At 40.5% G+C, this 53,258-nt stretch overlaps 2 protein-coding genes across 2 annotated transcripts; both read right to left on the minus strand.

Moving 5' to 3' along the window:
* Positions 1 to 14,179: 14,179 nt before the first annotated feature.
* LPCAT2 (lysophosphatidylcholine acyltransferase 2) lies at positions 14,180 to 46,473 on the minus strand. Its single transcript, XM_059824848.1, has 14 exons — positions 46,366 to 46,473; positions 39,999 to 40,138; positions 38,692 to 38,909; positions 37,228 to 37,340; positions 34,022 to 34,082; positions 32,944 to 33,002; positions 31,621 to 31,655; positions 29,247 to 29,301; positions 25,870 to 25,952; positions 25,204 to 25,329; positions 23,904 to 24,057; positions 16,820 to 16,918; positions 14,864 to 15,005; positions 14,180 to 14,590 (listed from the first exon to the last, which is right to left on the minus strand). The coding sequence occupies exons 1-14, from the start codon at positions 46,471 to 46,473 to the stop codon at positions 14,343 to 14,345; spliced, it is 1,641 nt and encodes a 546-aa protein (XP_059680831.1). The 3' UTR covers positions 14,180 to 14,342.
* On the minus strand, positions 21,601 to 22,478 carry CAPNS2 (calpain small subunit 2). The gene is given in 2 exon segments (XM_009818587.2): positions 21,601 to 22,451; positions 22,453 to 22,478. Coding segments are annotated over 2 exon segments (867 nt in total). The 3' UTR covers positions 21,601 to 21,610.
* Positions 46,474 to 53,258: the final 6,785 nt, after the last annotated feature.

A 53,258-nucleotide genomic window follows, 5' to 3' on the forward strand; every position in this document is an offset into this window, starting at 1 on the left:
CCTACCCTTCGTCTGTGCTTTTGCCTCTGGTGAACTGCGGCCACTGTTCTTTGAGGATTTGGGTACAGAATGGGAACCCAAATGACACTGTTCGCTCCTGTTGTAAGTGATACCATTCGTACACTAAGGACAGTGCAGTGGGAATGGGGTGGGACCTGCGCCTGCCTTCACTGTGTAAGGGGAGGAACGGGGATGATACAAATATAGTCGCTCTTCTGGCCATAGGGAGGAACCCAGAAAAATGAGCACAGGGTGGAACAGCAGTGCATGCTCTGAAAGGATCTCCTGCAGAAGGGAATCTCTTTTAAAAGACAATCTGAGAGAGTGCCAGCCCCAGGGAGTGCCTGGCAGCGAGACTGAGTTGGAACAGAGCTGGGGAGGGCTGGTGGGTGGTGTGGCCTGGTGCAGATGGGCCGCTATACTGCAGCTCCCCAGGGATCCTCCGTCTTTGTGGGTGGGCCCAGGCCTGCCAGCTTGCCCAAACCTCACAATATTTAGGGGATTTTCATAAAGTCCCACCTTCGGAATTCATGGGATTCTATTAGAAACCTAGCTTCCGTTCAAGAACGAAAAGTTACATTTCTAGCTCATAAGCCTGCAAATGTGAACCATAAGGGCTCAAAAATGGAAGGATAATAAAAGTAAATGCCATACTATTTTTTGGAAGAAAAACAAAGGTGGATTTAGGAGGGTTTTTCATTGGTTTTGAATGTCTTCAGGAGAGAGAAACCACTTGAGGGTCTTTCTGTGCATTCAGGGAGACATCTCAGAACCTTTCTAAGATACTTCACGTTCTGCAGGTCTGTCATGGTGGGGAGGTAAGGAGGGGAAAGCAAATGGGATCAGGCCCTAATTACATAACGTTCCAATCAGTTGTGTTGTCCTGCAGCTGTACAGTGAAGAAATTTCCTGCACAAAGGAGCACATGGAAATTTAAGAAATAAAAATAAAAAAGGAGGGGGGAGAGTGAGCTGAATGTGTGTGAAAGGATGTCAAACGAAAAGCAAACTAGCACATTATTACAGAAAATCAAGATATACTAGCATGCACGGTGTGAGCTACTGAGCAGCACAGAACAATGAGTTGTTGTACATGCTCACTCCTAATTCCTCAAAGAAGTCTTTGCTGTTAATGGCAGGCTGTTGTTAATTATTAGTCTGCATATTATTAATGCAGGTAGTGCTATTTCTTAATACATTCTTATGATCCTAGTGTTTTCTGTTGGTTGGTTGGTTGGTTTGTTTTTAATTTCCAAAGTTTGGACAAGGATCTGCCTGAGCTTCCGTCCATACTGCAGAAGGAAATCTAAGGACCAGTCTCATCCCTGGCTTCTGCATCTCATTAGGAGTTTGCAGATTTTCTGGGGGAGGGCGTGTCGAATATATTTAATACCTCTTTATTTTATGAGCAGGGCTCAGGCTCCTGCCGGGCCACACAGCAGTGTGGTTTGCCTTGAGTTCAACTTCAGCCAGGAGTTCAGAGTCTTTCCAGCGAGGGCTCTGAGCTAAGGCAGTCTGATGCAGATGAGTTGAGTTAGACTCAAAACTTTCCGAGGAAGCTGGGAGATGTGGTTTCTCCATCTTTCTTTCATTATTTCTTTATGAGAGAGAAAAAAAGGAGAGACAGGTATAGGTACTGCTTGGTTAGGACTTGGATGTGCTGGCAGCCCAGAGCTGGTTTGTTTATTTAGGTTGCAAGAAAGAATAAGCTAGTGTATTTGCTGGCCTCTGATCTCTGGTTAGCACAGGAGCCCTTTCAAGAAATTGACAAGGACAGAGGAAATTATGGGGGATTTTGAGGATAAGAGGATGAGTTCTTTGAGAGTGGGACTTCTCTGAAGCTTCCTGCATCTTTTTTTTCATCAGGGCTGTGCTCTAGGAGGCCCTAGGCAAAATTTGGAAGGCAAACTCTACTTTGATGGAATATTGTGTATTTAGTTATGTCAGTATATGCTGACTTAACAAGACTAGAAGAGAGAAAATAAGAAGATAGAACGAAATTAAGTTGGTATGGTCAGTAACTTCATCAGGGAGGGGGCTACTGAAGGCAAAACTACCTATATTTTACTACATCTAGGTCAGTTACTAGTTCACCTGCTTCTTTTGGTTCTAGAATTGCTGCAGTTGTCTTCAACATCTTCCTTTCTGAAGGGCTTCAGCCCCCTCAACTCTTGATCTATGTGTCTGTAAGGAGGCATAAGCAAGGTTTAATGCAGCAACAGCACTTCAGTATTCTCTTTCCCAATAAATTAATCATTAACATTGACTACTGACTCCCATATTAATCTTCTACTTTTCCCTATTTTCTCTTACCCTCATTCTTTTTTCCCTCTTCTGAGTTGGTCTCAGCACAACTTGGTTCCAGTCCCCGCTGTTGAGTAAGTCTCTGCAGCCCCTCCGGGGAGAAGGAGAAGATGGGTCGGAGCTACAGAGGCAGCAGCAGGGCACAGTCATCTTACTGGAATGAGTATGGGGATGGGAACAGAGAAGTGCTGGAAGCTTCGTGCTGTGTTTCTGTGGTATAATAACACAGCTCTGATGGCACACTAATTCAGTTTTTTTACTTTTAGGAACCACTAAGGCAGTATTGATGCTTCCTTAACTGTGCTAGTTCATTATCATACAATGTAATTATCTGATTCTGGTCTACAGTTTGTAGGACCTATTTTCTGAGGCCTGTTTCTTGGCAGATATACCTGATAATGCAGCTTCCAAAAATGTGCATTGAAGGGTCAGATTGCTGTGCTGAATAAATTATTTGTATTTTGGTGGGGTCTGGGGCCCTGTTATGATAGGCTCTGTAAAATGTCTAACATAAGGCCAGTCCAAGCCCTAAAGAATCCAAGTTTAAAAAAAAACAGACAAGAATATGTAATAGGCTTAATTCAAAATCCCAACCTTTTGGAAGGAATTTGTATATAAATTAGAACTTGGCAGGTCTGGAGGGTTTATAATTAAAAATGCCAAATAAAACTCTGGTAGGAGCCTTACCATGCCATTGCTGACATTAATGTTAGGCTGCCTTACTGGGATTGATAGAGGCTTTCTTCCTTCTTGTTTAATAATGTATTTCCTCTTGGAGGAAAACTGTGGTGGTAAAACTCAGCAAAGTCAACAATGTGTATCATAAACAAATTCATTTCTTTCTTCAGACATTGTTTCATTCAAGAGCAATACATTCAAAATTCCTTTTAGCACTGGGTCTTTAATTGGTTCCTTTTGCAGGAATGAAGCAGCCATTCTTTGAATCCCCCTTGAAGTTTGCTGAATTTGTTAAAATCTACTATGTTATCTGCTGTTGGGAATGCATCCTTTACGGAATTGCAGCAAGGGAATGATCTTGATAACATACTTGATGTATGAGTTTATTTGGAGTTTCTTAGGAAAACCCCATACATTGGTTTTTAATGGTGGGCATTTGCCTGTAATATGTAAAAAAATCACCCTTAACGTGTCTCTAGAGGGATGCAGTTGAGTTTCAGGATTGTTTAACGATTTATAAAACAAACAAATGAGGGACACCTGTTCCTGGAGTAAGGAGATCTCATTTCATCTGTCTCTGAGAAAGCCTCAGCTGCTCTGCTTCTCCCAGAAACTTCTTTAGTAAGTCCTAAGGAAGGGGTAATAGGGCACTTTCATTTGTTTGGCATTAGGCATAGCTTTTGCTGCATTCCTTAATTCATTGATTTTTTGGATTTCACACACTACTGTGATGTACAGATGTGATTTGAATCCAGTTCTTTTTATTGAGACTATACAGTCTCTTTGCCTCCAGTTAGTAAGTGTAGTTATTTGAAATGCAAAGCTATCTGTGTTACTTCCAGTGTTTAATGTTCTGTACAGAGAAGAGACAGAAACGGAGAGAGTGAAGGTAAAGGAGAAGCGATATGATCGAAATGATTTTGTGGCTTAAGACGGAGTGCTGACTAAATCTGGGAGGAATAAGCACTGCTTTGGGAAGTGTTTCAGCAATTCAAAGAACTCAGTTCGGTTTATTATACTCTGTAGGAGCACATGAAATTCAGATTGCTAGTTGCCAGACATTCATTGAAACAGTTCTGCAACTAAAGTTACCTTGATTTTAGCATTAATACTGCCTGGAAGAGCATTAATGTTTCCTGGAAGGCTGCAATTTAGGTTAGTGGTTTGTATTCCCTCCTTTTTTGGGACGGTTTGGAATTTTTAGAAGTATTTGTATCCAATCAAGGAGTAGGGGACATAGCATGTGATTGCAACCGTATTGCAGGAGTGGTAAGGCTGAAGCTGTGGAAGAAGGTCTGCGGTGTAACCCAGGGCTTAATGTGGTCCATTAAAAGTATTCATTAAATGCTCTCTCATGATGATGAGAGATTCAGGGAAAATCAGCACTGGCTTTTGAACCATTTATCAAGTAATGAGTATGGTGATGAACATTGACTAGTTATAGTAGAAGCTCGTAAGTAAGAAGAGGCTAGAGCAAAATATGGCACCGTGGCAATGTTCCCTCACCCAGCCCTGAATAATGAAAGAACTGAATAGAAGTTGCCTTTGTTGGAAAACAGCCTACACACACAGACCTGCCTTGTGAGCCGGCACCGACTTTCAGTAGCAATAACTAAGTCAATGTGCTACTGTGCCATATAAATGAGATGAGCTTCCTCATGCATAAATGAGGCTTTCAGCAAAGAAAATACATGGGGTTTGTTGCACTGGGTGGCAAACATCTTCCATTATCCCCGTAGCAATGCTGACTGAAAATTACTTGGCCTTTGGCAAGAGGAGATACCTGCAAGCCAAAAGGGCTGTGTTATGCTGCTGCTCTGCCTCTAGTTGCAATTGCCTCATTACCAGGCCGAGAGTTGCTCTTCCGCCAGTACTGTGAACACTGTCTGGCTTCTCGTCAGTCTTTGTTTGCTCTATGAAAGCAGTGGGGGAAGACTGGCTTGTGCTTTTTTACCAGTCCTGTCCTCCAGACAGTTTATTTTCACAATTAAAATGGCGTTAACAGGGATTTTCTTCTCTTCTATCACACCCTCTTTGTGCCCTGCGCTTGCTTGGGCTGTTTTTTCTGAAGAAACAGACTGAAAATATATTTTAATGCTATTTGGTCCTCTAAACTATAAGTGGCTTTTGGAAAATGGTACTTTAGGCATAGAGGTGCCTTTGAGCTTTAAACAACATGACCTTCTGTCTGTGGGCGCTGCCACACAGCATTTGTCTAGAGATCAAGGTAAATTTTTACCTATCTGAGATGCTTCCTCTGAAGTAACTGCTTCTGAAGAAATAGAAAAAAGCTCTTGATTTTTTTTTAATCATTCCCCACTGTCTGAAAGTGGGTGCCAGCAGTGGGTCACAGGCATCTGTCTAGTGGCAACTTCTAACTCAAAATTAATATTCTTGTTTGATGGCTCATTTCACCACTAAAGACAAGAGCTATAGAGTTCTAGTAACTGAAGACTCCACATCTATAAGTATTTTATTCCTTAGAGTTTGGGTGACCTGATTACAATAGCACTGTTTTTAGGAGAGAAGAGATGCTAACCTGAGCATCTGGGCTTGTTTATAGTTAAGGTTGCATCTGAAACAATTGCCAAGGTGGTTTCTTTACTGATGTTTTTAATTAGGAAGCATCACCAAAATAAATTGGGTTCAGTTTTGCTACATCAGTATCATTTATTATGGAGAGCATTGTGAGCTGAAATGTATGTGGATGGCTAACAACTTAATGTCATTAAGTTATTTTATATTTTCTCAGTTGGAAGATGGTGGCATAACCCTGATGGGTAGGCCTGATGTAGGATCAGAATAGGATTGGAATATATTTTTCATCTAAGAATAGTGTGGGAGTTTCAATATTTTAAAGAAAGGGATGAAATGCTTAATATTTATTGCACTTATAGCACAAATTACTTTCAGAGAAACATCCAGTGATTAGGAATGATTCAGTCTTGATGAATTACCCTGCCTTACACAGTGATATAGCTAGACACTTCTAGCTGACTTTGTTTTGTATGACTGGTGTGATGTATTCCCAAGAGACTGAAGCGCTTTCTAGGGAGGGAATACATTGTCCTCGTTGCATCAACAGTCCTTTCTTGGGTACATTGTGACATCCTTTTTGTGGGGTGTGTTTGTCACTGTGCTGTATGGGAGATGTGTGCGTAATGAAGCCAGTGGAAATAAACAGTGTTTTCCCCCTTATGAATATTTGATCTATGATTTATTTATCCACCCAGACTTGGACTAATAGCATGTCAAATGCTGCCTGTTTGTTTTCCTGTTGACATATTTCTATCAGCAGTGTCTTCTGTATTACGGACAGGAAAAATATTAGCAGACTTATAAAACAATGGCTTAACGAGACCAATTCTTTGATGTAAGCTAGATGGACTCCACTTGGGAAAATAATAAGAGATTAGGTGGAGGGGAGGGGTTTTTTGTCTACTGTGAAATTGTTCACATTAGGCTGGAAGAAGAGTAAATTGAGACTGACTGACTCCACCAGAAGGTCAGACACTGACCGGTGCTGGCAGGCCGGTGTCTGCTAAGGCAGAGCTTGTCCACGTACCCTCGTGTAACTGTATGGAGACCTGAGATCTCTTTCTTTTGCACCTTAGCGTGCTCCAAATCATGGTGGAAAGAATCAGGCTTGGTATCACTGAAAAGGCCTAGTGACAGCAAGCAAGCCAGAGATAGCTGCAGGTAAGAAGTATTTTGATAGGGAAAAAGATGCTGAAAGAGTCTAAATGCACCATCTTGCCATAAATGATCAAATCTGTTCAATCTGTGCTTTTCGTGATCTGATGCTGAGTTCACCTTCTTGCATCTGCAAAAAAAAAAAAGAATCAGTGGCTGTGTTAAAGCAAAGAATGTCAAATTTGATTACGAGGTTTGGGACACCATGAGCACCCGTGGGTAATTCACTTAATCAGGAGTTGGAACTCTTGTATTTCGCTCTCTGCTGTGCTGGTACCCTCCTGTGTAACTCTTGGCAAGGTAGTAGCTTTCCTTTTGCCTTGTCTATTTATAAGCTGTTAAATATCCAGGAAAGGTAGAAACTCTTATTATGTGCTTTATACAATACTTGGTTCAATGGCTGTTTCTTCTGTTAGAGCTGTGAAGACCATTGTAATAAAAATGAATAATAATGGTGAGTTTTGTCAAAGGTGTCTCCTGTTCCTCGTCATTATCTGAAGGGCTGGTTCTCTTTGGCCCACAGAGTGTCTTTTCTACTAAAAGAGAAGTTTCACTATAAAAAGCATAGACTTTTGCCTTTACAATTGGCAATAGCAAAGATAGGAGGAATGACTCCTGCTCCTTATTTCAAAGGTTGTTTTAGGTTTAGTGTAGCTTTGAGTTAATAATAGTTCAAACCTGCATTCAAACTGCATAGGTGAAAATGCTACTGTTTCTCTCTCCGCAGTGTATATTGACAATATACTTTTCTGCTTACAAGAGACAGGCTGTCAAAGATGTGTAATTAAACAACATTATGGAGGTTGGCATGCTTTCATTCAAAAGGCCAGTGTACAAAATCTAAACATTTTAAATTATTTCTGCTTTGAATGGCTGCTATAGTTCATGGCTGGTTATCTCCTGTTTCAAAGACTTCCGGCATTGAGGAAAACAGCTTTCCTAAAAGCTGCTGGCAGTTCTGGTATGACTCCTTTTAGTCTCCTACACTTTTTCCTGTTCATTTCTTTTTTACGTTTTAAGAAAACATTTTGACTTTTCCTGCAATCTTTGATATCAGGAGATATGAGCAGAAGCACAGACTTTCGTATCTAATTGTGCACTTGGCCTTATCTTTGTCTGCAAGGCTGATGTTTACCTTTGAAAAGGAAATTATTCTTTTTGAACAATTATAGCCTCTAAGCTTTCATCATGTCTCTCTAATTTGTAGTGCTTTGCTTCTGCACTGTAAGATGCTTAGTGAAGTTTTAGGAAGATAATGTCCTTAACAAAAGGGAAGTAATTTTTTTTTTTTTTAGAAGAAAGCTCTTTTTAACAATAATCTGAGCTGATCAAAATGTTCTTGATAAACTGATCTTTTAAATTCAGTAAGGATAAAGCTAAGATACTGCAGTAGGCAGGAATGAGCAGTTGTAGGAAGAGAGAAAGGGGGAAGCTGGTTAAGGAGCAGTTGTTTAGAAGAGGATCTAGGGTTTACAGATCAGCAGTGTAAGAGTGGGCAATGCCGTTTCATTTTAGAAAAGCCAAGCCTTATGCTGGGTGTGTACGAGCAGGAATATTGACTGCAAACTTTGTAAAGAAAGCCTTCTAATCGAGTGAGGAATGGTAGGTGTGCAAACCTACCAGGACAGTAGGGCTGGAGCTATCTCCAGAGAACCTGTATGAAGATAAGCAGAAGTCTAGAAAGTGCAGCCTGTGAGGAAAGAATGAGAGTGGTTTTGCTTTTTGGATTGAGAAGGGCAGGCTGGGAGATGCAAGAGTGAAACAGGTGTGATGGTAAGCTCTGCATGTATGTATGTACAGATATAAATAGTTACCCTGCAGAGAAGTAGAAATGAATCAATTCTCCTTGAGCAAGGTGAACACAAGACCTAGTGACTTCAGCTCCAGAAGTATTCAGGTTAGACCATGAGAAAATCTTTTCTAACAGTAGAAATTCTTAAGCAATGGACTAGATTGTATGGCAAGGCTGGGCAGTCTTCCTCTGCGGAGGCCTTTAATGAGAGGTTTAATCTAATGAATTCTCACTTCTGCAAACAAATTCTATTTGCTGGCTTTATAGGAAGGGAATAATTTTTTGTGTGTGTTTATTGGGTATTCTTGCTGATAACAAATTCACAATGAAACATAAACTAAGTAACATTCTCAACATGCCTCAATTTTGCTAGCAATTCCTAGAAAATACAAATCCCCAATCTCCTATATAAAACCCATGACTGGTTTGAATGATTCCTGTTGTAGTTGTAGTACTGTTACACTGCTAAATGGAGTCTCATTGTATAACCTCAAGAGATAACATGCTCAAGGAGACTTCTAGAAACTAGGGAAACATCCTCTCTCTTACCTATGCCCAGTTTAGAACAAAGCAATGAGCATGCAGGTGTAGCTTTAAAGATGAGCCTCACTTAAACCTCATTATAACATGCAAAAGAAGATTTTCAACAGAATGTTTTCTAGGTAGTCTATTAAAAACTAACTGATTAAAAAAAGTTAACATAATTGATTTAGCACATGAAAGCATGTACTAGTATGAAAAAGTAGAAGAATCATGATGTGAGAATAGAGGAGGGGCATATATTTACTTTCAACCTGTTGTGGCACAGGAGGCTTAAAAGAAGACAACAGTAGGTAGTGCCTAGCTAATGTAATGAAGTATTTCCTATTATAACGTTGTCTTGTGTCTCTAAAGTCTCACCAGTTAAGCTGTGGTTGCTACAGATATCTTAAACTAGGAGGATGGCACAATAAATGAAAAATTTCATAAAATTTAATCAATTGTAATATTGTTTTCCTTGGTGAGGGTGGTGTAATTCGTACCACCATTAACAGTAACTAGCCATGGAAATTTTTCATGTTTTCTAATTATTAGTATTATTGTGTGCTTTTAATAAGTACAAAGTGTCTGATTGATGCCCACAGGATTAAGCTTACACTTAAGTGCTTAACAGAAGTTGGGTCCTTAAATGACCCTTCTGTATTTCCTTTGTCATGGCACTAAACCTGCTGCGCTTCTTGAACTTTATCTGAGTAAGTGCTGCATACTGTATTTATATCAGACACATTTTTTTGTTTGCATTTTGGCTTTATGAAATGTCAGAATCAATCTTATACTAATGAAATGTCCAAATTTCATCTCAGCTATGAACATAACTGCTAATCCTATAAGATGTTTACTTTCTGCCTCTCTGGCTATGTATAGTAACAGAGAGTCTGCCAACTTAAGCACTGCTGACAAACGTCTCCCTACTGCTAGTGAGTCTAATAAATGTTATTTCATTGAGTAAAGATTTAAAATTAATTAATTAAATGTCATTAAAATCCCTTGCAACCTTTGACAAGTTTGCTTTTACTCTGCAGGCTGGTAAAAGTAGTTACCTGAATACTGCATGTGCCCCCTGAATCCCGCCCAATTCAGTGATTTTTATGTTTTAATCTTACAATTTCTTAATTTTAATCATTGTGCAATACAGCTTTTGATTGTAGTGGCTGTGTTTTAGGCAGAAACGTGGAGGGAGAAAGCAGAGAAAAAGGTAGGCTGTTCCAAAGAATGCAAAACTGATAGGAAAAATGTAAGCCAAAGGCCACTGACCGGAGTCCAACCTTCCTAGCAAATCCTACAGAGTGTAACTACAAACCTCCCAAACCTTTCTTAAAAATCAATCTTAAAATTTTTCCTGTGGCATTCTCAAAGTGAGAGCTATGTAATTCCCAGCATGAAGTCTGAGGCTGCTTTCCTTGTTGAGGGCTGTGGTCAAACACTTCACAGGCAGACTGTCCAAAGAGTGTGGGTGTGTTTGTGTATGTAATGACATTTTTTACATTTAGTTTCTAAGCTTCAGGCCCTGATTTTCCACATCCATGCATTCTGAGTAGCCCTTGGCACCTATGCAAACATCACTAGAAGCCTGCTCAGGCAGAATGGTGTATTTATTTGCGCTGGCATAGTGCCTGAGGAATTACCCAGGAATAGGGCCCTGGTGTGCTGACCACCATAGAAAAAAAAGATCTCAACAAATGTTTCTCAAATTTCTGATACCCAGGGAACACTTTGTTTTAGATGAGAATTGCTAGGCAGATGACAGATGTGGCCAAGCAGCCCCTACCCTGTGCAGCAGTCCTATGGTGGTTGAACAGGCAGAGCACACAGCCATCTTGCAAAGTTTCCCTTGCAAACCATTTGGGAATCACTGAACTTTTTTTTCTCCCACATTATGGAGCAAGCTTATAAGGGAGAGGAGGGAATACCCACAGGAACATTGTGGGAATACGATTTGGCGCCTAACTTGTTCTGATGTAGATGAGTATAAAAGCTCAGGAGCAGCAGCCACTGTCTGGCTTGGTACCTCTGACCGATGCTGCACAGCTACGGGCTGTGAAGATAGGAGATGCTTTCTCGGATGCTTTCTGGAAGTGTTACTGCTCCTCATAGTTCTACTGATGGACAGCAACCAGTCAGGAACTATGGGATTTTGGCAGTTTAGGACCAGATCTTGTAGCAGTATGATCTGACATGAAACCTGGATGTGTTATATCTATTTCTGCATTTATTTAGGCAGTGCCACTGGTACCGGTAAGAAAGTACAAATATAGTTTTAATTTTCTTGGATCAGAAGATCTTTCCCTCAGAAATCAACCTCTGGTGTGGCCGGTGGAGACCCTGTTGATTCACCTTCCTTAAACAAATCGATCAGGATTTACAGTATTAATATCTTCCTTGGTCCAGGGTGAACAAGGAGGGTCCACTTTTCTAGGTGACCTGCCATTACCTGTCATGTGTTCAGAAAAGAAGCCTAGCTTTTAAAAAATGTACATGAGATTTATTCATAGCGTATGTACAAAGTTACCAGAAAGCATGAAAAAACAGCAGCCCACCACTGTTCTTGAGAATTAGTTGTGTGTTCCTCTTGTAATAGACTTGTCCTTGTCTGATTCTCACCCTTGTTAAGATTGCTAGAGTTTCTGTATACTTTACGGTGTCTTATTTTGGTATCTGTGAAGGATTTATCATAAAATCCATATTACAGCATGACAGAGGAGTACTGATTAAATAAATTATGTTTCCTGTGGTGACATGGGACCAAATACACCTTTCTAGCTCTACTGTGCAGGACTCAAAATGATCCTTAAGCACCCTGTAGAATTAAGAACTCACACCTCAGGAAGTCTCAGGCGGAAAGGTGTCATCCCTCAATGCCTGATGGAGAACCATTTTCTGTTTAGTATTTTTAACCTTCTCCTCCTGTTTAGTTCCTGCTCTGCCACTTAATGTAATGCCCGTTTATTGCAGACTGCTTTTAGTTTGGTCCTTTTAAAAGCTCCCTGAGGCACAATGATGCCTAGAAATTAATGTATTCCTTTCCCGCACATCAAGCAGATGTGTTTATATTGAGTTAGTGTCTCTAACATTTAGCTGATTTCTTTTCAGAGCATAGGTGAATCACTGCTACATACCAAACCCATTTGTGGCCTTTCCTCCTTAAACTATAGGGATATGTAGATTTATATACACAATATTTTTAGCTTTAATTGCAAAGCGCTTGTGTGACTTGCAGGTTTTTATAAAATCACTAGTCCTGAATATGCTACACTATTGGGCAGCATAGTGCTCCAGTTGTTGAATGTGGCTGGATTCAACAGGAGCATGCGTAAGGCACCCTTGGCATTCCAAGACCTTGAAGTGGTTGTCTTTGTCACCTTTGCCCACCTGTCTTTTTCTTACTGGTTGGAATAGAAGTCATCTTTGAAAAGGTTACTGCTGGTTGAAAAGCTGAGGACTTCGGTCAACATGCTAGGCAAAAGCATCCTTGCCAAGGAATTAACATGTGTTCCAGCTAACTGTCCAGCCAGGTTAGGGTAACTCCTGCTTCGCCTTCTCTAAAGGGAAAGAAAATCCTCTCCTAACGTTCATGTTACACAAAGCCATGGTTGTTACTTCTCAGCTATGGTTGAGGTCACTCGTTTTACCTGTAAATGGCAATGCTTTATTTTCCGTCAGAAAATGGTGGCATCTCTCCACGTACCTGCAAATCTTCTTTGTATCGTATCCCCTCTTGCTGAGGTAGTCAGCAGGAGTAACTCTTTGGAAGAGCATCAGTCCTGTCCTACTTCTCTACCCTTACCATAAACAAAAGTGCCATCACACTCAGAGCTAAAAACTTCAGGTTGCATGGTGTTTATCCAGGTAAGACATCATAAGGATGATTTCCTGGAAATCCTCCCAGCCCCTTAAGGTAGACAGAGTACCCTTCCAACTGTACTAAAAAGATTTAGGTGTTCAAGTCAAATCTTTTAAAAATATAGATTTATTTTAAGCATGTGAAACATCAGGATAGGCACAATTATAAACACAGAAAGATTAAACATGGCAATGAACTTGCAGCCAGGCAATGCAAGCAATAACTTAGAGGCAGAGGTTACCATTTCACGCACGAAACCTGCTGAGAATTGGTTATTTTTGGTACTAGACATTCTAGACTTAGCTCACCTCAGTTTTAATTTGAAAATATCCTGTCATTCCACCACTTCCAAGCTTTTATTTAGAAGTTACTTGTGTAAACACCTATATATTTTAAATACTGAATAAAGTGCATTCAGATAAAGGACGGAAAAAGGTAAAAGCCCAACGTCCAGTGCACTAGAGGGGACTGAGGCAAAACGTATTCAAATCATTGACTAGAAAGAGCTTGGTTTTGAATCAAACTCTACAAACATATTGAGTAATGGCACAGTAATGCAAACATGGTTTCTAGGACACAACTTTAGATACTAACTACTAGAACTATGGCTTGACAGCATATTTGCCTTTTAAGTTTTGCAGAGCAAGGTCACATTCCTCTGTTGATAATTACTGGACTAAAAATATGCTGAAGTTTGAAATGTTCCTCCTAATGGGATCCTGAACAGTTGTTACTGTAAACAACATTCTATTTATTTTGAAATAGTCCATTAATTCTTGGGTCTTATTGTCTGCATTTTCCTGTGGACTGTGAGCTGCTATCTTGGAATTCCAATTAGTTTTTTGTTGTTAGAAGTGCAGCCATTCTCATCTTTAACTAGCCTTTAAGCCTAAAGCTGGTTCTGTTCACATCAGTGAATCAGCATGTCTTGTTCAGAAGCTTAGGCTTTATAGTTCATAAGTAGTTAAGGGAAATCTAAGGACAGCTAAAAGAAAACACCAGCTTCAACTCCCAGCTTCTTGTAACTCATTTGTGTCTCTCAGACACTTGAAAAAGACTGAGGGATATTGCAAATTAAAATCCTCTGGCATAATTTTTTTCCCTTAAGACATGTTGGGGATGTAGAGGAATTGAGCAGCACCAAAAAGTCTACTTGTTTTTACACAAGTGGACTCCTCAGTCTCCTTCCTGAGAGGTCACTGCAGTGCTGGAGCCTCTTACCCCTCTTAGCACATCTGTTACTTTTGTGGAAGCATGAACTTGGGAGACAGTGAACAACATTCCCAGTATTGCGATACTGACATCAAGGACAGAATAGTTACAGTGGTTTTTCCCTTACACTCATACAGGAATAACTCCTCCTGATATGAAAGTAAAAAAAGAAACTTTTTTTTTTTTAATTCTAATGTCCATCTCTATTTTATATCAGTTGTGCTTATGAACAGCTAGGGAAAAAAATCGTGTAGAATTCAAGAGCTGAATTCTTTAACTCTTCTCAGTCATCCTTTTTGTCAGAGGTACTTGAGTTATCCTCTTCATTGCCTTCAGGACAGACTTTATTTCTTGCAATTGGTGTTGTTTCTGAGACTGGGATTGTACTCTTTCTAACTGGACTGTGTTTGGCTTCAGGTGACTCAATGTCATCCTCCTCCAACATATCTAACTGGTATCTCTGTAGCTCTAGGTATGTAGTAAATAACTTGGCATATTCTGGATGCTGGAGTGCAAAGTCCTTGAACTCATCTGAAAAATATAAAAAATACAGATACTATAGTGCAGCAACAGAATCAAAGAAAATTTCAGTGCCTGCTCCTTTCACTGAAGCTGATCTCCAGTTACTTTCCTCTGAAGCATCTCAGGCAACTCAGACAAAGCATCTAGGTCTGTGCTTCAACAGTTTTCCCCAGAAACAGGGTATGAGAACCATCAGATAATTTCAGGGAGAAAAAAGGTAGGAAACACTCACTGTCAATATGACTATCAGAGTGCTCTTCGTTACAAAAGGACGTAACTTACCATAGGACAGCTTCCCGGTTTCATCTGCATCTATTTCTTTAAAGAGCATAGAAACGTCAAGCTCAGGCACCCCCAGAGCTGACTGAATGATAGAAGCAAACTCATCTTCCGTTATAGTGCCATCCTCATCCATGTCAAAGAGCTGGAAAAGACATTCCATGTAGAAATACTTTAGCATCAGTTTGCCTATAAACCTTCTGTGCACATCAGCCACCCATATTAGGCTTCTAGTATTCAAGAGGTGATCTGCAAACAATGCCTGGGATTTGAAGAGACTGGTTGCATCTCAGCTACTTTCTCTTGCAAAAGATTTTACGTATTTTCTCTGGAATAAGACTAAGTAGACACTTAGCAAAGCAATGTACATGCTATAGTTGGGATGAGAATATTCTCTAGTAGGAAAAGTATGTGGCAAACCTGCAACAACAAACAAACCTTACAGCATTAGTTCAGTAATAAAACTCATACAAAACTGATAAAAACAAAACATAAACAAAGGTTTATGTTAATTGTAACCACGGGCTATGCTAAGGGTCTACTGGATTCAGCCACTGTATATTGGAACATCTTAGGTTTTAGTCTTCATTTTCGTTAAGTTATGGCACATCTACCATCAGATTAAACTTGCCATAGTTTATGCTCTGACACAAAATACCTAAATTTTAGTATACGTGATCTGTCACCCACTAAGGAATTACTGTAATTAACAAGGAATTTTGATGACTGGAATGCAGGTAGTAGATCTACACTGATCATCCCATCCTTCCCAACGCAGTGATAGTAAGCATCTGCTATGAATCAACCCCTTGAGAAATACAAGGGATGGATGGCTGTAATTCTTAAGTACTTGATACAGGCAAACTTTCCCACTGCGAAGGAAAGTATGTTTAGCAGCAGAGAAAACAAGTAGCAAAAGGAAACCCATAGTTCCATTTCAGACTGAAGCAGGCTTTTACCAGCTAAACCACTAATTTTCCGCTGAAAGTGAGAATTAAAACAAATTACTAATTTTATAATCAGAGCAACTGTTAAAATACTGAAGAGTATAGTCTAGAAAACAAAACAATGAACAGCAACAATAGGTGTTAGGCTTGCTTCTTCATAGGAATCTGTAGTGATAAAACATCCCTGAAAAAGCACAAATCACTTTGAACAGCTGTACTGCTTACCTGTAAAGCAGCCAGTGGATATAATGGATTGCCATAAAAATTCTGGTACTTCCCAAGTACACATCAGTACTAAAAAGTACCCAGTTTAAGATGAACATGATCCATATCTCAATATACTGTTCAATATAGTTCATAAGAACAGATTAGTGGGTAAAATAACTGCATCTATGTCAAAGATCTACTAAAAAAAGTCACTAGAGCATTTTGCTATTCAGGGATTCACAACCTGGGCATCCCTGGTCACATATTGCCTGCTTGTACCGCAGATCTGAAAGGAGCTATTGCTCCTTGACTGCTTGTACTATCAGGATACCATAGCACGAGCCAATAGATGATCTTAGATGCAGCCCAATTTTGGATGTGCCAGTCCTGAATAGCCCTTCTTGATTTTTTTTCCCCCCTCCTCTTTGTTAACAACAGTGACTCTACTGAGCACTTGACCCACAAGAGGATATTGCTCCATCTATTGTCTGCTTGCAACATTGAAGAATCACAGCAGAAAAAACCTCAAGCAAAAAACCTGCAAGTGCTGCTGAATCATTTTTGGAGTTAGCCTGCCAAGTTACATCTTCATTAGTGCCTTCACATGGCTTTTGAAACCCTTTGCTATGAAGCTGATGCCTGCAATTCTCCCCCTCCCCTTCACACTCTAAATGTCAATTGGTTTAAGAGTATTATTCACATTTGCATAACAGATTGAAGCTATAAACTTATGATTTGAAAGCTAACAGATTTACAGTCAATCTTGATTTGTCAGGTTTGTAGATTTACACTAAATTGAACCTACCTTAAATGCCATCTGAATAGTCTCTTCTGTGTTGGCTGGGTTACAAAGAATAGACAAACCAATTACATATTCTCTGAAGTCGATGGTGCCATCTCCATTCTGTAACCAAAATACATACGGCAGTAGTAATGGTTAATATAGCAAATCACTTTAAAAGCTGTTGTATAAATCAACTATACAAGATGCACTAAGACAGTTTGCAACACTACAGGTATTTGTTCTTCCTGGAAAAAATACTAACAACTCGCTAAATATATGTAATACTAGGGCTGAAGTAGCAATATACATATTTTCAATAGCTAGAAATTGGGTATCAATGTCTATCTTATAAACATCCAAATAAAAAAGATTTAAAACAACTTACAAGTTTTTCTTTCCCAGAAGCCTCTAACAAGAATTGGAATACATGTGTTAAGGTAACTGTAACAGTTCATGTAGCACTGGCACTTGCTAAAGTTCAGAGACCAATGCATCCTAAAATAAACAAGCTAACAGTGAGGCTGCTGCCTTGAGTTAATTCTTCCCAAGAACCTTCAGCAATAAAATACTTGCCAGTGAAAGGTACAGCCTGATGATGCAGTAAATCTACATGGTCTACCTTAAGCCTTTCTTTGAAGCAAATGCATTGCCCTACATGCTATTTTGAAGCAAATACTCTGTCCTACCTTTTAAGCCAGAAATGCAATGAATTCATTGTAACAGCCTCTCTGATAATTCCAGTTTTGATCTGAATGAACATTTCCATGTGTTAACTACAAAGCTACATCAACAAAACATTTGAAGCTTGCTTTGATGGCATTTGTGATTAATTCTATGTAAGCTGCGTTGTATTTGCAGACAGGGAAAATCGCAGGTGCCCATTGAAATATATGCTTAAGTCAGTAGTGTTCCTGGGACCACACTGAAAGTTCTTGAGGGCTTTGGGAAACATCCTGTCTGGGGAAGAAGCCACATATATAAGCGTTAGGTGATGGGACACAGAGTAGTTAATGAAAGCATAGTAGAAGTGAGTAGTAACTCACAGGTTGGAACATTCACAATAAGGGCATTCATCAAAAACATTTTAAAAGCAAACAAAAGTGTAAAGCAGAGTTCCTTCTGTGGATAATGTGTTGTACATCTCAAGAAGAAAAAGATTTTTAAAAAAGTGGACTCCCTAAGTCTGAGAACAGCACAAACCATTTTCAGCCAAGCGAGAGAGGGGTGGTCTCCTGGGTAAATCTGTAGTGAACAGCCAGATATAGATTCCATTTTTGGCTCTCCAACCAACTTCCAATGCCCACTTGCGCATACCAACCTTAACCTTGCTGTTCTTGGCTTTCTGCTGCTGAATAGTGGAATATGGAGCTTGCCAGTGGAGAAATGCTAAGGCTGCTCTGTAGAGCGCTTTGAAAATCTTGGGTTCTATGAAATAGGGATTTCTGTTATTGAATTTAGGTCTTAAGATAGTCCTTGATTAACAAAATGTGTGTAACAATGGATTCGGTACTAACTTTTCTTTATCAAGCTGTATATTTCACAGGATTTAAAACTGCTAAGATACAATTTTATTTAGCCTTCAAAACCAATTCAGGACTGTTTTGCATGGATAACTGTTATTTTCTTTACATTGATGGTTTAACCAATCTTTTTTGAAGACATGCAATGTTTGAACATCTTGTACTTTAAAGGCCTGTGAATTTTAAGGAAACTTTTTTATCGAAAATATGAATAGTCTTTAAGTTACTTCTATGTGTGTCTAAGGGATATAACTTCTGTCAGTTTTTAATCATTAGAAAAGGACAATGTTCTCTCATAAATGCTATTTTATTTACAAATCTGTGCTCTCGTGCTGCAGAGTTTGACTTTAAATATTTTGGCTACATCCTAGTTCTTATAACAATAATAGATCTAACTTTAAAATATATCATTATAAACCTAAACTCTTAAAACAACTGAAGCAGAAGTGTAGATAATAATTGTTCAAAGTTCCATGGAACATTATTTTTGGACACTTTTATAGACTGTATTCTTACCAAAGGATTGTTTGACGCCATTAGAATATTTTTTACAATTTTTTTTGAAGTTAAGAATAAGTATTGCAGGAAAAGAATTGGGAAATAAACTTTAAATAAAATAACATCATTAAAAAACAACTTCTGAAATCAGTTAACACACAGCTTTGGCTGCATATGGAAAAATGACAAGAGCTAATAAGGGTCATATTACTTTCATTAAAGTGCTAAAACCCAGGAATCAAAACTGAATGCAATCTGATACACAACTTCAGCCATCTGAGTAGGAAATAAGCTTACTATACTTGCAAGATCATGTTGTGACTAGCTCTACTAAACCCTAGGGTGCTGGCTAACTTCCAAATGCGCTGGCATTTTGGTTAAGGAGAAATCATAGGGTTGTTGCTTGGAAAAAGAGGCGGGAGTTAAGGAGAAAATGCAGGAAAACTTTCAGTGCTCATGTAGCACCACTGCAAACAAGCACTTGCAATAGTCTTTCTATGCGTATCTAGCTGTGTTTGCAGCCTATGCACCCAAGAATATTTTAAGGATGCAACATGTGAGCTGAGCTCCAATTCTCTAAACAGCAAAGTAGAACATCAATATTTATGTATTTGTATTTATGTGAGATAAAATAACCAAAACATAGTGTAACCTCAACAACCCTTGTTTTCTTTAAGGTATTCTGCTACTATTTTCACTATAGCATGCTATGGTAACCAGGGTTTTGCTGGATTTTTTATATAAAACAGTAAATCTTACACTTTGGGAAACAAGAAAGTTTGCATTGCCACGAACAGTCTCCATTGAGAGTTGTACAAGGAGATTAGGGCTAGGTAATCAGCTTTGTGCAGTTGGCAAAGCTCTCTGCAAGACAGATGCAGTCAATAAAGTTTAAAGTACTACTGCCCCAGAACTTTTTTCTCAGTATGTAAGGCAACAGGAAAAATCAAGTGTGTGTATGTGTGTGTGCGCTAGTCATTCCTGTTGTGATTAGCTAAGTAAACCCTGAGTCACTTACGGGGCTACCACAGAAAAGCTACACTGGGGAGGATCTGCAGATGCACCGCTTGTGTTCACATCCAGGCTCATCATCTAAGAGGCAATAGCTCCTTTTGGAGCTGTAACTCCAATATTTCCACCGCCTGTTGCTACGTGCAAGTCCTAACTAGTCAGAAAGGGAAATCTGAAACAAACCTGGTAGGGTGGTGCTCACCTAGAGGTATCACGCTTTCCCTCGTGCTCAGTTTTCTAATACTCAGAGCCCAAATGCCACTGTGGATAACTTCGTGCTTCTCCATTGAATAACTGGACGGGGGGTGAATACCATTAGGAAGGAACTGACCTCTTCCATCACAGTTTGGGCCAATACGAATATTTTTACTGTTTCTGTCACCCAGTTTGGTATTAAACAAAGTGTAGGAGATAAAAAGTCTGGGCAAAAGTTGTAAGTTACTTTTTCCTAAGTTGCAAGTAAAAGGCTTCTGCAAGTATATCAGGGAGATTTCATCAGTTTGGAAAATACTATTTGCCAAGTGTAACTGCAAGATTTAGAAATCAAAGCTATGGAAATCTAGATCAAAACCAAACCACAGTACCCCGTTAGTACTCAGATGCCCTGCAGGTGTTGTGTGGTGTTTCTCAATTAGTCACTGATGCCTCCCTGGGGAGGGGCATTTGGACTCTTACATCTGGAGACTGCATGTAGTGTGCAGGCTGTGCTACTCCACTCTCCACTCGTCATTTCACATTCCAGTCAGCTAGTACACACCCTAGACAATTTTCTTTTAAAGCAGCAGAGCCCGGCTGAGCAATCTGCCTTGTTACATTGCAGTGCAAGAGCTGTTTTCATCAACTATGTAATCCTTAATTCAAAGACAGGTACCTTTGACAGGTCATGTTATTCCTTTTTCTTTTACTCAGAAATAGACATCTTGGACAGAACGACATAACTAGCTTGAGTGGGACACTGCACCCTGATAAAATTTAACTCAGATAGCCAGAGGTTGATTTTGGCTGCTGTCTGCTATGTGACCGGATTATTACAGGAAGCTTCTTTAAATATAAATGTAGTATTTTAAGTTGTTTTCATTATAACTATGATAAGGCTTCAAGGAAAGAGAGACAAGACTCGTTAATAGAATTGTAGGAAGGAGAAAAAGGTTGTAAAAGTAGCCTTATCTAAGTCTTCAATTTCATCCTGGCCAGCAGGTAGAACTGACAATACCACTCAGGTTTCGCTTCAGCAAACAAAAATGAAAAAGCAGAAGTAGGAAGGAGATTAAATATGATTATGTAAATTAATTGATCATTATAGTTATTGCAACTCTCATGTTTTTCCCCTTGTTAGAAATAACTGCACAACTCCCTTTACTAGTGATTGCCTTCTGGCAAGCAGAGCTTTATTCCAGCTTAGTGAATGCTGACAAATTGGAACAGTAACATCACAAAGCAACACCAACCTTACGAGCTTTTTATGTAATAGTTAGACTCATATACAAGCCACTTTATGTGAAGAAGTAATGAAGCTTTGATCCTTCAACATATTCCCGCACTTCAGAGTCTAGAGATAGTTTTCTGAGACAGACTTACACAGCTGTCCAACTGACAACTTACACAAACCCTTCACAAAAGCAGACTCATGCATGCACAAGAGGAATCGCAACACTTCAAGCTGAGCTATATACTACTAGCTACATCTGCCTTAGAACAAGGAAAAGACTACAGTTCTATAGTACAGGATTGCAGCCTTCCATGTGTATCCTCCAGACAAAGCTTGTTCTTCTCTGCTGTGCCTTCAAGAATACATGGTCAGCTGCAGCCAGTCTTCAATGGTCATTTTGATCTGTCCATCTCCATCTCGGTCCAGGGACTTGAAGGCCCGGAACATGCTGTCCAGTCGTACCAAGCAGCTAATGAAGTTGTTGAAATCCATGCTACCGTCCTCATCGGCATACCTGCGCACGATTACCTGGCAGAGTTGTTCGTTCAGGTGGAACCCTGCAGCCTTCAAGGTGTCTGGTAGCTGAGCTCTCCCAACAGTGCCAGACTGATCGGTATCATACTGCTTGTATACACATTGCCATTTCTTGATGTTGTTCCACAGATACTTAAACTCTTCAAAGCCCAGTTTGCCATTTGTATCACTGTCCATGACAGCTACCATGCTACGGCATGTGTCTAAGCTGAAGCCATCTGTCTTCAAGTCTTGATGTCTGGAAACCACTTTGTTCAGGATGTCCCTTAGCTCTGTGGCACACACTTCCATATCATCTCCAGCCAGCTGGGCAAAAAGACGACGAAACTGTCTGATCTCCTCACTCTCATAAGCTTCCACATTCGTAAAATGATTGTGAGGAGGTGGAGGTGGCTCTGGATTATACTGAGCTGCTGCTTCACTTATAAGATTGACGAGACCTCCAACAAGTCCTCCAAGATTCCCTCCACGTCCACCTCCTGTTAGGAGACCTCCAAGGCCACGTGCAAGGCTCCCTCCATGACCACTACCACTTCCTCCACTCAGCAAAGCTTTAACGAGGAACATCGCGAAGATTTTTTGAAGGGAGTTATTCAGAGATCCAGTGCTTCTCTAACTCTCCGAAGCCGTATTGTGTCTGAGCTGGGCGTGGGCAAAACAGCTTATCTGCGTGCTTAGACTTCACCATGTCTGTGCATGTCTCTAGCTGCCAGAGTTATCTCAGGTCTCAGTAGTTTCTATCAATTGTTGACATGCCTCTATTTCTTTCCTTCTTCTCTGCATAGTTAGCTTTACGTGATTTGAAGAATCTTTGTAGAAAAAAAAAAGTAATGAGGCTGAAGGCCACAGAGCAGAAGTCTCAAAATACCTGTGCTCATAATTGAAGCAATTTGAAAAGAGCCCTTTGTGTGACTGTTCCTCAGTTAAGCTGATCTCCTTAAAGATGAATGCAGTGAAAGCTTGCTAGAGTCTTGTCTGTTCTTGCAAACTTTTATGACTTCAACTTTTTAGGGAATTGAGCATTACATTGCTAGTTCTAGTCACTGATGCTGTTGTGCCAGATAGGGAAAGTGAAAGGAGTCTTGATTGCCCTTAATTATTTTGGTTGCCACACCGTATTTCTGTTGTAAGTACTGTGCTTCAGGACTCGGACTACATGTTCATAGCAGCCAATGGTCCAAGATGGGGCGGCAAGAATAAAGAAGGGATGAGGACTTAGCTCTGCTAGACCTTCAGTGCATTCAGTGATTAAGGAAATGCATTTGACTCTTCTCTATTTTAGAGCTTGTAAAACCTTTTTATCTGGAAAAATCCTGAAACAGTTTTAATTGCATATACAACACAATGACAGGTGTACTGCTAAAGCTAACTTGATCAGGAAGAGCGATGCTGAGTTAGGAGAGCTCCTACGATAAGAAACAAACTCCAGTTCATAAGCACTTGCAGTACAACATGCTGCTTGCACTGCAGCACATATTGGATGCCTAGAAGTAAGATGAATTCTATGCTACGCTCTACTCACTGATGCTTCTGGTATAGTCGGAGGGGCGCATCCACAGAGCAATTTTTCTCATCTTCAGAAAGAAGGAGGAAATGGGAGAGATCACCACTGACTACGGAGGAAAGCCTAAATGATCAGATGAACTGATCATTTAGTTATAGACTCCTTCATGGCTGGAGATAGGCAAGAGGAGTCCTTATAATGTCTAATAGCACCCTTCACAAACACAGTAGGAACATATGCTCTAGTCAGCTTTAATCCGCCTTAAATTATCTACTTACAACTACATCAGTTAATTAAGCTGTCAGAGTGTACATAAGCTCAAAATCTGGGGTAGGAAAAGGAAATATTCAGCCATTACCAGCACAAAGATTATCATCTGATGGTGGTGCAGCAACTTGGTCCAAGAGATGGCTGTCATGTCACAAGCTACAAACTGACCAACCTTTTTCCATTGAAACTTAAGAAGGAAACTGTAAGACTCGCCTATCTTGCCAACAGGAATTGCTAACCAAGAAGCATTTGCTAAGCTGGACATAATGAATTAAATATCCTTTTGGGGTGTGATTTTTAACAAAACATTGTTAACAAGTCAGTTAACCAACTACTCACCCTGTCAAAGAGTAGAAACAGCTCTTTGAGGACATCTGAAATAGGCAGCTTCAAGTACTCTGCAAACTCCTCAATTCCAATTCTTCCCCCTTTGGAAGCACTTGCAATAGCAGCAAAGGTATCCAACTGCTCTCTGACATGATTCCATTTTAGGCTATGGAAACATGAGGGAGAGGAGATATTTCTATACAGCAGATTTTGGACAGATGGAATTTCAGTAGGAGTTATTACAGTGTTCAAAGACGAAAAACAGCCAAACTGAGCATGTCTCTACAGCATTACAAATGCTGTACTTCCAACCTGATATTTCATATGAAATCAGCAATTAAGGACTGTGCCCCCTGGTTATTAATATTAAAAGCAGGCAGTTCTGTGCTTGGGTATATCAGACTTCCTTAGAGTAACCTCCCAAACCTAGATTCATCTGTCCAGTTATTAGGCTAGACTAGCAGAGAGCTTTTCATTACCATAAATTCAGGTGCAGCATTATTTTGCTGCATCATGCTCTAGGGTGACTATTTCCTTAACAGAAGGGAATAGATCTTAGCTCTATTAGCTAACTCTCTACCCAAACGCTAGTATCGCTACAGCCTGAAAAGTATCTGATCTCTCCACAGAAAAACACCACTGCACCTCACTAAGAATAATTAGGATTGCTATGTAACTACTGAAGATTGTTCCAGACTGAGTTCTATCAATGGATATATAGCACATATGTAGTAAGTAAAGATTCACTGCACACATACTTCATTTTTGACCACAGGCAGGCCAGGTTATTCCATAGAGTTACTGTACGATTAAGTGGTTCTGTCCTCAAATTCCACTGTATCCAGACAGAAAAAGTCGGCACCACTAGGGAAACATGGCTGCACAGTACAACTAAGAACAGTAAGCCACTGGCTGAAGTCTCAGGCTGGAAAGAAGGTTTTTTACTTCCTACCACACACTGCCTGTGCATGTCCACAAAAGCAATTTAAATTGGGCACCAAGATTACCATCAAGTGCCTAAAATAGGTACTGTTCTACCTGCCTCACCTTTTGGTGAGATAAATCGATAAAAGATTAGAAAAATGCATTTTTCCTCTTGTAACACTGCCCACAAAAATTACTTGGGATTAGTTCTTACTGGGATTTTCCTCATCTCTGATTTCCATACAGTTTATGTATGTAAGTTACATACACGAGTACACTATTTTACACATGGCCAAGTCAGTTGTCAGGTAATTTATCCTTTTGTAGATGGCCATCAACACCTGCCGCACTGCAGTAATTAGGCTACCAACAGCTAAACTTCCCTTACTTGAGTTTCTTGCTAATTTTGGTGAACTCCACCAGCCCAGCTTCCATGGGTAAAGTCAGCTGTCCTGCTGAAATCATCAGTCTGCAATCTTCAAAAGTGTGATCAGTGACTGGCACATTCAAAGCACTGAAACAAAATTAAGGAAAAAGAAAAATCAATTTCTTATATTAAAACTACTTTTAGTTGACTGTTTCCTTTCTCTGTCTCAGTTTGGCTTAATGCTAATATACAAAACCAAATGATAATTCATTCTTGCACCGCTGCAAGTAGGATAAAGCAATACATACCATTTTGTGAAACTGTAAAACTACATTATGGCAGCGTCATGATGTTTTAAGATTTAATTCTTGTAAACGCAACCCAGTAACCTTGGAGAACAAACCACCTGCTTATTCTTGCCAAGTAAATCAGGGAGCAATTTATTGCAGCTTTCCATGAATTGAACATACTATGTTCCAATGTAAGACAACCTTCTTTATGCTCCATGTAAAAACAATGAGGGTGTTTTAGTATAGGAATTTGACACCTTTTAGTGAAAATCTAGAGCAATTCCTATATGTAGCACCTGGGACTTGACTAAATTGTACTTTATGGCTAGGATATATATGGAATTGCTGGATATAAAAGAAAAGTTCTCAAAGATTTTATTCATGACTGATTACATACGTTGCCATGGTTTGCCGGACTCTGTTGGCAAAAAGAATGGGATCATTCTTCTCTTCCTCAGTAGGAACATGAACAGGCAGAAACTGAAAGAGATGAGTTATCCGATCAATGCAATAGTCACCACTTCATTAGCAACATGGACAATTTCTTGTTGTTGTTTGGAATGGGGGAAAAACAGGAGAAAAGAAATCAGCCACGCAATGAAGGAACTGGACACTAGAGGTCTCAACCGCCTTAGAAACCACTCGGGCTCCTCTGCCCTAGCCACACAAGACTTAGTCCAAACCTGCCTCTTAAAGGTTGGTAGAAGCTGCTTCAATATGAAAAATCAAACCCCCAAAGAAGGAAAGTATGATAAATGCATACTTATTTAGAAAATTAAATGCTACATTGGAAAGAATGTGAGTCTGAACTACTGTATACTTTTCAAAGATCCTTTGTAAGTGCTGTTATATACTGGAATAGTGTATGTAAGATTTATAATGTTTTTAAACACACACTGCAGTCCCACCTCGTACCTATTAATTGTATCTGTCAGCATGTGACTTATAAGTTTCCTGTAAGTTTTTCCTCCATGATAAAAATGTTAAGGAATCTTAGTTCTAAATTGTAAGTAGAGCACTAACCGGACACAAATACTGTAAAATTTTAGAATTACAAGCAGAGAGTAAAAAAGCTCAACAAAACAACCCCCTCTCCTCCCAAACCTAGAAAACACCCCACATATCTAAATGGCAAGATGTTTACTGTTGAGGATTTATTCAATGTTAATGTCTAAAAAGTTGAAGTAGCATTACGCTAAAAACGTACTACAGATGAATTACTACCTAACGTGGCATGAATCAGCATCTGTTTGGTTGCAAAGTAGTGTACGTGGATGAGTATTTTGTTCTTTCTACTTCAGTTTACAGTGTTCACTTGCAGCTCTGTTTACCATGCCTTTTTTCAGTTATGGTTATCATTTATCTCAGTTCTGCTACTCCCCACCCTGCAATCTTGCCCTTAAATCCTAAAATACAGTAATTCTAGAGTAAGTATAAGGTGTTGCTCATGGTTCATTGGAAGACAGAGTTGCTAATTATGTGTCAATATGTTTCTTCAGTTATATTGCAGTTGGTGGTGATGCACTAAAATCGCAGTAACTGTCCCATATAAATGCAGCCCATCCTGAACAGCCTTTTTATGTTTGTTTTGAAGGAATGCTGCCTCTTTTATGATTAAAACCAGTCAGTTTATGGAATTGGTTATCTGTCAAATAGCCATAACTATAATTAGTTTATAGCTAAAAGTTTTCTCCCCTATAAGGACAGCAGGGATCCAGCTGTTCACATGAAGGTTTGAGATTGCATTCCTTGTGTAAGCAGTTGCCAGCTCTGATCAAGTCTGACATATGTCCCTGCTTATTACAAGTCCCCTTCAGAAGTCACGTAACTCTTAAATTGAGGAAGCAAAGGCACACTGTACAGACACAGAGAACCGTGTCATCCCTGGGTGAGATGAAGTCATAACTCTGAGAACTTTATCTATGCAAACATGCGTCATGGTCATTATATCATTTGAGGCTGTGGTCTTGCTCAGACAGCAACCTAAATTTCTGGTAGGTTAAACAACACCTCCACCCCGTTCAGAAAACCCACCTACAATTATTTATAAAACCAGTTTGCCAGAAACCACAGCTGGAGATGAAGAATTTGGTTTCTTGGTCTCCTGAGGTGGCATGCATGATCTCACACCCACCCACCTGCTTATCTGGTGAATACTAGTAAGTATACCTTCCCTGTCAAATTGCAGTCCTGTCAGAAAAATTCTTCATAGCTCTTTCAGTAGCAGAAATACTTCTCTCATCTGCTTTTGACCTAGTCTCTCTTCTTATAGAATTTGCCAAATGCTGTATCTTTTGCAGCCCTAAAACTCACTGCCCGGTTCACTGTTAAATCTTCAATATCCACTGTTTGTTAGAATACAGCTAGACATGCATACACACATACTCCGTTGGACTACAGGAGTACGTCACTGTTCACGCACAGCAGGTAGAGGCAGCGCAAGAGTGATGGGAGTGGAGAGGGTACTTGCTCACAGTATGGGACAGCAACAGAAATGTCCACTCCTAAAAGTAGTCTCATTGCCTCCTTCCCCAGGCAAATCTGCCCCTTCTCTTTTTGGAAATGGAAGGACTTTCACATTGATGCTAAGATAAGTTCCACTTGCGGACACGTGCTGCTGTGAAAGCTGCGTATTTTTTCATGTTTCAGCTTCATCTTTTGGAACATGAAATTTATTTTCTAACAGGCAAGTTTGAGTTCTGTTCTGAAGTAGGGGAAAATCAAAGCTTCTACTGGAAGGGCTACATTAACTATTTCTTGCTCCCACGTATATAAATTACATAGCTATGTCCTTCTGTACAAAATCATTAGGAGAATTAGCTCTTCAGTACACCCTCTCTAAATATGTGCCTACTGCATGTACTATACAGTAAGAAGGTGCTCCCTTAAAATGAATTTCATTGCTTCACAACAACGATCATATTGCTAATTGTTAGTAGTAGCAACACTGCTTGTATTCACAAAGCTTTGCACAACTTTGCTGAATTCTATGTTTTGCAAATAAGCAGCAAAACCTGTCTGAATTTCTCCCATTCCTCAGGTTTCTAAGCCAGCTTAGTCCACACTGACAATCCTCTGTGGTCTGGTAAGAAATGTGAAGTACAACACTTAAACAAACTGATCGCACCTCAGTTATCTGGCTCTTCACTACTGTGTTTTGAATGTTGACTCTTTGACAGGAGCAGCTAAGAGTAAGTGTACTGATATTATGAAGCGTGCATGTTGTTTCAGTTGTCATTCATCTGTCTTTGTGCTGTGCAGCTGATTTAAATGATCAAGGGAACCAGTTCATTATACAAGGCTCAGCTTTCTCCCCAGTGCAAGTACTAGAGTCCTTAAGTAAGCTCTTAGTTGCAGAAACCTTGTAGAATTCAGTCTGGGAAGATGGTGAGGAAGACGAGGATACTTTGAAGGGAGCAGGGAAATGAGAAGGTGGGAAAAAAGAGAGAAGTTGTTACATTTAGCAGAATGTATTATAATTCTTAGTTTTAACAGCTGTAAAATGCATGTGGTGATAATTAGCAATGATTTTACAATGCTTTAAAAATAAAGGCACTTCTGACAGCTTTCTTTTAGGAAGTCGTCAGATTAAGTGATACATAGATATGGACAACATATCTAAATATATTACTCCCCGTGATTCTGTTCTTGTTTCTGAGAGGGTTTTTTTTATTGTTCACTAACAGTGACTAATAATGTGAATAATGCATTTATATTGAAGTATAAATTCCCTGGTTGCTGAATCTTAGGATAAAAAAGATTTCCAATTCTTACCTCAACTTCTACTCTTGTGAAGAGCTGACACAGCGTCATTACACACAGCTCTTTTCTGGAGGCGAGAAAGAAAAATACATTTTACTTATTTAAAAACGAAGCATTTGCACATCAGTAGATGAAACTTTTTAAAGCATTGACAAAAACACATCCAATATTGGGTGAGGTTTTTAAGCACCTTGCGGTGAAGTTCCCTGAAATGTTGCTTTCCACATTTTTTCTGCAGGGCTTCTGCATATACCTGCTGCTTGCTTACTGGGCAGGCAACTTGTCTGTTGCCAACAATACTATACAGTTCTTCAGCCAGCAAAATGTATATATGTTGCTTTATCTTTAAAGAGGTGAATACATACTGGATTTTAAAGCTTTAAGAGCTTTGATTCTGAGAAGTAGCTTTACTTTATCTTTTATTCTCTCATCTGCAAAATGGGACCAGTAACTTCCTTCTGCAGAACTGAAGCAAGGATTTGTTAGTATTTGCTAGCCGTTTTGCAAATTATAGTAGTGTTTACACAAATGTATTAATGAAGTGTCAGAATGTTCAGGACCTTCAGTGCTTTTAGAAAAAGTCACAAATTTTAGTATCAACAGGTAGGGAGAGGAAGAAACTGCGAAAGAGGATAAGCATAATCACTTCTGACTTGTTCTTTTCACCGTGATTTTTAAGCAGAAATGCACATCTGCTCTTTACTTTAAACCAGGTAAATTACCATAGAAAGCCTTCAAGCAATCTCTGTTCTGTTCTTGTTTTGGACAAAATGAAAAAGAGAAAAGGAAAAGCCAAGAGAAGAACTAAGGGATCCTTTCTACTTTCTGCAGGAATCCACTCTTAACGCTTGATTTTCTAACACACAGTGTTAGGCTTTCCTCCCAGTAAGGCACAAAAATAAGAAAGAAGTAGTAAGTGAAAGCAGAAACGGGATCAAGAGGTTTCTGAGAAGGAGACTGGTACTGTCCCATCCTGGCTGCAATATCCAGGAAGTTTTACAAAGAATGTGACAATTCTGCATTTTGTGATCTGCAGGTTTGCATGGGGGATGTTCTTCTCCTGGTTCCAGTTACTTTTGTTAAGAATCTCTAGATTCCACACCATCCACCCCTTCTCTTCCCATGATTTTACCAAGCTGTTCCTTTCATCTTCTCACACGTTTCGTTTCGAGCTTTCATCATCCAGCTACCAGGCTTACAGCAGTTCTCAGTTTTTAGAGAATGGGCGGCCCCCTCCCTTCCACAGGAATACCTCTGATTTCATTTCTTTCTTCACCTATTCCTACACCATCTCTCGTAACTGGAGATATACCTCCTTTTCAATCTTCCAGCATAAATCCTTCATAGGGGAAATCTGTAGCATGCTACTGAATTTGCAATATTCATTACTCTCAGTATGCTGATAACTGTAACAGCAGTAAAAATAATAGCAAAAAATTTGTGGGAAACTAAATGAGTTGGACATTTCCAGCTAGGTGAGCTTTCATAATGTCCATTCTACAAGTGTGCAGGTGCTAGGATTAACTAGTGATAGTGTAAAAGGCACTTATGATCTGCTCCATTAGTTCAAAATTAGTTGCCTTAAAAATTTTAGACACTAAATCAGTACTACTGTACATAGATACTCTACATATTCCACATGAAAATGTGGTATACGGATTCTGCAAATCCACATTTTAATGAATTTTTTTAAGGTGAAAGGTATTTTCCAGACATATTTTCAGTGCAGCTATAAACGTTCTTTAATACTTTAATAAAATATTTTAGCATATTAGAAGGCCACCTGTGTTGAGAAATAAACACAGACCCATTGCCTAAATGGTTTATTGAAATATTTTTCATTATTTCAATGTTGGATACTATATATATAGCCTCTTCACTGGGATCTCAGAACAACTGCTTTGGTTGAGTCAGGCAAAAATAAAAATCTAAAGAAGAATCGTAGATGTTAGAATGGGGAAAGATGGGGAAAATTAATACTGGTTTTGCCCATCTTCATCATTTACTCTCATATGACTCTTCAAATGAGATGGGGGAATGAATGAACAGAGGGTAAACATCTATGGGTTTTGATGACTATGATTGTTCCCCAAAGAAAAAGAATTTCAAATCTTTCTTTTGCTCTAGTGTAACGTGCAAAACATAGGAGAAAATTAAACAAAATGGTGGCAGCACTGAAATAATGCTTCCCCATTTGCAAACCCTTTCTCTAGCCATTCAGATATGAAATCTACTGCATGACAGCATTATCCCCAAGTATTTCCCCCTCATAAAAACAGATCTAGAAGAACATGTGTCTTGGCTTAGCTGAATCTGTTTGGCAGACTGTTTAGCAATGGGGAAAAAAAATTCTGTATGTAATTTTCAGTCAGATTAAGAAACTTACAATGAATAGCCCTGCCATGTCCAGGTCACAGTATCCTAAGGAAAAAAATAAAACACAGAAATGTGTGACAAAACCAGATGAAAGTTAGAGAGCAGATAAGTTACAATATAAAACAAGCACAAGTTTAGTAAAAGCAGATGACGGTTTTATCGTCCCGTAGTGAAAATAAATAAAGGTGTCAAGGCGACTAGGCTTCCTTGCCTTAAAAATTTGGAAATAAGCATGGCAGGAATTTGATAATATCAACAATTGGGAACAGAATTTTATATAGTTACTTAGATATTTTAAATCATTCATTCTGATCCAAACAACAGAATTAGGAAAAAAAAGAATCTAGTAAGACTTTTTCAGAGGACTTCACCAGTCCCTTTAGAAAGGCACCTTCATAAAAATGTTTGATTTAGTTTTTAAGGACATTTCTGCATAGCTAATCTATCATGCTTTTTCTTTGCTTTTTTTTCTTATTCTATGTTTATTACTTCTTATATGTAATTTTTGCAATATATACTGCAGATCCTTAAATCCTATCAGTGAAATGCGATCACAATCCCCTTTAGTGGTTCGCTTCAGTTTTGAAATTGATCTGTAAAAGGACTTCACAAAGGAATCTTTGTAAATAGCAACAACAATAACAATGACTTGTTTTTCATCTTAAAAACCATTAGGAATGAAATGTTTGGTCTTTTCTGGATTTGCTGGCTGACCAGATAATTAAAGACAAGTTAACAAGTTGCTAGACTCATGTCCCAGCATTACACCTGGCACTGAAGCAGACCCATAGGTCTGTACCCCTATACTTGGCAGAAAGTGTAAACGTTTACTCAGCAAAACAAGGGAAAGTTGCATGAAAAGAACCATCTGCAAAGTGGCCCTCCTGAGGTGCCTGAAGGAGGGGGTGTTGGAGGTACTGCATGGCTTAGCTCTGCTTTTGTTCAGAAACTTTGCAAAGCCCCTTTGCAGTAAGAGTATTTTGAGCTTAAACAAAAACTTCTGACTAGCAGGGAAGTTGTGTACATTTTAGACTTTGAAGTACAGGCTCTGTGGCTTTGCAGGAAGTTTCTAACTTCCGCTGCAATACTTCCCCGTGCTCCCTCTTACTTTAACTATAGCTAAGCAGCCCAGTAGTAAGTTTTTCACAATCAGAATAGCAACTACACCATGGTGACACCTGGGAAGCCCAGCTGCTTCCAGGAGCTCTCCAATGCTAAAGCTCAGGACAATAGATTCTTCAGTGACAATACAAAATATTTATCGTGGGTACCACTTAAGTCAGGATTTTGACTTCTGTATGATTAGCTAGTGATAGAAGAATGTTCTGCTTACCAGTCTGTTGGGGTATCGGAGCAACACAGGTTGTACAGGGACTCGCGGAATGAAGGCACCTGCAACCACAAATTAGAATTGATTGTTAAGACTGAGCTTAATACAGCAGTTGGGAGTTTTAAGTTATTCATGTAAGACTTGGTATCTGGAAGGAGAAATTTTTAAAAAGGCGAGAAGAATGAGAAGTATTCTTTTTGGGTTTTTTTTTTTTTTGCTTTTTTTGGGGGGTTGAGGGGGCCAGTTTTTTGGTTTTGTTTTTTATTTAAAATCAGCAGCGCAACTAGCAAGATGTCAGAACAGAAAAGGGCTAGTCTCCCTTTCAAGGAGAAAGCTGCCTAAGATTCCTGGACTGTTCAAACTCATTTTCTGTGTATTATCTGCCCATTGATTTGCATTCATTTCAAAGGATTAGATGCTCACAAGGCTGTTGAGCATTTCCTGAACCCTCCTCTGTTCTGATCATCATAAGTGATATGGATTTGATCATGTAGTGCTGGTTTTGTCACTTTGCTACCCAAGACACTGTACCACACTAAGAAAGGAGAGCAACATGGCTTTAACTGAAGTGCAGTACAACAATCTAATGATCAGGGATGCCATCAAGTACCTTTCTGTGTTAAATATCTATTGGCCTACCTTGCTAAGCACTAGGCAAAGAGATTTCATAACTTGGTTGCTAAGCCTTGCATGGCAAAATTTACAGGAATGTAAGGTGGCACAACTGTAAGTTGAGCTAAAAGAACATTGTAAGTAGCATGTATTTTGGTAGTTCATCTCATAATAATCACAGTCAAGTTTCTGGGTAAATAAATTAGATGAAAACTGTACCCAGGAAAAAACCCAACCAGCTAACCATATACATGATAGGTATTTTGCATCCTACAAAATACCAAAAATCAGAAAAGTAAACTGACTAGTACAAAAGAGTGGGTTTAGTGCCACTGAAACTTTAATGATGTAAGACACTACTACAGTGCTGTTGTGGATGATGTACCTGCAGAAGTATAGGCCTTACTAGAACTACCAAATTAATATTTCACACATTATTTTCCAACAATGATGCAGCAAAATCTCTCACCTTGTTTAAATGTGATCAGGCAAGATCGGTTTGTGCAGGTGCCCTCTGGGAAAATCAGTATCTTGGATTTAAAGAGAAATACATACATATATACACACATTCCATAAAAAGATTATAATTCAGCATCAGTTACATAAAGGCTGACTTTTTATGCAAGCTCTGTGACATGTTACACTGCACCACAAGAATATCATTACTTATTTCAAAAGGAAATGAACAAGTAAGTGAAGGATACTTACAGTAATATTAACGTGTTAACCTGATCCATCTTGATTTGGAAACAAATGCTTTTGTAAGAGAGGAGTTCTGAGGAAAGGCCTTTATCAGTTCAGACATATGGTACAAAAGGCTTTCAGTGTTTCACTTGAAATGTTTAGTGTTGGTAACGATATGAGAATTGTTCCTCTGCCGGCAGCTCCTTATTGAACTGCTGGGTGTATAAACATCAAGAGCCTGGGTTGACGTGAAATGCATAAGGTACTTGAGCCTTTACACGCACAGATGCTATCAACATGAGTCGAGATGCTAGCTGTGATGAGAAGATCACAGCTTGAGGAGTAGCAGCAAAAGGCAGAGAGAGCATGTGCATCCGTGATGCAGAGCTCTGAAGGCATTACACACCACTACCTAGCCTCTGAACCTGAATGACTCAGACACACCAAATACCCAGAAGGTTTCTGGATTAGTGTCTGAAAGATACTAGATTAGATGTGCAGTGAGCTGCAATGTGACAAACTGAATCCAGCCCCCTATGGAATACAAGGAAGCTTTGTGTTTCTCCTATCACTATAGGATCACAAGCAGCATTCCAAAAAAACCTCAGCACAAGAACTGGTCTGGATCAAAGGAGTGTTCAAGGTGTGCTCCCGCTTCAGTCCGAATGAACAGGTCAAGGCTAAATGAAAGAGGGCATCATTATGTCACACCCAAGGGACACAGGCTGTTCTAAGGTATGATAGAGACAGCTGCACATACTGATTTACAGTTAGTCTTTGACTATACATTCTGTAACCAGAAATTGTTCACTTGTGCTATGGTCACAAAAATGGGTATATTTCTGCTTAGCATATGTCATAAGCCCCAGAAAACATACTAGTGACTGACCAAAGGGTAAGTAATCATTCCCTCCTTCCCCTTTGTTTTGGTACAGGGTTAGGAGAAGCACTAATCAGGACCTCATACTATTAATAAGCACAAGTGCTGCCCAGCCTGTTGTGTTTTGGGTTTAGGCGGAGGGAACAGGGAATCCAGCTACTCCTTCTTTTCTGTTGTGCTGAGAGAATGCAGCCCAGGCACTCTGAAGAGGATACAACAGACATCATCTTGTGGTCAATTTTCTCAAAAAAAAAAAAAAAAAAAAAAAAGGTAGGAGGAAGGTGTGGCCAGGGCACAGGACTAGGAATCTCCCAGTGACACTCCAAGTAGTACTGCTGACTCGGTCTTGGAGATTCCCAGATTACTTGACTCATAGATTATTTATGCCATAACATACGTCTAGTTTTTATTCCAAGTGCAGAATTGGTGTAAAGCCAATTCCCCTTTCTTTCCCATGCTGTTTTCAGCAGAGATTAGGTCTACCAGGGCTTTGTTGGAATCACTTCATCTATAACAGGTTAGCAAATCATAAGCATCAGTGTAGTCTGTAAGCACATTATTACAAAAAAAGCCTTCCTAGGTTTGATATGTGCATATTTAAAATCCACCATATAACTGACAAATTGAAAAAAATAATGGAGGATCTCAAAATATGTCAGCTTAGAAAAATGCATTTATGAGTCAAATCAAAGTAGCCTAAATACTAACTAAAAAGCTTTTTGTAAGGTGCTTGCTAAGTAAAAATGATGCATGAAATGTCTAAATAATGCCATTTCAAAAAAAGCGGCAAGTGTTGGTCTTCCCTACTTGAATGTTCTTTGTTTCTAGAGACTATTCAGAAAGTAGAGGAGTGCATTCAGGTCTCGCTGTCATAGAGATACCTACTACTGAAGTCTGTATTTTCACTTGCCTCTTTTAATTTTCCTTAAGAGCCATTCACTGGAACAAAAGTGAAGGAAAAGTTAATTTTTCTCAGTCATTTAGGAGGTATCCACCTATAACTAAAGAGATCTTGTGACTTTAGCTACTGAACCAGTCACTTCTTTTGAATTTTTATTTTAAGTAAACTAACCCCTAAGAAAACAAGTCAAGAAGTAATTCGAAACACAAAGCATGAGTTTATACACAAATCCACACAGGATATCTTTGGACAAAGGTCTTATATCACTGACTGTATTTGTCCAACAAGTATGGCAATGATACTGTATTCGTAGTATCTGAAGGCAACATGAGACCAGAGTCAATGCAACAGAGGAAAGCAGAGAGGCACTGCCAAATGAGATGTTAGTAGAGTCACAACTGTTCCAGGTTTTACTCCTTGCAAAGGATGGGATTTCCATCTCAGCCCTCTGCCTGTCCTAAGAGCAGCAGAGTTGCTGCCTCAACATTTTTCTCCCTCCGGAGCAATACCTGCTCCATTAGCTCAACCCCTGCTCCATTAGCTCTTCAGGATGGAAAGCCATCCAAGGCCTAGAAGCACAACAGCAGCTTGCTGCTGAGCAATGACCATGGGAAACAGTGTGCTGAATCAGTAACTATTGCTTCCATGTTAAAATCTTAACACAATTCAGACCAATCTAGAAGTCTTGTTTTTACTGCATTATTAACCTAAAGATTGAATGGAGTTTCACCGCAGCTATTCTTCACACGTGAAACTGATGTTTTAAGCTTAAGTACTGTTCATGCTGGAGCTTGGACAGCCTGGGTTACTCATATCAACTGCTCACCCCTGAACTGTGGTGACCACAGCTCTGCAACAGCTTCTCACACATGAGCTAGCTTGAGAATACTGATTCACATATGCCAATCCAAGTTATCTGCTACACTGAAGACAGCATGTTAAGACCTAAATAGGGAAAAGAGAAAGCCATGAGCATCTGCATTTTGGAACAGCGATTGGTAGTGGCTGGATTTTAACTGACCCATTTGTCATGACAAAACTGTTTGGGCACCAGCCTCTTGTCTTCCTTTCCTAAACCAGTCATACCTGAGAGCTGACTTCATCTTCGTACATCAACAGAATCCTGTTCAGCTGGGCACTTGTGATATTATGATGCACAGTGAATATGGAACATGAATACATGACAGAATAGTAGTAGCATATTTATTACCTGTGGCCACTGGCCTCTTGATAATGCCCGTTTAGTTATCTCGGTGACTGTATTCTTTCGTGAATCAGGGTCTTGACGAGAAACTGACACAGGCTGAAGGGAGCTTAAAATTGCTGTGAAAGAGAGAAAAAAAAAATGTCTTATGCTAGGGATTAGAAAACACATGGGTTCAAGGCTCCCTTGTAGCAAAAAACTTTTTACTCTCATGCTAGGAGACAGACTCTGCACAAACAGCTTTCAGACTAAATAGATAAGAGTATTATTATTGTCCTCATTCTGCAAAATGGGAAGTAAGACACAGAAGATATATCTACACTGCCAGCTGAGGAGCTTTACAGTAGGTATAAACTTGCCAAATTCACCCAAACACATTCTGCTAATATTGCTCTTACCTTTCACTGAGCATTTCCACACAATTCTAAGGAAAAGACCTGATCGGGTCTCTGCTCATGGGCCACACTCCGGCCTAACTCATGCAGACTGCAATCAACAAGTAGTTTGAACCCATGCTGAAGAAGTAAGATGTCCCCTTTCAGTTACAAAGCATATGCAGCTTTTGTAAATTACAAAAAAACCCCAAAACCTCATTTTGCCAGAAGTCTACATCAGAATGTGTCGACCTATTAAGATGTGATGAGAAACTTGGGGAAGAATTATCTTCTATGTCCCGCTCCTGTGCTTCAATATATTATCAATATATAATCAGGTCAATACATTATCAGTTAGTTTATTTCCTACAGAGAAACTTTTCTGTGTTGCCTGCTTGCTGAGTTTAGTTTTGGGTTACCGTTGGCTTATTCTTTTAAGAGTCCTATAGAGGTAAGAGACATACAGCCAGCAGAAAGTCTACAGCTGATTCTACTAATAATGCAAACGGAAATTCTTTTTGTGCCAAAAGGAGGAGAAAATAATAGAAGCATGAGTCATCTGATCTTTTCCATTCTCTGCATTTCCTTTTTGAGTAACTTCTCTTTTATTCTTTCCCAGTTTCACTCCCATTAAAAAATATCTGTAACAGTGCCTGCAAGTTTAAACTTCTAAATAGGGTATTTTCCAGACTGCTGTAGTTTGGGTCTGTTTTGAAATAACCTTCACTAATCTGTGTTCTACATTTGTGGGCCACACTGTTAAAAGACAGCAGTCGAACAGATTTCTCAAGCTACCTACTGGGAGAATTTTAAGAGAAAGCCTCTAGCCTGAGCAGTTACGAAACATGCTTTCAGTATAAAGCAAATTTGAAGTGATATTATATTTCATATCTGAAAAGAAACAGCATACTTTTAGACATTTTGACCAATTCAGAAAGATAACTTGTCCCAGAGTTTTCACTGGAAATAATCTGTCAATATCTTTGGAACCTAAGGATTTAAAAAAGTCTGCCCCCAAGTCACTTTCAGAGATCAGATTTTTGGCCTTATGTCAAATTGCTGACTTCTAACATTTTATTTTTTCATAAATACTTACTGCCAAATACCGGAGTGGACAGGTTCTCTGCTCTAGTCACTATTGATGGCATTCCAGTTAGGGCAGAAATAATGGCATCAAAAAAGCTTGAATGAGGAGCTGCAACAAAGATTGGGGCTTCCAGTAGACTTGCTATTTTCCCTTTTACTTTAACTTGGAAACCCATTACGAAGAACAAGGTACGAGTTAGGCATGAGAGGGTTGTCTGGATCATCCTCCTTGTAAACAGAAACACAAAAACATCATCCATCTTGCAGTTAGTATTTCTTTTGTACTTTAAAACAGAAGCCCATGAAAGATTTCATAGTTCTCACCAGCACAGGGGCCAGGCACAGGGTAGCAATACTACTCACCGGGAGAGCATAGGGCTAAAGGGGAAGAAGTAGAAGTAGGGAAGGGTACATCACCTTTTCATGTTGAAGCTGATTATACTTTTAAAGATAAGGCAATGTACAACACCTTATTAAACCCTCCTCCCAGGTACGCTATTTCTGTTGCCATATCTTACAGCATTGTAGCATAACACTGTTGTGAGGGGAAGGTCAGTAATTAGCAGATTCAGTGTCCTTTTTGTAACTTATTTAACTCTGATACTGTTCTTTTACTATCAGTTTTATCAAGTAAGATTAAATGACAACGTTCCCGTACTGGAACACCTTCCCTCAGTAGGGGACATATTCCCTTCATGGGACTCTCCGTAATCTCTCGGCCTTGTTAGAATTCAGTTCCCATGTCTTCTCCTCCTGCGTGCAGCTGCAGTGCATTGCAACTAAAAGGGAACTTCATTACTCTGAGGTCAGAAGCTGAGCAACTGAAACCCAGAACCCACAGAGGCAGCGGTAAAATACTCCTTCAAAGGCAACATAGCTAAGAGAGGAGCTGTCAAAGCTAATTTTGTCGTAAATTATAGCATAGTAGGAATGGCAAAGGCTACACAGAAACTCAGCCTACGTAGTATTAACAAACACTTTTCTTAATGAGTTTCTTTTCTCAAATATTCCTATAGTATCATTACTAAAATAAGTCCTGGCTTACAAACAGTCTATAAAGATTTTCATACAGATTTGTTTTAGCCTCAAGACAATTGAAAATCTACCTATTTAAAAAGTTCCACTATTGTTGTAAAACACACTCATCAAAAAAGTTGCTTCGCCTAGATGTGTAAAACTAAGATTTCACTGAGGACTCCTCTTTAATCAAAAGGAGGAAAGAAGTGAGAGGAAAAAAAATGCTTTAGACCCTGGCTTTGTGTTATTAAAAAAAAAAAAGCAAAGAATTTTCTTTCACAAATATTGGTCACTTTTTACCTTCTCCATCCTTTAAGCGGCACAGATCCTTTTCCATGGTGACGGAAAGTTGCAATTGATGCAAACAGCCATGCTAGCAGTAAAAGGAATGCAATGCATATGGCACGGAGGGGTAGCAAAATAATCCCCTGAAGAACAGTCTAGAAAAAAAGAGGGGAAAAATCTTAAGAAATGGTATCACCAGGAATGACACTGATATCTGTGTAGTTACATGGACTTTAAAATACTAACATTACTGCTATGTGATTTAGTAAGGAAAGCATTAATGATTCTAGTGTTCATATGGGGAAGTCAGTCATTCACAGCATTTCGTTTTCACTTTGGGTTCCCATTTCAGGTAGAACTGGAACATCCGAGTATTTGAGTTTTTGGCTTGGATGTTGTTAGACAGAAAGGGTAAACAGAGTTTGCTGGCTTTAGTTTATACTTAGACTTGGTCTGCAGCATACAACCAGCTCAGATGAGTCTGCCCAGCTGACAGATATCCCCACTACAGAGCCTTCTGTAACTCGCTGCCTGTCTGGTAGCCAAGTGGGATTGCTAAGATGACTAAAATGTACTCTTGCCCTTTCAAAATGGCAAATCTTGTGTTGAGTCACACTGTTGCTGCAAGCGATCCTCACTACTACTGCTTGCAGTAGTGCACATGCAACACAACTTCATTTCCCCTACTTGGGACTAAAGCAAAATGGAGTTTCAGTAAAACTGAACCTGTGGTTTAAGGCAAAGGTTCAGACTTTACAGTGCTGTTGAAGCTGCTGTAGCAGCTCTTGGCTCATTGCCTTTGGAAGTGGTTTGCTCACCACCCACAGTAAACATACAGCAGAACCCTTCTGATTATGAAGATTAACTTGTTGCCTTCTGTTTGAAGCATCTTGGATATTAACCTCTGTGCTAGGACCTCCTTGAATTTTTCAGAATAAATTGAGAAACCTTAGTTCCCTTTCCTCCCTGCAATCAGGAAACTGTTATTAGCTTGCTTTAACTTGAAGCAAAAGAAACTATTGAGAGAGTTCTGCTATGCTCACAGACAGCCAAACTAGGTAGTAAAACTGGTATAAAAGAGATCCAAGCCAACACTGCGGTTCACCACTTCTTCACATGCATTTGTCAAAGGAGTGGGGTGAAGGAGAAACACTAATATGCCCTGGTTGCAAATAATCCTCAAATATCACCCCCAGCCCTCCCTAAGGAATGTTTAGCTTGCATTTTTTCACGCACAGCTCCAGGAAACAGGTGTATTGGCACACAGTTGTTAACAGGCAGCTGTGGGACTGGGCAGGGCAGGAAGAGTCTTAATTATTTTACCCCAGTACATTAGGTTAGAAACTATATCCTGAAGGTTGGCCTTTATGGCGCAACACAGCACTATGCAGATTGAGCAAGCTCAGGTCTGGGAGGCAGGTGAGCTGCGTTAGCATGCGGAAGTCATAGCCTAGCATTCCTGGTAAACTAGTAAACGGTTCAACTCCTTTGGGCACCTAATCCAGCTCAGCTACCACTTGCTGGTGAGGATCAGCTCTGTGCACATACATATGCACAAAACAATACACACCCAGCCAGAACTGTAATAGTGAATATTTTTTTTTATTTGGGTGGTTTCTAAAAGTCCCTCAAAACTTAGTATGAGAATGCATTAGTGGTCACAGACTGACAGCTCCACTGGTTCAGAAGTATGGCAGAAGTTATTAAAGAAGAGTTATGCTTATGGTTGCGAGCTTACTATTTTTTATCCTTTACTATTTTTTTTTAAGAAAATCGACAGCTGAACAACAGTGTTCCTCTCTCAAAATCAGTCCTTCTATTCAGCTCTTTAGCAATGACTACTTACTGTACAGGAAAAGCAAGACTTTTAATAATAAGTAAGTTTTACAAAGTAGTTTGCAACTTACATACTTGAGCTATGATTATTAAGCAACGCAATGGATTTTAATTTATCTCTTTTCTTCAGAAAGAAACAAAAGTTTGTAGTACATTTGGAATATAAGCATCTTTGAGTATTATTTATCCAATTCTTTAATATAGTAGGTTGGTTCTAACTGTTCTTTAATCAACATGGTCCTTTCCCTCCCCACCAAATTCCTTCCATCTCCACATAACATCCTCTTACTGTCCTCTCATCAATATTCAGGAGAGGCTCTGGCCTCTGGCTCTAAACCCTGTGATACTGACGAGGATTAACAGGAATGTTGGGCCTTCAGGACTCAGTTCTGCATTACAAAAGGCACAGTGACTACAGACCAAACATGATAGTGGATACACAGTGTAAATTAGGATAAGGATGAGAAGCAGGTACGTGGTGTTGCTGCTGATGTTCTGTAAGCACTGCCACATAACATGTCTCCAGGAGATCTGAACATTCAGGTATGACTATTTCCTTCTTGAAGCGTACAATGGTTTTTTATATAAAATTTGTATATAACTAGCTATGGAATTTTAACTGTAACTTCATGGACAACAGGAAGAGGATTGCTCTGGATCACAGAAATGGATTCAGTAGCTGGGTTTGGCCCTGGAGATCTATTGCTCCCACTCTCTTTGGTGCCCATCGTGGCGAATCTGAAAATGTCAGGTGGCAAGTTAAACCAACCAAGACTGCTTGCTTGTCTCCCAAAATCAGATGTGTCTTTTTTTCTCCATGTGTCCTGTTATACTATGATCTATAGTCCCAGTTCAACGTTTCAGCTGCGTTCAGTTACACAGAATGGGCAGCATAAGCATAAATCAGTGTGTTATGACTTAAAATAACTTTTTTCTTTATGAAAAAAAAGAAGAATATTTATGCACTGACCTACAATGAAAAATAAAGGATGCAATAGCAAAAGCAAAACAATCCCTTCCTCAAAACTTTAATAAATTCATTAATCTATTTTAGGCAGATGCGCAGGTGGTACTGATTTGCTGATGCAAGCTATTGGCTTTCTAGGTCACTATGTAATGAGGCAGAGTTGATTTCTGCTCCATCAGCTGCAGAGTAGGGTAAGAAAAGGACAGAGAAGAGAAGGGTCAAGGTAGGCTAGAAAAGTATAGGAGAAAAATATACAGAAGAAAATACAGGTTCAAAGTTTAGTAACTACTAAGTAGGATCAGAGCCACTCCAGCTTCTGTATACAGTAATCACGAAGACAGAATTATTCTGAATCATCCAAAGAACCTTCTCCTGCATTTGGAATCACCTGTGTACTTTCTATTTAAGCTATCTGCAACAACTGCATAGCCTGGCACTGCAGTTGTTGCAGCCACCTGCAGTAGTCCTTGCTGTCCAGGTCACGCTCCCACAACTGATGGACCCTGAAGCAATACATGGGATTATGCTTGTCACTGATGTCAGGAACCGAGGAAGGGGAAAAGCAGGTCTATCAGAAAGCCACAGAACCCAGTTTGAAATTTTGTGCAACTTCAGCTGCTGACAAGTTATCTAGGAAGCAGCAGAAGAGCAGGCTGGGGACTAGAACGAAGCCCAACTCCAACTGAACTCCCCTGACATCTGAAGCTGTGAGCAGATGGACTGTCTCCCAAAGCAGTACATGCACAGCAAGACGGGGTCTTCCATGAGCATTCAGAGCCTGACACAGCTCTCTGCCAGGCAGTCTAGCTGCTTACTTCCGTGCACAGGGTTAAAAATAATCTTGCTTTTAGCATGCTGGTTGTGCCATTACATAGTTCACCATTACATAAATCGTCTGAGCATCTCTTTTGAATAAAGGAAAATCTAGTCATGACTTAACCAGTGTTTATGCTTTGCAGTGCAGTTCAGAAGCTAAGAGGGGAAGTGAGCAATCAGAATGAACAGAACTAAATCTAAAAAACAAAAAAATCCCAACAATGAATTGCAGCCAGCTTCAGTCAGAGGGTGGAAACCAGAAGTATTTGAGCAACTGTTTTAAACTCGTTTGGCACATACAAATGTTTAGCACAGCACAACTGATCCTTGTTTTGCATATTTTGAAGAAAGACAAAAATCTCATTGGCTGTTAAACTATTAGCAATACAAGGATTGGCAAAAAATTGTAAAATCTACCCCACTTTTCAGTCAGGCTACAGCCTATTTTTATATTTGAGGCTGAATGAAACAAAGCAAACAGCTAGCCTGTCTCACTTTCGAGCTTCATTCATCAGGCGACAGCAGCCTTTACATTCAAGGAGTTCGCCAACATATGAAAGTCCAGCTTTGGCCTCCCGGAGAGGGTTTTGAAATTGTATCTATTTTTATCAGTGTATGCTAAAGGAATAGTATAGACTAGGGGGAATATAACAAAACAATCCTTTAACAGGCAAGAATGGAGATACTCTACACTTGATTTAAATGGAAAGAGAAAGGACGTTTCCCTTTTTTGAAATTTAGAGTAACACGCTCTGGTAAGGCCCTGATTCCGAGCTGGTCTGATATGCAGTGCTGGGCAAGAGAGGAACAGACGTTTACAGGATAAAGTAGACAGTAGGAAGTATCCTTGTCTCCATGACTGTAGGGGAAAAAGAACAGAAAGGAGCAACGCACAATACAAAAAGGTTGTCTCTCTTGTGTCTTTCTGCTTTCAAGTCCTGTGACTACTGCAATTTTGCTTCAAAGCTCACTAGCACTGGGCCCTGAACCAGCCAGCTGCTTTTCCTTCCAGGTATGTTGTAGAGTTATGTATGGAGCGTATCTTGCTTTAAGACATACCATGTTTTTCATCTCTTCCTCCTGAAGCAAAAAAGTAGGATATATTTGTTAGAGATGAAATGGTATTTGTAGCTTAACATTGAAGCTTTTGAAAGTAGTCTGTGCATCCTCTACAAAGAACAGCCTCCAAAGAAAGCTGTCCGGTTCTGGAACCTCATTAAGAAACTGAAATCTTTACCTTGGGGTTCATGCCTACAGCTACTGATTCAGATGCACTTGAAATGTGTTTCAGGCTGCTAGTAAAACATAGGGGATAAAATGATTTGAAATTGTTTTCCAGGTTTCTCACATTTCCTCCACCCAGCTACCTTCAGGGCAAACATTGTTTATAACTTGAGGAAGAGCTATATGAAACACAAAACTCTTAGTTGCACATCAGCCTCAGATATTTATAACAATCAGCAGAAAATGCTGCAAGGTCACCTACAAAGTGATGTGCTCATGGTCCTCAGTGAGATGTCAGTTCATATTTGGTTCATCAGCTCAATTTTTTAAAAGAATGTTTTTAAAAATCAAAGCCCATAAATACCGTTTGCTTTCTTAATTGTAAAAGTACCCTGTAAGTCTTGCAGGCGCTTGTACACAAGCTGTACTGAGACAACGTTCAGCTCAGCAGCCTAATTCAATTCAGCCAGTGACACCAGTCGGTAACCCAGTGGAACTGGGGATACCTTTTTTGTTGTCCACAATGCAGTATGGAACCAAGAGATTAATCCCCCCCCAACCCAGGCTTAAAATCAGCCTAAAGTGAGTTAAGTGTCTGAAACAGGATTTCTGTAAAAAGTTACTTTCTATTTTAGCTTATCATATCAGAGAGAAGTTATCATCGCGAGGCATCTGACATGATGGATAGATGGACGGTATTTCATTCTTGCGATTGAAGCAGGATGCAAACGGAGTCAAACAGGACTCCAGTTTGCCCTAGGAGGAATGCGTTACCCGTAATGACCGTGCAAATCTTTTCAAAAGCTTGTTGCAAATCTTGTGTTTGAAGTCGATAAGCCTGTGTGTGCGTAGAGCAAGCATGCAGTTTGTGGACTCTGAGGAGCGATGGCTTGAAGAACTTCATTTCCAAGACCTAACTTTTTTACGCTGAACACCTTTTGCATCTTTGCTTTGACCATTTACATAACCTATTCATTTTCTGCTCTCCATCACTAGAGTAGATCAGGAAGCAAACTATGCCGTACTTGGGAAGGAAGTATTCTTACCAGATGCCTTTTCCTGGAAAAGATAAGAGCTGTAGAAGTTTAACCGGGTGTCAGGTTTGCTCCTGTCCCTTCACTGCCGGGCACTGGGGCGTACGGGCGGTGCTGCGGCGGGGCCGGGCTGCGGGGTGGGCCCCAGCAGCGCCCGTGCTCCTGTCAGGCGGGAGAGCGGTTTCGGCGGGGGCAGCGGCAGTTTTAAACCGCACTCACCCACACAGTCGCACCCTCCCCTCGGAAGGGGGTCTTTTTAAAACCACCATTGACCTTCACACCGCATTGGTGACAACCCCTCGGCTCAGAGAGCGGCGAACGTAACGCTGGGTTAGACGAGCCGGCAGAGAACCGCGCCCGGCGCCGCGCAGCTGGGCTGACAGCCTGCCCCGCCGCCCTGCCGGCCGGGCTCCCGGCCGCGCTGATGCGCATCCGGACACCGGGCAGCCCCCGCCCGGCCCCGGCGCGCCCCGGCGCCCGCTCCGGCCCGCGCCGCCAGCCTTACCCGCAGCTTGTCGCTGGCGCTCAGGCGCCCCGGGTAGACGAAGGGGTTGGGGACCGTGGGCGGGGAGAAGGACTGCTGCCTGGGCAGCGGCAGCACCCGCTGCGCCATGCTCCCGCCGCGCGCCGCCACCCGGGGCGATTGCGCATGGGCCGCCGGCGGAGCCGGGGGGGGGCCGCGGCGGCGCGGCCCGGCCCGCCTCAGCCGGCCCTGCCCACCGCGGGGAGCCCCGCCTCGGGGCAGGCCGCCTCGGGGCAGGTGAGGGCGGGCCGCGCTGCCCTTGGCCGCCCCCCTGCTGCAGGCGGCGCTGGGCCGGCTCGGCCGCGCGTCTCCTGAGGAGACGGTGCTGAGGCGGGAGCTGCCAGGCGGCAACCCGAGGGAGGCGCGGGGCGTTCCTGCCCGCTGCGGTAGCCAGGCGGCCCCGGGAGCCCGGCGCGCCCTCGCCTCCCCCTCCGCGGTGCCTCCGCGCTCCCTCTGCGCTGGCCATAGTCATGTACGCCTCCTACAAACACTGCGTCGCCGGTCGCTGAGGCGGTGTTTGCTGTGTGATACCGTAGTTGCGTTGTTGATAAGCACTGACTACTCAGGATCAACGCCGTCTGTTATCTGAGAGAAAAGAGGCAAACGCGGTCATGGCATAGAACTGAAGTAGTTTCTAGGGGAAGGATGCATTCCCACCCCTGCAGAAGGCTGATTTGGAGATTCTGGTCCTGAGTAGGTGAGGTGTAGAGATCCGCCACAGCCTTTCTTGGCGTGCTGGGTTCACCTGGGATCTCCTCCCGCAGCCTGCCCTGGCCGGGTGGGCCGAGCTGCTCTGCAGGGCGGGCCGCGGGCCGAGGGCCGCCTCAGGCGGGCAGGCCGCAGGCCAGGCGCGGGGTCGGTCGGGGCTGAGGAGTGCTGTAAAATGCACCGTTCTCCAGCGCCTTCTGCCAGTCGTGCGCCTTCGAACGCAAACGCCGCTGCTTCTGGTTTCAACCCAAAAGGAAGTTTCAGCCTGACCATATTTAGGAAACGTGCTTTTAGGTTCTCACGGTAATCCGCTACAACGGTGGGGGTGAGCCACCCGTCGCTCTCTGCACAGAGAACGCTGGTCTAAGATCGCTGGCTCCTGGCCTCTTACATGACATTGGTTCAGGCGCTTTGTTTTGTTATGGTGCTTTTTCCTTTCTCATATCTGTCCTTCACGCAAAAATACTGGTACTTCCTAACACAACATCAGTCTGTAAGTTGCAGGACTGTTTACATTGCTGTAACAAACATAATTATAAATGTCTGATAGTTCAGTTCCTAGTTTGACGTGACTGCTTCCACAAAGATATCATCAGAATTAAAAAAACTTAATTATTATAAAATTATTATTTGTGGTTTGCAACTCCAGGTCTTTAAGGAGTAATCATAATGATATATTTGGGCTATCTGAAGCCTGTGTTTAATGGAAGCTTGCGGAGTGTAGGATTTCCCTTGGCTGGTTTCCAGGGTATCCCTGTGATTGCCAGTCCTTGACACCAGCGCTGTGCTCTGAAACACCCGAGAGCTGTGTATGAACCAGATCAGCACAATTGTCACAGAAAGGCTGAGGGGAACTCCAGAGGAGAAAGAGCAATTCTACCTCCATCGTTCTTGACAGATGATTGTACTTGTTCTGAAAACCCCATGACTTCCCTAGCTGATCCATTCCAGCACTTCTCTAGTAATATCATGAAACATTTTTTTCTGTATCAGAGCAGAGTCTTTCTCATTACAATTTATATCCATTCCTGGTAGACATAAGAACAGTTCGCTTTCCTCTTTGCAGCTACTTTTTTGCACACTTGTATAGTGTTACGATTTTCTCAAGCCTTCACTAGACTAAACAATCTAGTGTTTTCAGGTTTTCTCTCCCAGGTCGTAGTTTCTAGATATCCAGTCATTCTTAATGCTTTCCTCTAGCCTTTCTCCAGGGAGTCCACGCCTTTCTTGAAGTACCCAGTCTGGAAATACTGCTCCCTAGGAGGATTGACCAGTGCTACTGGGTGGGCAGGAAGGATTGATTTGTGTCTAACACGTAGTATTTGTAAATCCCCATGTAGTCTCTGCTGTTTTGTCACTAGCCTGACCCTGTGACTCACACTGTGATTTGCGATAACACTTAGATCCATTTCTGAACAATTACTTGTCATTTACAATACAGAGTTCTAAGAAACACTGCATTTGTCCTTATCGAATGGTGATAGTGATCTTACCTCTAGAACTGGGAAATACTAAAACATCTGACTTTACAGGCTTGATGCTTTTATTATGTAGAAGAATGTTTCTGGTGACTTGTATGTTTCTTAAAAACAATGATATTGATTATAAATATTTTACTCTTCTAAGGCCAATTAGCCATAGCACCATCAAAAAGTCTTAATATCGCAGGCACCAAGATACAAACACAGTGCAAGAAAAGTTCTAATGATCAGAAGTGAAGGTGCGATCACATGTAATTCTTTTGTCTAAATTGAGCTCAGCGTCTCTTTTGAGTAACTATTCCTTTTTAATCTGTGAATCTATGGTAAAGGAACCTTGATCAATGGTCCACTAACACAAAACACCATCAAGCTTTTGCGAAACTAATGTCTGGAATCACCTCAATATCTTTCCTTCATCAGAAGGTGCATGTGGTGCTAGAGACAGGCATTGAGGGAAGAGTAGCATTAGCTTGCTGCTAATTATTTTTCTAGGTTGAAGCTACAGCTTTAGTTCTGCATGTCACTGGACAGATGTATGCTTTCCCTGAAGAGCTTTACCCTATATTGATTCTGCCTAGAAACTAAGAGTAGTGGCTCTGGAGCAGGTGTAACTTCCATATACAATCCAGGTGAATCAGATTAGTGATACATGAAAACCCAGTAAACATTTCCGTAGTGTAAGACAGGGATTCTTCTCTCATATAAACAGACACAGTTTGATAGTTTTTAATATAAATTACATATACAGTTTAAATTGGGCTAAGATCTTTGCCCATCATAACTGCCTTTGGGACAGTTTACTCTCTCTTCCTGGCATTTGTAAAAATATACTCCAACATATCTTCTTATCATAATGATTTTAATAAAGCTGTAGTAATTTCAAAGTAATTCCAGTATATATCAATTCTATAAAATGTGGGGTAGACAAAATCATATACTGCAGAATATGAAATCCTTGCAAACATTTTTTTTTAAATCTTCTGTCAGTAATTCCTAGCTGAGCCAGAAGCTAAAAGAAGTTGCCCTTTTTAGCATTTCCTTATTTAATTCTTCTGATTAGGGCTGTTTGTCTTACCTGTACAAAACACACTCACAAAGGCATTTTTTGATAGAAGCTGAAAACCTGCTCTGCGTTTGAATAGCTCCCTGCGAGCATTTGACAAAAATCCGCCATCTCGTGGCCACAGCCGTGTAGGACTGCTGCACAGAAAAGTTAGGGCAACATCTGATAACTGCTTGTTAGAAAAACAACCACCTTTCCTCAGGGGCTAGCTACAAAACTTCTTCATGCAAAGTACCATTCTGTTTTTCCTCTTTCCTTCTGTGATATTAAATGTGAACTACTTGTGCAAAATGGGGATGAGAACCAATGTGTTTCCAGTGTTGGTTTAGCTTCTTTCTTTCTTTCTTTCTTTCTTTCTTTCTAGGCCATGGTGCCCTAATGCCAGTTCAGTCTCTGCTTCCCTCCTGAAGCAATGCTGACTAATGTCTTCCAAGAGGAAATCTGGGCGCAGCTGACAGCATGCTCTCTCCAGGGACCAGTGTAGCCAAAAAGTGTAATGCAAGTCACATGAAGTTTGTCTTTCTCCACCTGGGACAGTCTTCCAGCGTTATCCTGGTAAGCCATATACCCTCAAAGGTCTTTGTGCCTTGGCTATGCAACATACAACCTCAGTATCATGCTATGCAAGTGGCACTGTGACAGGCTGTTGCAGGTATTTTGAACTAAAAAGCCACAAACATTTTTTGATAGCTGTATCTCAGAATCAGAAAGGCATTGTGTGAGGCTCTGAGGAGACACAGACTTAGTGCTAAGCAGTGTGGACATACTTTTTCGGGACATGGTTTAGTGGGCGTGGTGGTGTTGGGTTGATGGTTGGACTTGATGATCTTATAAGTCTTTTCCAACCTTAATGATTCTATGATTCTGTGATTCTGTCTCCTCGATGAAGTCTACAGGCTTTAACGTGGTCTGTTGTGCAGACAGTATCTGCTGCAATAGTAGATAAAATACTTACTGTGGAAGAGGAATTAGAATCACCCCATACTGTTTCAAGATCTGTACTGATAAAGAACAAATTAAATGGCAGACCTTGGGGGAAAGAAGATCTGATTATAGAAGGTAACTGAAACAAACATTACTTAACAGTCTTTAGAACTAATATCTTTTTAGCATTGAATAAAAAACGCCATCCATGGGTATGTTCAGTGGGCTGGATAACACATGGTGTAATTCGTTAGGGCTCCATCAACCAATTTCAGTCTGCTGGGAATCTAGCTCTGCATGTCCCTCAGTAGAATTTACTCTTTTAGTGGGACTTCAAACAAGAAAAGCAGTTCTGCACTGTTCAGCTCACAGTGCTCAGGTACTTGTGGACTGGAGGACGTGCTGACTAGCATACATGTATCCATCCAAGCAGGCACACACATGTGCATGCATGTATACACAAATCCAGATGCACTTTCTCTTTTCTTCTAAGACAGTTGCAGAGATACGTGTATCTTGGAGTTTTCATTTAGTGTTAAACAGAACTGAAACACCCCTAAAGCTGAGCTTTCTCCTGGGTATTCCTAGATGTTTCCTCTTACAGAAATTCTTTCCTCTGTCTCTTTCCCTTCTTCCATAAATGTTAGGCTTTCTGTGCTACTGTTCTGTCCCTTATATTGGTGCACATAGGGTTCACACAGTTTTTGCCTGGTAAGTTTCCAAATGATTCGCTCCATTTGAGAGTTGTTTCTAACTGGTTTTGTTGGAGGGAAGTTGCTGTCCCCAGTCTGTTAAGTATGAGAATCTAGCCCATACATATAGGTAAAGTAGTCCAAGAATATATCCCAGGATGCTGCACCAAAGAGGGAAACCTCATGCTAAGAGTTCCCTGAAGCTTCTTCTGTTGAATTCCTTTCTCTTTGCACTGCTTAATGGACAGGAGGCAAGTAAAGTCAGAGGCAAGAACCTAGTCACTTCAGTTGGCCAGCCGTACCTGATAATGACCTCTGCAAAGGGAGGCACTTAAGTAAATGCTTAGCTTGCATGTAGTTGGTCCCAGCGGAGTAGGTAGAACTTGCGTTAGATTTTTGGTCCTAGACAGGCAGATAGATTGCTGAGCTAGCTGTGTTAACAAATTAGGAAAAAATAGCATTGGGTCTTGCTGATGCTGAGCAAAAATAAAGGTAATATTATCTCGGGGAATCCATTGGGTATGTCCCCTTGGAGAATCCTCCTTCCTCACCTGAGCTGGCTGCAGCACTGGACAACTTGACAAGAAGTTCTCTTCTGTTTCTCTGGGTAAGGAAAGCTCTAGACTGATGATGGGGGATCTCCAACTCCCAGTGCTCTCAAACTGGCACCTTCCCTGGTTATTGAATTCACTTGAAAACAAAAGAAAAAAGTAGATTTACAAGAAAAAGAGAGACTCCAGTGAATTGTGTGAGAATGAGATATAAAATTAACTGGTTTTTTTTTTTTCCCTTTGAACTGAACCCAGGAGCCTCAGTAAAGTTTACCCTATTTAAAGCATTAATTAGGGAGCTGACTGTACATAAAGATAAAACAGAACTCTTAAAGAAGTCTCCAGGGACTCCAAAAAACCTAGTTTTGTCTACATGAGGCAAAAGAATTTTAATTAGAAGCAACTGAATTGAAGTGAATTGATATGAGCAACAAAAAGAGAATTTATCCCACAATGTATTCATGGAACATAATTGAATGTTCATTAGCTAAGAGTTATATACTGACTGTTAATGAGCAGAAATGAATATGTATTATTTCTTATTAAGCTGGAAATGTATGGAACTAATTGCATTTAAATATAGTAGCTATAAAGCTGTGTTTATTAAGTGTCACTACTAAGAACAGGAAAGACATAGGTGAATTTGTATTCTTTACTGCAGTATCATTTTAAATATTTATTATACTAAGTGGTATTAATACATAGCTTTTTGTGGAAATGGTTATTATGTTGAGCTAGGAAGACTCAGTGATGCCTTCATTTGGATAGGATTTATGCTTTGTTTATTATAAATTAAGGAAGGCAGCATAACCAAGGCAGAAGTGCTTGGATTACTGTAACAGTGTTATTCTTGCTTCTCATAATGAGTCCTCTGTTATTCATGATCAAATGGCACTTGGCTTCTTCGTATTATGGCTTGATAATAATCCCAGGAGGGAGTTTTGGTAAGGTTTCTTTGTTGAAGAAGCACAGGAGAAAGCCATCTTGCTATTAGATGTGGTCATAGAAGAACAGAATTAATTTGTATTAACACCAGTGGATGTGCTGTGCATGCACCCAGGAAGGGCCTGTGCCTGTCTGAGAAAACCTACAGTTATGTGATAGACTGAGTCTAAGAGGAAACTGGTAGTGGGTAGTGGCCACTTCATCTTATGAGGGGACATAGAGAAGCATGTGGGAGTAAGCAATCACAGAATTGTTTAGGTTGGAAGGGTTCTCTTAAGATCATTTAGTCCAGCCCCCCAAAATGTTAGTAAAGGGTGTATGAAGAAGGGCAAAGCAGAGGTACGGGATGATGTAGTTGGCCAGAGACTTAGGGCAAGGCGGGAAGTGGAAACCCTGGTGTCCAACAGCTGGTGCTGACCCTTGCTTTCTCTCATCTTTGGAGTTTTGTGAGATGAGGGGTGGTGGCTTTGCCTGAACATTTTTTGGCTTTTACCATGATTTCAGTGGTCTC

The sequence above is a fragment of the Gavia stellata genome, chromosome 15 (genome assembly GCF_030936135.1).
Source record: "Gavia stellata isolate bGavSte3 chromosome 15, bGavSte3.hap2, whole genome shotgun sequence".
In the NCBI taxonomy this organism is placed as follows: Eukaryota; Metazoa; Chordata; class Aves; order Gaviiformes; family Gaviidae; genus Gavia; species Gavia stellata.

Coding starts and splice junctions, on each gene's coding strand:
- LPCAT2 (XM_059824848.1), bottom strand. CDS start 46,473: ATGGCGCAGCGGGTGCTGCCGCTGCCCAGGCAGCAGTCCTTCTCCCCG. Junction 40,139..46,365: donor GCGCCAGCGACAAGCTGCGG/GTAAGGCTGGCG, acceptor CTTTTTTTCTAG/ACTGTTCTTCAGGGGATTAT. Junction 24,058..25,203: donor AAAATTAGCAAGAAACTCAA/GTAAGGGAAGTT, acceptor ATGTTTCCATAG/CCTAAAATGGAATCATGTCA.